Source organism: Mesoplodon mirus (genome assembly GCF_964341445.2).
Source record: "Mesoplodon mirus genome assembly, chromosome: 15".
NCBI classification, from domain to species: domain Eukaryota; kingdom Metazoa; phylum Chordata; class Mammalia; order Artiodactyla; family Ziphiidae; genus Mesoplodon; species Mesoplodon mirus.
In genome coordinates this window covers 929,179-995,962 of record NC_138991.1, presented here as the reverse complement: position 1 = coordinate 995,962, position 66,784 = coordinate 929,179, and the positions used below count along the sequence as shown (strand labels likewise).

Below are 66,784 nucleotides of genomic sequence, written 5' to 3'. Positions count from 1 at the left end.
CTCGCCAAGATCCCCTGCGTTTGCATGAGTTTCCCATGACTTAACTCACCTTTGAGAGGCCCCCCACTTCCAAGTAGAAGCAGATAATGAAGACATTCCAGGTGACCCAGGCAGCCGCCCACACTGCGTACTGTGGTGACAAGAGAGGGCGGGGGAGGGGGTGGGGGGGAGGGAGTGTGACTTTGCACCTCCCCCCTGGAGGACAAAGGAGAGGGCGGGGGAGGGGGGGGGAATGTGACTTTTTGCACTTCCCCCTTGGAGGACAAAGGAGAGGGTGGGGGAGGGGGGAGGGAGTGTGACTTTGCACCTCCCCCTTGGAGGACAAAGGAGGGGGCGGGGGAGGGGGTGGGGGGGAATGTGCCTTTGCACCTCCCCTTGGAGGACAAAGGAGAGGGAGGGGGTTGGGGGGAGGGAGTGTGACTTTGCACCTCCCCCCTGGGGGACAAAGGAGAGGGCGGGGGAGGGGAGGGGGGAGGGAGTGTGCCTTTGCACCTCCCCCCGGAGGACAAGGCCTCTGCAGGGGGGGGGGCTCTGCTCCCTGAGTCTGGAGCCCAGGATGCTCCGTTTGGCGGAGGGCGTCCCTGAGCCCACCGGGAAGAGGTCCCACACTGTGCCAAAAGGGTGACAAGGCTCCTGCCCCCGCAGGGCCGGGAAACACCTAGGAGATGGGGAACAGTGGGCTGGAGGGAGCCAGCACACAGCACACTTCCCGAGCTTGGTGTCCTGGCCCAGAGGTGCCCGTGGCCCGGGCCACGTGAACCAGTGACGAGCAACGGCAGAGCACCCCCAAAGCCCACCCCAAAGACCGCCCCCAAGAGCCGCCTGCAGCGGGGAGGGCTGCCAGCTGGCACCTGCTTTTGTCAAGTTTTACTGAGACGCAGCCCCGCCCTTTGCGCGGCACTGCTCAGGCTGTGTCTGGGCCATGACAGGGCTGAGTACCTTCCACGAGGCTGTGCGGCCTTTCCAAGAGGGTTTGCTGCAAACCCTGATCCAGACCAATTATTTTGATCTGTACTGAGCGACAATGCTACTCTGCTCAGAGCAAAACTTTCTGCACATCGTCTGAGCTTCTCCAGAGGCAGGACGGCTGGGGGCATGGGACCACGGGCAGGGCGGGGGTGCTGAGACATGCTGGGTTCCAGTTCCGCCTGGGGCCCCTGGCAGGTGCTCCGCAGCTCAGTTTCCCAGAAGCAACCCCGAAGCCACAATTTCCAGGTCAGAACTCAGATGTCCAGGCTGTGGGAAGGTCTGAGCCTGGGGGTCTGTGCGGCTGAAATCCGGGCCTTTCCAGGTTTTCTGATGGCTTCCAGGAAAATACTGTCACTGAAGCCCTCCATGCCGGTCATCCCGGCGCCCCTGCCCACAGGAGAAGGGCCAGAGCAGAGAGGACTCACCACCACGACGTAGCGAGGCCGGTACTGGATGGTGCCGAAGAGCCCCAGGATGACCACGACGATGTGGGTGAAGGTGGCCAGGATGGGTGCCCACTGGTAGCCCAGGAAGTCGAACACCTGCCGCTCCAGGGCGGTGACCTAGGAGCAGGGCAGGCGTGTGAGGGGCGGCGGACCCCTGGAAGCCCCAGGTCCCGCTCCTGCCTCGTCACCATCATCCAGCGCCCACTGTGGTCTCGGCTATTCAACAAAAATCTCCACAAACAAGTCGACGGGCCTGGAAGCATCACCACTGGGGTGTCCCTCCTGGAACAAGCCCCCGCCCTCGGCTTCCTCACCTGCAGAACGGGAACACGGGGGCTGCTCTAACTTCGGGGGCTGCAGGGCCAAACAGCAAACGTGGGGCAGGAAGGTCGAGTGGGACCCTGGGCTCCTTGGGCCCCCAGATCAGCACCTCCCCGTCGGCGGGGCTCCCTCACCGCTTTGGGGCCTCTCCTTCCAGGACGTTCCCACCGCCCCCCCGCTCTGTGGACGCCAACCCTGCAGGCTCGGCCGACAGAGGACCAACGCCAGGGGATCAGATATGCCTAAGAAACCTGCCGTTTTATGCGCAGGGGGAGATGGACCAGGTCTGAGCTCGGCGTGACTTCAGAAAGCATTCCCTCATTCATTCATTCATCCCCTCACACATTCATTCACTCATCACAAACACTCATCATGTCTGTGGGGCCGAGCTCATCACCAGAAGGTACGACCGAAGCCACTGCTCCCCAGATGCCGTCCCAGCTGTGTTCACGGCAAGGAAGCTGCGGCGAGCAAGGGCAGAGAGGACCAGCACATCCCGGAAGGACGGTGGCAGAGAAAGGACGGAAATCAGCACGGCCCGTGGCTGCACTCCACAAGGTCCCCGTGGGCCCACTGTGTGTCCAGCACTCATTGCCACTGGGAGGGCTGCAGAGGCGAGAGAGCCATCTGGACCCAGAGCAGGTGGGGTCGGGGGCCGTCCACTGAGCCCTGAGGTGGGGAGGACTCTGTAGGGCGGAGGACGGAGGGGAGCCCCTCCCAGCAGGCAGCCTCAGGCGGGCACTGGAGAAGCCAGACTTCTCACAGCCGGGCGGGCGAGGTCACCGCATGCCCCTCCTCAGGACTGGATGGGCTGAGGCCAGTAGCAGCAGGACTGGGACAGAGGGGAGTGGGCGGGCCAGGGCAGCGAGGGGCAGCCTCCCTCCCACGTGGCCCCTGGCACTGAAGGACAGAGCCCAGCCAGGTGAGCCTTTGTGGACTGGCCCTGTGGTCACCAGGCCTGCTGGCCACAGAAGCCCCTACTGTAGCCAGGGTGCTCAGCCCTCCCCCGACCACCCTCCTCTCCGCTGCTCCAGGCCTGTGTCCTGGAGCCTTCACGGGACCCCCGCCAGCCCCCAGGAAACAGCTGCTGTGGTGCGTCCCGGGCACTGTCCAGCCACTGTGGTTGGCCCGGACCAGGTAATAGCAATTTCCAAGAGGTCTCAGGGAGGCGGCATTCCAAGCATGTCCTGCGGGGGGCTGGGGTCTGCCCTAGAAGACAGCTGGAGCCGGGAGTGGGGAGGCGGGAGCAGACCCACAACGGGGCATCACATCAGGCAATTTCCAGCTGGACGGCGTCCCGCAGCAGGGTGGCCAGACAGGACCCCCAGGGAGAGGCGCCAGAATGCTCTTCCCCGACAGGAGGAAGCACACAGTAGGTACAGTCACGGCACAGAGTGGAGGCCTTGGCCGTGACCTGGGCCAGCGTCAGGGCACGAGCACGAGCGGTCATTAAGCCCCCTCCCCAGTCCGCTGGACAGTGTCCAGGGAAGCCTGTTCCCCGGCGGGGGGGCGCCAGCAGCCCCCCCCCGGCCTTTGGGGACACCCCACTTCAGGGATGCCCGTGCCCTTTAGACAAAGTCTGAGCTCCCCGCGTGGACTCGGGCCCTGCCATCCGCCCCTCCGCCCCCAAACAGACCCTCACTGACGTGTCCCCGAGACCCTGCATCTCTCGACTCCCGGAGCCACACTCCTGCCTCACCTGGGTCCTCCGCGTGCAGCTGTCTGCGGGAGCCCCACCACACGCATTTCCCGCCTCGCATTCTCACACGCCTGCGACTCAGTCCACTCCGTGTCAATGTCAGCAGCGCTGACCCGGAGCAGCAGGACGGTCTGTCTGTCCGTCTGTCTACAGATGTCGTCTGGGCTAGGCCACTGCCTAGCCCCGAACGAGCCTCCTCGCCCATCAGGGCTCAGCTGCCCCATCTCGGCATGGTCCCCGGTGCCCAGAGGAGGCCTGCACGTTGAAGCTCCTCGATTAGACTTGGGGCAAGGAGACAGGCATCTGCGGGCAGAGGGCCTGCCTCTGCTGCCTCACGAGAGCCCGGCCCCGCCTGACTGGGCAGCCGTGAGCTGGTGGACTCGACCCCACGCTGGCAGTCTCCACGGAGGACAGCCACGGGGACCCTTGGCCGCAGATGAGGGCAGGGAGGGTGGGCGGGCCAAGGTCCGAGGTGGTGCAAAAGGAAGGGGAGGGGCCCTGCATGAATGGCCTACACTGTGGTGGGAAGCTCCGTGGGGCAGGGAAGAAGAGACGTGCATCCACACGCACACAGGAGCACACACATGAACACACGTGCACACACGTGCACACTCATACGCACACACGAGCACACACGTGTATGCACACAGCCCTCGGGGCAGAGCTGGCCAACAGCAGCTGTTCTAGACACAGAATGAAATTTCAATCTTAGCCCCAGGCCTCCCCTTGGTGCCCAGAAGCCCCTGACCAATGGGCAGGGACGCCTGCCCTGCTTGAACTCACCCAGGGTGCCATGCACGGGGCGGGGAGGCGGAGTGAGGGTGCCCCAGATCCCCTTCCTACCCCACCCCGACCCATCACTGGCCGCCGGCACTGTCCTGTGAGGCCCCGACTCAGGGCCAGCCTGACTGTGCATCCCTGCTGAAGTCTCTCTAAGTCTGAGGGGCGGCCCCCAGGGTCTGCTTGCCAGAGAGACCCTGCAGCTGGCAGGGTGGCTGGCATGGGTGGGGCTGGTGGGGGTGTCTTTTTCGTTTCTAAGCCAAGGTACCGGAAGGCTCAGCTCTCTGCAGTGCCCCAGTGGCCTGCTCACTGGTCCCAAACCCCTCGCTGGGCCCTGGCTCCCATCAGAGCCAGGGCCCAGCCTGGGAAAGGGCCTCAGGGTGCTGCAGCTGGCTCAGAGCGGACAAAGGTCACGCTATTCTTCAGGGAGAAGGCTCTGAGATGTTCAGGCCTTTGTCCCATAGCTGGGACAAGAAAACTCTCACGCTTGTCAAAAAGAGAAAAGAAAGCAGAGAACTCCCCACATGGCTTCCCCCTCAGCTCCCCCGCCCCGCCCCCCATAGTGACCAGAGCAGTGGGCGGTGTCAAACCTCTTCCTACTCCGCTGCCCCCTGCACCCGGCAGAGGAGGGGCAGGTGCACGGCCGGGACAGAAGGCTTGCAGCAGCTGTCCGCTGCCCTTAGCTGTGGCCACTGGCCGCATGGGGACACAGCTCCGTCCCGGCCCTAGGGCTCGCCTGGCTGAGACTAAAGAGACTGCAGGAAGCCCCCATCCAGGGAAACCCTGCTGCCTTAAGCCTAGATAGCCCTTCCCCCACAGCTGCAGCCAGATCTCCAGAGGCCTGTGGCGGGCCCATCTGTGGACCGTCCACCAAAAGACAGTGAGTGACACCGCTGCTCCAAGGCCCGGGATAGCTCCCTATTGCCGGTGCAACAGCCCCTGGGCCCTCATGCCCTCTGCAGGCCCGGGCTCTCTCTCAGCCTTATCTGTCCAGCAAAACCCCCCAGACCGCCCACCTCCCTCCTCACTGCCCACCACCCCTGCCCTTCGCTTCCACAGCACTGAGCCTGCTCCACAGGGAAGCTCCAGCAGCTCCTTCCTTCCTCCAGCTGGGCCTGTGTACCTCTGCCCCCTGCCAGCCTGGACAGAAGCCCTGCCCCCAGGCAGAGGACAGGACCCGCATCCATGCACGGCCGTGGGTGCAGGAGGACTTCCTACTCACAGCCTCTTTGAAGCAAGCCCCTTCCTCCTCCGTGGCCCTCTAGCTCCAGAGAAAGCACTCTGCCAGCTGAGTTAGGAGCACACCCAGGGATCTTGGACAAAGCAGCATTTCCCTTTTAAGACCAGGGACCCAGGGGCTCACCAGCATCTCCTCCCCAGCCCAGGGGCCTCCACCTTTGTTTAGCCCCCAGCCCCTAGGCAGCAGGAGCTCCTGAAGCTCCAAAGGCATAACTGAAACTTGGCAGAGGGATGCCCAAGACCTCCAACAAAGCTCTGCATCCAGAGGGCCCAGCTCTGCATCCTGGTCCGAACACAAAAGACAGGGAAGCACAGCCCTGCACACAGACTCAACCCCCTTCTCCGCTCCCGGACTCGCCAGGCCAGGGCAAAGGGGAGGGGTCTCCTCCTCCAGCTTGGGGGCGTCAGGGGTGGGCACGGCAGGGTTCACACACCCTTACACAGACACACCGGCAGACATGCAGACAGACACACACTCCCAAATTCACAAGCACCCTGGCCGCCAGGGGCTGTCAGGTCTCAGAAACTGGACTTCGTCGCTCACTCATTGCCTAGTGCTGGCTTCGGAAAGGGAGCACACACACACACACACACACACACACACACACACACACACACACACCCTCGCAACGCTCCTTGCGCGCGCACCCGGGGCCACACATACCTTCCGACACGTGTGGACACCGCGCGCAGCGGCGCCCCTTCCCCGCCGCGCGCAAGGGACTTGGAGATCGCGGGGCCCGGCGCTCCCGCGGGGAGGGTTTTGTTCCGCGACAGGCACTTCCAGCGGCTCCCCAGTACCTGCCGCGTCGCTCCGGACCCCGCGGCCGCCCCGCCCCGCGCCCCCAGCCCGGACTCCGCGCGCGCACACACGGCGGGGCGCGCTGGGGCGCACGGAGGGGCCGTCGGGGTCGCACATAGGACGCTGGCTTCCCACCCCACCCGGACGGCGGGGAACTTCGGCCGCAGAAGCGTGCGGGTCCGAGCCATGCCCAGTCGGGAGCCCCCAGGGGCTGTCGCGGACCCAGCGGGCTGAGTGTGGGGATGGCGTCCGGATCCCCCAATGCGCTGGGACTGCCGGGCCCGAGGAGGGGTCGCCGCTCACCAGCTGGAAAGTGCAGAGGAAGATGAGCGTGCAGCGGCCGGAGCAGCAGCCCATGGTTCCGGCCCGGCCCGCGGGCGCCGCCTCTGCAAGTCTGGACCAGGTGCCACCAGCGGGCGGGACGCCCGGTGCCTGGGCCCGCAGCCCCCGCCCTTCACTTCCCCCCATTCCCGCCCCCCAGCCCCCGCCCCCGGCCCCGCCCCACTCTGCAGCGTCCCTCCCCCACATTGCCGGGCTCTGCCCTGCCCGGCCCCGCAATCCCAGGTCCCCGAAGTCCCTGCCCCGCCGCCCACCCCGCTGCAGCCCCGCCCCCGCCCCACAGACTCGAGATCGCGGCCGGCCAGTTCCCACCCCGCAGCCCCAGCCAGTCCTCTGTCCCGCCCTGCTCGGCAGCCCGGTGTCCCCCAGCCCAGCCCCGCCCCTCCGAATAACAGCTGCGCAGCGTCTCTCTCCCTCTCTAGCCCGACTCGCAGCCTCTGGGGGCTTGTGCCAGCTGGGGAGGGGGCGCGGGACCCTTCTTAAAGGGGCGATGGCGCAGCTTGTCAGGCGGTGCGGAGCTGGAGGGGCTGCGCGGTGGCCCCAGGACAGACCCGGAGCTGCTGCAGACCTGCCCCATAGAGTCCAGGATAACCCCCAGGATATCCTACCCCGACACCCGCACCCGCACCTCCTGCGCTTGCCCCGGGGCTCTCGTGTGACCCACGCACCCAACCTCCTTCCTAATGGGGCCCCGGGCGCACTCCATCCCTGAGGCATCCTGTACTAGGTCAGGAGCTCAGAGGTACCCCTTCGGGGGTGAGGACTCAAGAGGAGGAGGAGGGGCGGGCTAGCCTACCAGGAACTCACCTGCCCAGGCACTGGGGAGGGGCCGGGGGGGCCTGCAGGCCAGGCCAGGGTCAGGCCTGAGGGGGAGGGTCCCTGGGAGACCCTGGGGTGTAGGCGGCCTTGGGGCACGGGACCTGTGCTTGGTGGAGGGAGGACTAGTTGAAGACCTCCATGCGCAGAGGTGTGGAGGTGTGACTGAGCAAGATGTAGGGCCGATGGTGGGAGCGAGGCAGGTAAGGTGGGGGCCAGAGATGTGGGCACAGGCTGGCTTGGGCTTTACCCCACTGGTCATAGGCAGTCGCTGGGTTCTATATCAGGGTGACCCATGGTCAAGTGAGCCTCGTGCTGGGATGCAGGCTGTGGCCCTGGTCAGACCCCGGGGGGAGCAGGACCCAAACAGAGTGGCCAGCGAGGGGCAGCCCAGCACGTGGCACTTCAGCCTTGGGCCGCGGGTCTTGGCTCCAGCAGTCCAGAACCAGAGGGTCTCAGCCCCGTGGTGACGGTGGTGACAGAGCGCCTCGTGACTAAGCAACACCTCCAGGCAAGGGCACTTGCAGAGAGGTTGCCGGACATTGGGTCCTTGGAGCTCTGGCCACCCCATTGTCACCAGCCCCCTTCCCAGAGGAGGAACCTGAGACCAATTTCCCATGGCAACCTCAATTCCTGACCCCACTCATGTGAGTTCACAAACTACCTGGAGTTTTCCCCTACGTGATTTTGGTTCCCCCGCATGAATTTGCTCACCTGTGCCAGGATGCATGGGCAATGGCTGTCACCGCGCTGTCTGCAGACAGAAGTCAGACAAGCACCTGAAAAGAGAAAAGCCATTCAGAACCACGAGAGACCACTTCACACCCACCAGGATGGCTGGAATCCACAGACAGACATAGCAAGTGCTGGCCAAGACTCAGAGAAACCAGAACCTGCACACCTTGCTGGTAGGGGTGTAAAACGGTGCAGCCGCCGTGGAAAACAGTCTGGCAGGTCCTCAGAGGTTAAATATGAAGTTACCATGGGACCCAGCAATTCTACTGCTAGATATTTACCCCAAAGAAACCAAAATGTCCACACAAGTGTTTCAGCGGCATTGTTTATAAGGACCCAGAGTGGAAACAACCCAAGCATCCCTGAATGGATGGATACATTTTAAAATGTGCTCCAGCCCTACAATGGAGTGTATCCAGCTATGTAACAAGGTATCTAGTTACTGATCCAGCTATATAACAAGATATCTAGTTACTTATACCTGCTGTGCAGAGAATGAACGTTGAAAACATTTTGCTGGGTGAAATAAGTCGTCGCAGGCCAGCCACTCCTCTTCAAAGCTGACGCCAGGTGGGGGTGGAACGGGGCTAGCCTCCCCTGCTGGCACTTCCTGGAGGCCTCCTGGGCATCACCCATTCCAGAAGGACGGGTCCTGGCGGAGGGGTTGGGGGTCAACCAGAGCCACTCGGACACTGACCTGATGTGTGGGGCTCTGCACAGGGTCAATGGCGTCCATACATCTGGGGCATGCACGCTGTGTGGCCAGGAGGGACCCCCGGGCGCAGAGCCACCCGTTTTACAGATGACAAGCCTATGACTCTCCCTAGGTCCCCTCTGGACTGTGAGATTTTACAGAACACTGCACTTCATATTCCTCCTGGTAGAGGCTTACGGTTCTTGGAGGCTGAATGTTGCCAATTCTGCATTTTACATAGACCCCCAGATGGAACTCAGTGATCAGAGGCCCCCTTGCCTGAGCCAGATCGGGGCAGCAGGAGACTGCAATGCTATGTGAGTCATGAGCAGAGAACAGAGGTGGGCTATCTCCAGGCCCCCAGCAGGCCATCCGAAGAGCTGGGGGACAGACGGCAGCCTGACACCTGGGCAACGCTGCCGGGTCACCAAGGTGAGGCCGGGAACGTCCACACTGCCCACAGCTGAGCACAGACAGCGAATCTGGAAGAAAGCCTGCCCCTGGGGTCTGCAGGCTGAGGTGGCACGGTCGGGGGAGGTGCCCCTGGTTTCCAGAGGGTGAAAGCTGGGCGCTCTGAGCGTGGGACTGAGTCTTCCTAGGGGAAGAGCAATCTCGCCCAGAGAAGGCCTCCAGGCAATTTGCTGTGGCAGCTGTAAGTTTACTACAAACTGGGCCGGTCTGGGGTGGGGGGTGGGGGTGGAGCTTAAAACAGCAGAAATTTATTCTCTCCCAGTTCTGAAGGCCGGAAGTCCAAACTCAAGGTGTCAGCAGGGTCACGTTCCCTCTGGAGGCTCCAGGGCGGGACCCATCCTTGAGCCTAGCTCTCGTGGCCCAGGCGTCCCTGGGCTTGTGGCCACATCACTCACATCTCTGCCTCCATCTTCACACGGCCTTTTCCTCTGTCTGTCCCTCCTCTTCTGTCTCTTGTAAGGACACATTGCGGCCTCACCCAGGTAATCCAGGAGAATCTCATGCGAGATCCTTAACTCAATCCCTGCCGAGACCCTTTTCCCAAACAAGGTCCTGTTCACAGGTTCCAGGCAGTAGGGACGTATCCTCCGGAGGCCACCATTCAGCACTACACTTGGAGAGGCCAGATTGAGGTTTTGGGGGGCCCCCTGCACCCCTCTGCCACCCCCATCCACCCTGCAGAGCTCAGCCATCCCTGTGGCAGAAACAACAGCCGGCCTTGGGGCTTGTGTGGGGTCAGCTCACAGAGAGGCTAGAGGAATTTCAGCTCTGTCAAAACCTCTTGCCTACTAGAGAATGGACTTGAGGACACGGGGAGGGGGAAGGGTAAGCTGTGACAAAGTGAGACGGTGGCATGGACATATACACACTACCAAACGTAAAATAGATAGCTAGTGGGAAGCAGCCGCATAGCACAGGGAGACCAGCTGTGTGACCACCTAGAGGGGAGGGATAGGGAGGGTGGGAGGGAGGGAGATGCAAGAGGGAAGAGATATGGGAACATATGTATATGTATAACTGATTCACTTTGTTATAAAGCAGAAACTAACACACCATTGTGAAGCAATTATACTCCAATAAAGATGTAAAAAAAAACAAAACCTCTTGCCATCTCTGTTCAGATGAATTTGGGAGAAATTTCTAACTATCAACAAACACTCCCAGAAAGATAGTGGCTGAGCCCCAGAACTGCATGGGGTGGGGGGCCTGACCCCTTAATCCGGACCAGACAAGAGGCAGACCAGCGGGAGGCACTGTTGATCCTGTCCTTCCTTTGAAAGAGCAACAGAGCTGGGCAGCCTGCAAAGGGCGCGGAGCAGCCTCAGGCTCCCTGGGGCGCCTGACGCGGGAGCAAACTCCCTCGGCCCAGGTGGAGGCCCCGCGTGCAGACAACCCACTGGTTCTCCCAGACGGACCACAGGCCCTGCGAGTGTGCCCGTCGTCAGGCTGGGGTACAGACGAGGCTTTAAATCCAGGAGTCCTCCTGCGGGCCTTTGAGAGCTGGAAGCGCTGGGCGGGAGGAGACGGCTCGCTGCCGTGACCCAGACGCGGCCCAGGTATCGTCTCTGGCCCGTCCACCAGCGCGTCGGCCCGGGCCTCCTGAGACCCGGAGAGACCAGAGGACGTGTCCGCAGCTCTCACTGGGACCCCGGCATCACTCTCAGCGGTTCAGGGATTAAAGAGGAAAGCAGGGTAGCGGGGGAGTTGCTTAAACATTTGGCTCATTAAGCAGACTGGAAACAAAGGAGAAGGGAAGCTGGTCTGCAGGCCTGTGTGTGTCCCCTGCTGAGGTCAGCGGCTGCCCCCCCACCGCCGCCTGGCTCTGGGTTCTCACTCTCCCTCTGTCTCTGTCTCTGTCTCTCTCTCGATGGAGGGCTGGCATGGGGTACGATCCCCGAGTGGCAGAGGACCGCCCACATCAAGCCACGTTTACCGAGTCCCCAGGAAGGACTCCTGGGCTTTGGGAGCAAAGGGGACGGCAGGTGACAGACTCTTCCAGCCCTGCCGACACCCCCTCCGTCACTCCTGAAGGCTCTGCTTCTGGCTTCGCGCAGGTGGGGGTGGGGTGTGAAGTGACCAGGAGCCCAGGGCCCCTCCCGGGCCCAGAAGCCGCACCTCCTTTCATCTCCCTTGATGTCACGGGACCACCGTGGGGGAGGAGCGATGATGATCCCGCTCCACAGCTTCACAGAGGCTGAGGCTCCGCCAGGTCCAGAGACCTGGCGCCCACAGCTCAAGGCGAGATCGGGTCCAGGTCTGAGTAAGTCCAGAGACGGAGCGCAGGGGCAGGGGCTTTGGGGGGGCAGCAGAGGGAGCCGGGGGCAGGATCGCAGCTCGGTGGCTCCCCTTGCCCTGTGATTTCGCAGCTGGCAGGTGCCTGGGAGGTAAGAATGCAGGATGAGGGATGCTGTGGTTCCCCCGGGGCCACAGGCTCTCAGGCCTCCTGGCTGACTGACCGGGAGCGCTCTCAGCCCAAAACGTGACTGGCTGCGTTTGCGGTCCTTTAAGGCCTAATTTCCAACCGCCAGGTCCCCCCCCTCCCCCCTCCCCCCTCCCCCCCACCGTTGTGTTGGCCTTGGGATCAGTGTGTCAGTGGCTGTTCCCAGTTGCCGCCCACCCCCTGGCTGGCCCTTCTCAGCCTCCCCGTGGCGCCAGATCCTGTGTCCACCTGAAACCCCTCTTCCCTCCTGCCTCCAGGCCAAGTTCCTGCCTCTCTGGAGAGACCATCCGCCTGTCCACCTACACTCATTCCCTCCCTCCTTATAGCAGCAGCTCCCCCGAAGAGAAGAGGAGACAGGCAGCGCCCCACCCAGGCATCCCCAGTGTTCGTACCACGCTGGCTGGGCTCATGCTGGGCCCCAGGGACACAGAGGGGAGCCACAAAATGCCCACCTCAACCTCGGCCACAAGGAGAGCTCACCTGACCTTCAGACTTCTGTTTGGGGTCCTTGCAGTCCTGGGAACCTGCCTCCCCTCTGGGGCTCCAGGGCTGGAGCTCGGGGCTTAGATGCCACAGATCAGCACATTCCATCCCCTTGGCCTGTTATTGGTTTAGAAGTGGACACATGACCCAAGCTAATGAATCTTGGGCTTTTAGCTGGGATGTGAACAGGGAGCTTACAGCCTTAGGAGCTGCATTTTGGGAACTTCGGATGAAAATGGAACAGCAGAGCAAAGATATAGAGAGAAACCTCCTCCTCAGTGATATTGTTGAGCTGCTGGATCAAGCCTCACCTGAACGCTAACTTACCACCGGACTTTTCACCACATGAGCCAATAACATCCTTTTGCTGTTTAAGCCATGTGGGGTTGGGTTTTCTGTCTCTAACAACTAGAATCTGGATAGGCATGGGAGGGGCTAAGGCAGGGGGTGTGGGGGTCTTCCTGTCATAGCCCCTGGATCTGAGCCCTCAGGCCTGCAGTCTGAGAAGCTGGCCCTGTCTCAATACATTCCTGGCCGTGACTCGTTAGCCTGTGTGACCAAGTGTCGTTCAGCACAGCTGCAAGTTCCTGGGTGTTTTAGGAGGAACGACAGCTCTGGTTCAGGAGGAGTTGGGCTCCATAGTGACGCACAACCTCGTGGATTAGCAGGACCACGTTCTGACATTCCTTCCATTTCCTTCATGCTGGGGCCCAGTTCTTCCTGTGCATCATTTAGAGGCAGCAACAGGGGTCAGATGGGGCTGAGGCTGACCAGGCCTTTCTCTGTGTGGGGCCGAGTCAGAGGCCAAGAGTGTGACCGCCTCAGCCTGAGCCAGCCCCATGCCCTTCTATCAGCTGCAGGACGGAGCCACTTCAGGGAGGCCCTGGCCATGGAAGGTGATGACCAGAGGACAGAAACGGACAGGGCGCAGACATGGGGGGATGTCCACCGGCCAACGTGCGTGCGCTCAGCTCCACCACCGTTAAGGCAACGAAAACCATGGCAGCAGTGACAACACGTGTATTCATGGCGTGGCAAAGACGAGCTGCCAGTAACACTCAGCCACGAGGGGTCGTAAGAAATGGGCACACTCGCATCAGGGCGTTTGGTACAAAGTCTCTGGGAACGATCTGGTCGAATCCACCAGAGCTTACCCAGCGCGTCCACTTTGAGAGTCTACACCATGTGAGCATTTCTGAGTGCATCGTACAGGCCCACACCTGAGGGGGGTGCACCTTGTGGGAGGGGACCCGGGGGGCATCGCGGCACCCTCTGTGCGCCAGAGCCCGGCATCGGGACCAACGCTGACCGGCAGGGGCCCCTCCATCTCTTTGATTTCCTGCATCAGGAAAGGCACACGCTATTGGGGAATGAAAAACAGGAGGTCAGTGATAGGAACTAAGGATTTCGTGTCCCTTTATTTCTGTGGGCTTCCAAGGGCATGTCGTGAGGGCTGGCACCCAGGAGGGACTCAATTCCTCCCTCGGATCTGGCTCAAAAGTCTGCCTCAGCAGCACCTGAGCCCATGCTGGGCCCTGCAGCACTGCTCCCTTCAGAAGGTCAGCCCTACCCTTCATCACAGATGCTCCAGTGCCACCTGGGTCCGTCTGGTCCTCTTCCTACCAGCACCCAGCAAACAGTCGGCTCCATCCGCATCGCTGGAACAGAGCGAATGATCCTGACCTTGAGCCCTCCCTCTGGGAAACTGGGGCTGTTTCCATGTACCTGAGGCCCTGTCAGCCTCAAGGTGGGTCTAACTGCTCCCTGGAGCCCAGTGGGGGCTGGGTGGCATAGGCACATCCCCTTAAACACTGGAAGAAACACCCCTGCCCCCGAGCTGAGCCCAATATGGGAGAGATTTCAAGAGGAGTTAAGAGTCCAGAGAGAGACCGAGGGCTCTGGCGACATCCACGGCCAGCGACCACCTCTCCAGGCGGCCCTGGAGCACTGGCCAGTCAATGGGATTAGATAGTCATTTCAAGATGCCCCCAAGGTCCTGCCATGCCCCAGGCTCCTGGAGGCCCACAGAATGGCTGATCTTTAAATATAGGCAGCGAGACTTCCTGAGAGCCACCCTCCCAGGCAGGGAAGGAGCCTTGTCCTCACGGGGCCCCACATGGCCCCTCCTCAGCCCACACTGGTTTCAGGAACACAGACCTGTGGGCCATGCCCAGGGTGCAGGGCGGAGCAGTGCTCCTGGGGGCGAGGCGGACACAGCCCTGGCTTCATTTCTCCCCGCGCGCAGGAGCTCCGGACGCGCGCTGCTGGGGTGCCTCTGGGGTCTGAGCAGCCTGGGCCCGCATCTGTGTGCTGCTGACACTGGCCGGGGCCAGGGCGGTCTCTCCGACTCCAAGCTGCAGCCTCTGCTGCTGTGCAAAGCGGTATGGCAGTCCCTGCTTCTCTGGGAAGCCCTGTGGGCGGCACCTCTTCTGGGGCACACCCCAACGCCACACCTGTTGTCTCTGTGTGCGTGGGGGACTCACTACAATGACCTTGAGCCTAACGAGCCTTAAGGCACAGACCACACATGCAATACCATGCACACATGTATACCCACACACACCAATCACATGCACACTGCACACACGTGCAAACCCAAACATGTTCACAGATGTGTACACTTACACACATGTACACACATGGTCCTCACCAGTCCTGTGTAGCCTCAGCTGTTTCCTTAGGCTCTGCCACCCCTGATGGCAGCTGGCTGGACCCCTGGGACCCGGCTGTGAGACCCTGACAGGGTCACGGTTGACCAGTGCTCATGGCCCAACCCAATTTCTCTGTCACTTGCACATGTTTGGAATGAAACTGACCTCTGAGACTGGTGCTGGGTCAGATCAGAGGGCACAACTGCGCCCCCAGTGGACGCTCGCCCCACATGTCCTCCTTCTACTCTGAGGAAGATGTTACACAGGCTGGGTACCAACCTCGGCTCCTCCACTTACTGCCTTTTCGACCTGGGGCAAATTGCTTACTTGTTCTGCACCTCTGTTTCTTCACCTGAACAACAGGTTCACATCAGAAAGAGCTGCACGGCTGTGCAGTTTACACAAGATCTTCAAGCCCAGGGCCTGACTTCTGGCAAGCAGGCAGGAAGCGTGGGCCCCTGGCCTGGAAGGGGGACTGGGGTCCTCCTTTCACAGACGGGGAAATTGAGTCCAGGAGGCAGCAGTGATGTGTCCCGGGTCCCACGGTGACTTCACAGGTGAACTTGTGTGGCCCAGGCCAGCCCCAGCCTTGTGTAGCCATTTACCCTAAGGTTTTCATATTGCTGCCCTCGTATTCCCTTCAGTTTTATTCATATCATATCGAGAGCTTCAGCAGCCCTGGGGAGGAAACCACAAAGATGAGCACGTTACTCTAACTGGAAATTAATGTACTGCGGCAGTTCTAGAAGAAAAACAAATTATCTAAATATTTCAGATGGGGTAATAAAAAATTTCCAGTTTGCAGCTGCATGTTCTGCTCCATTCACCACTTCAATGCCCAGATTGATCCTCTGTTACTTGGTCACTGAGCCAGCCTTGAGATGGCAGAGAGAGGCAGGGGCACCACGGATGCTGTGAGGAGGCAGGCTTGCCCTGTCCTTGCAGTGGCCACCTCCCTGCTCTTGGCTCTGGGGACGAGCGTAGCCCCAGGCCTCCAGAGCCGGGGTGGAGTAGGGGTTGACCTTTTAGCTTTATGATCAGAAAACTGAAAGTTCAGCCTCTGCTCGTTGTTTGCACTAGCCAGCACCAAATGTTGGCTTCCACTGTGCCCTTTCAGGGACCGCCTTCCCTTTTCCTCTCCTCCCTTTCAACATCTTTCATAGCCCGCTTCCTCCAGGGAGCCCACGTAAGGAATCCGGCACGTGGCTCTTGCTCTCTGAACTTGTGGAACCCACACAGTCCCAGCCCCAGGGTCTCATGCCAAAATCTACACTGTCTCACATTGTCCTTGTGTAGACCCTATGGGTGCCCCGTGCACATCACCTCAGTCCTCTTGTTTCTGTGATGCCAGTGGCTTCTCACTGCAAGCCCTGCTGGCTCCTTCCTGAGGGCTTCCCCTAGCTGCATGAGGTGCTCATGCTAAGCTGGGCACAGGGTGGGCTGGAAGGGCCAGGAAGCTAAGATAATCCTCCAGGGCAGCTTTCAACCAGCAATGGAGGGAAATGCAAATGAGATAACCCAGCGTACACGCCAGACACTGGAGCTCTCACACGGCTGGTGGGGTGTGAGATGGTACAGCCATTTTGGAAGACTGCTTCACAATTTCTTATGAAGTTCAACATACACCTCCCCGATCACCCAGCAACTTAACTTCTAGGTAATTATGCAAAAGAAATGTTAAAATATACCCATGTGAATTTCGGGGCAGCTTTATTCACAATACCCAAGACTCAGAAATGACTCCACTGTCCAATATGTAAATGGACAAACAAAGAGTTATATTCATTTAACAGAATAGTATTCAGCAATTAAAAAGAATGAAGTGCTGACATGCTACAACATGGATGAACCTCGAAAACATTATGCTAAGTGAAAGAAGCCATTCAAAAGAGTATTTATTGCATGATTCTATTTATATGAAGTTCTAGAACAGGTAAACTAAGAAATGGGGATAAAAGTAAGAACAGTGGTTGCCTGTGATGGAAACGTTCTATAATTGATCATGGTGGAGGTTACATTGGAGTATGCATTTCTCAAAACTCATTGAACGTAAATTATTGAATGTAAATTATACCTCAGTAAAAATGTTCATACTTGATCACTCCAAAAGTTACATAGACGAATGAAGAATATGTGGAATACACATAAGAGCACAGAGTAAAAACAAAACCAAAAATCACTTGCAGTTATACTCCCCAGAGTTCATCACTCTGGACAGTTTTCTTTCTACAGTCATATTTCCCATATTTGGGATTCTACTATTCACATTGCTTTGCAGCCTGCTTGCAACGTCTCCAGCTGTCCTCCGTGCCCACCCCCTACCCTTCTCCACCTCAGACTGCACCGGTGGGCCCGGCCAGTGGGTGGCAAAATCGGGAGACCAGAGGGTGAGAGGCCAGAGAGGCCGGTATTTGTTCCTGTGGCTTCTTCTACTAGGTCACCTTGGGCTGGTCATGCCCTCAACAAAAGATGACAGCTCCTCTTGGGGAGCGGCCCTGAGAACACTGCCCTTCCCGAGTCCGGGAACCCCTCCTTCCCCCTTTTCCTTGGAGTCTGCTGACGTCACAGCTCTGCTGCTCCAGCCCTGGGTTCCCGCAGAATTCCTGCGGTGCCCTAAACCCGCGCACACCCTCCTAACCAGCCCCCTTGTGAGTAAACGCCCATGAATCGTTCTAATTTGAGCAGGCCATCAGTTTCCCGTCTGATCCTGACGGCGCAGCGCTGGTGAGCACGGCTGCCAGTCCCCAGGCTACAGCGGTCCCCGCTGGACTAGCAGCTCTGACACAGCAGCCCGGAGGAGGACGCGTCCCCATAGCTACGGGGTGAGGCAGCGCTTCCGGCCAAGCAGGCGGGGAGGAAGGCCCGCCCCCGCCGGCCCGTCCCCGGCTTCCCGTGAGGCGTTGCGAGGCGCGACGTAGCCGGAAGCGGGTGGCGGTGGGGTGGGTGGTCGGCGCTCGTCCTCGGTGTGGTTCGCGGCGCGGCCGACCCCGGCCAGGACCCCGGCCCGACCCGGCGCGCAGGATCGAGCCCTCTGCCCGGTAAGCGCGCGGCCGAGGCCCCGAGGCCCCGAGGCCCCGGCTCCCCTCGGGCTGGTTCACGGCCCCTCCCGGCGGCCGCCTCCGCCCAGACCCACACCCGCCCCGAGGCCGCTGTCCGCAGGACCTGGAAGCGCCCACCCCGCCCTCCCCCGGCCACCCCGGGGCTAGTCCACGGGCCCCCGGCCGTCCCCCCTCCTCTGGCCGCCCCCGCTTGGACCCCCCCCCCCCGCAGCTCGCTCCCGGCCCCCAGCCTTCTTTCCTCTGAGGCTGTCACGGGCCGCTGCCCACCAACACCCCCTCCGTGGGGCGAGCCGGCCCTGCCCCGTCCCTTCCTTCGGAACCAGGAGCTGGTTTGGACACAGGGTCCCGTCAGGCCGGGTCTGAGTTCTGAAGGGTCTTCCACTCCTAAGAGGGAAGGGTCCTCCCCCTCGGTGTTGGAGAGGCCGGTCTAATCGGAAATGGAAGCCTCGCCCTTGGTGGCCGTGGGTGATCGTCTTGGGGGAGGGAGAGGAAACTAAGAAGGGACTTTGGAGTTCTCTGTCAGTGTCCGTGCGTTTCGGTAGAAGAACTGTGCTTCTCGTCTGCCCTGTTAAACAGCTTCATCGCTGACCACCCATGTGAGAGTTAATTGTGTCATTTAGTGTAGGCCTAACGGTTCCGCCATCCTCTGTGGGGCTGTGATAATGGCCTAGGGGATAATTAGCGTTTTAAGTTGGCTTTGGCATCCCTTCCTGGGACCATACCCTGCAGAAGTTCAGTAGTAATGGTGTTTTAAGGTGAGAAACGGTTGTTCTTTGGTGTCGGTGCTTCGGGGGCCTCAGGTGGTTTCTGAGAAAGATGAGCAGGATTTCTGCCTGTCGCCTGTATAACAGCCCCAAGCGGTGTCCCTAAGTCATCCCTTTTCATCTCAGGCATTCAGGAAGTCCCAACTTAAGGAACAGCGTTCTGCCGTCTGACAAGTGTCTTCTTCCGTAAACTGAGAAGTGTTATTTGGTTCACCGTTTACTGAGGCCATGTTCACTTGCAGAGAGCTATGTTTGGTTTCAAGCATTAATGCAGGAGTTCTTGGATTATTTTTCAAGACAAACTATAGTTTTGAAAGTTAGGAAGTATTTGTTTTTTATGTATTAAAGTTAGCATTTCACAGAAGTACAGAATTCTCACGTCCAAAAAAAGTTCCTTTTCAATCCGAGCCAAGTCATTTACTTTTCACGTATTTTCCTTGCAGTACTCTTGCAGACACTCTCTCTGCCTTCTTTTACGCAGTTAGAAATTCAGGGCAGGCTCACCCCAGTTCTGACTTTTGTTTGCCTGGGTCCTGTTGGCCAGAACGGGATCCTCTGGGCAGGCACAGTTCTCTGGAAAGAGCTCCCAGGGGCCACCCATTTCTGCCTTCGCTCTGTGGGTGACTGGAGCTCAGCGCGAGGACAGAGTCCCACCTGGATGGGTCGGGCTGGGTGCTGGGTGCTGGGCAGGATTGTGGGTTCAGGTGTTTGCCTTCGAGACCATCATGCACAGCACAGAGAAATACAGAGCAGAAAGGCGCCTCCGGCGAGCCCTTGGCTTTGTTTCCCTCAGTTACAGAAAGCAGACATTTGTCTCCTAACCTCAGCTGGCTCAGAAGTGGGCGTTGTGGGCGTTAGGCATCCTGGGGCTCAGGATTCAGGAGGCCTGGGTGTGGGGAGAGGCAGGGTCCCCTTGGGGAGTAACCGAGGGTGACTGCTGCCCCTGGGATTTTCACGCTAAAGCATTGGCAGGGAAGCTGGTTGGAGCCGTCCCTCACAGACAGTGGCGTGTGCAGGGTCAGAGGCTGGAGACACCCCAGCAGCCCACGTGTGTGGCTCTGTCCCTTAAGCGGCCTGTGTGTCCTGAGAGGACGCACGCTGCCGGGGGAGCCGGAGGGACAGCCTGCAGGTCCTGGTCACGAGGGAAGGGCCAGCCTGAGACTCAGGCTGGGCATCCATGGGGTTACTTTACTGCCGACACCACGCTGAGCTCCCTCCCCATGCCCAGCCTGAAACTTACCGGGCCACCACTTGAACTTGAACTTGAACTTTGCGGAAGCTAGGAGATCTATAAAGAAGTAAATGGGTTTTCTCTTCAGCTCAGGCTGTGTGGCTGCTGTTCCCCGGCAGTGTCCCCCTGAGGCGCGGTGGGAGGTCTGCTGGTCCATAGGCCCCTGTCCTTGCCCTGCTGTGGCCATGCTGTCTGTCACCTCCATCCTTCAGATGGTCCCAGGGAGGCCAGCCTCTTCCTGCGTCAATCGGGGCCACTGCTTCCGCCCCAGGCCAGTAGCCTCCCTGCACTGGTAGTAAGGTAGAGGGGCTGCGGGGGCCGAGCATGTGGGGCTCCCTGTCTTCGGATACTGTCAGCTCAAGTCTGGTGTGTCGCCCTGAAAAGGGGAAATGAGATTTAACAGCCAGTCTGAGCACGTTTTGTGAAGACCACCCCTTGCTGTGAACTTCACCAGAAGACGGATGTTTTTATAAATCATGTGGTCTTGATAGTACGTGATGAGCGGCCTCCAGTAATTGTGCATTGCCCCTAATAATCACGTTGTGGTTGGCCCGGGAGCGTCCAGACTGATCTCGGCTTTTCTTAGCACGTGGAGAGCAGGTTCCTGCAGTCAGTAGCCCTGTTCCCCTGCAGCTTCCAAGCAGCTTCACGGAATTTCTTGAAGTCATACTTTGTAGTGTGTTTGCACCAAAGGTTGATCTTCTTGTGAAGTGACCAATTTGGAAGTTGAAAAGTTTGTTTTTTCTCTTTCACAGCGCCATGGCCAGCCCGAGAACCAGGAAAGTTCTTAAGGAAGTTCGGGTGCAAGATGAAAACAACGTGAGTGTCCGCTTTTCCTTGACCCTCGGCTTAGGTTCCGGGTCCTCTCAGAGTCCTCCCTCCCTGTCACCGTTGGCCTCCCAGCCAGCCTCCCTCTGCCCGCTCTGGGGGCCCTGCCCCGCCCCGGCTGAGTCGCCTGGGCGCTCTTCGCAGGTGTGTTTTGAGTGCGGCGCCTTCAACCCTCAGTGGGTGAGCGTGACCTACGGCATCTGGATCTGCCTGGAGTGCTCGGGGAAGCACCGCGGGCTCGGGGTGCACCTCAGGTCAGTGCCCTCTGCTCCTGGCCTGCCGCCTGGCGGGTGACGGGAAGGTGCGGGCCACCCACAGGCCGGCTCCTACCCGCTCCGGCGCTCCGGTGCTCCGGTGCTCCGGCACAGGAGGTGCACGAGTCTAATTCCAGCCTGTTTGGGGTGGGCTCTTGGATGCTGGTACTGGTGGCGAGGTCGGCCCTCTGGTGTGTAGCTTTGTCCGTTCCGTCACTATGGACAAGTGGAAGGACGCGGAGCTGGAGAAGATGAAGGCGGGCGGGAACGCTAAATTCCGGGAGTTCCTGGAGTGTCAAGAGGACTATGACCCCTGCTGGTCCCTGCAGGAGAAGTACAACAGCAAGGCCGCCGCCCTCTTCAGGGACAAGGTGAGGACAGGCCGCCTGGCCGTGTGCAGGCTGCTCCGTCCGTCGGCCGCTGTAGTGGTTCCAGGAGCTGAGATCTCCTGTGGGTTCTGACACGACACGGAGGCCACATGCAGTCCACACACAGACAGGACGCGTGGCCCCAGCTCGCCCCACCCAAGGGGAAGCAGGTGGCCTGTGACTAGGAGGGCTGAGGGATGGGCCCTCCTCGCAGCCCCTGGGGAGCGCTGCAGAGGGAGCCCGGGCGCCACGCCGACCGAGAGCTCGCTCACTCTGCCCGTCATGAGAGCCAGTCTCGATGTCGGCGCCTGCAGAGCCCCGGCCCGTGGCAGCTGAGCCCGAGGGGCTGTGTGCGGGGCAGGCGGCATCCACGCTGCCTGACACCCTGGCTCCCTCTGCAGGTGGCCGCTCTGGCCGAAGGCAGAGAATGGTCTCTGGAGTCATCGCCCGCCCAGAACTGGACCCCACCTCAGCCCAAGACGCTGCCATCCTCTGTCCACCGGTAGCTACTTGTCTGGCCTACGGGCCGGGCTCTGGGCCGGGTTTGCCCGGCTCTGACCTTAACTGTGGCTCAGGGTCCCTGTGCTGTTGCGGTAACAGCTCCAGTTGTGAGCCGTTTCTGAAAGTCAGTGAAAAAACAACTTTTTAAGTCACAGTTCAAACTTTTAGTAGAAATTCAGCCAGTAAAGGTACATCTGAAGTAGAAGCACCGTTCCCCGTTCCTCAGATCTGTGCCCACAGCACGTGGCATCTCTGTAGGACCCAGTCTTGCTGCTGTTTACGTCTCCTGTCCTGCCTGAGGGCTGCCCACGTCCCCAGGGTGACCCATCCCCCTGGCGGGCATCCTGTGTCCTCTCGTGGGTTGGAGGCTGGTGTTCCGGGGTGACCGGTCTCAGAGAGAGCTCCCTGTTGACGCCAGGGGTGCCCAGCAGCCCTCCCCTCCTCCTCCCCCTTGTGTGGCGAGATGCCTGTCGGAAGGGCTCCAGATCCCTGCCGAGCGCTTGCTTCGGCCTCGACCCCTGCGGCCTCCCTGCAGGCACGGGCAGGCGTAGAGCTGCTGTGCCCCCACCCAGGCTGCAGCGCCTCCCCCTGCTTCTTGCCGGCTTCAGCCGCTGTGTCTAAGCCTGAGCCACCCTCTGCTCCAAGCTTTGGAGGAGCCAGGTGTGAGCAGGTGGGCGTGACGGCACCTCCCAGAGACCCCCGTGGTCCTGTGGGCGTGTGCCCACCCCCTGTCGGCCTCTCTGACCTCTGACCCTCCATTGCAGAGCCTCTGGCCAGCTGCGGAACTCCACCACCTCCGCGGACAAGGCTTTCGAAGACTGGCTGAATGATGACCTTGGCTCCTATCAAGGGTAAGGCCTCCGGAGGGCTCGGGGAAGCTGGGGGAGGCCCAGGCAGACCTGGCCCCCGGGAGTTTGGCCCCTGCGAGGGTTGGGGGAGGCTGCTGCCCGCATGTGCAGGGGGTGCAGAATCGGCAGGCCTCCTGGGGTGCCGCCTGGCAGCCCAGGTTCAGGTTGGGGGCTTGAGTGGAGAGAAAACTGCTAAGAATGCTTGCGAGCAGAAAGGATGTGTTTCCTTCCTGGAACCTGCCTGACCTGTGGTCGAGCCTGTCCCACTCCCTGCAGTGACCGGCTGTCGCTTTGGGTCTCGCCAGGTCCTCTGGCAGGTGCAGCAGGAGGGCCTCGTCCCACGAACAGAGGAGAGCCTGACCCCACACTGGGGTGTGGGAGCCGCACGTCCTCCGGGGTGCCCGTCCCGGGTCTGGGCACCTCTGCACCCCCAGCTGTCGGGAGCAGCAGGGCTGTTGCTTGTGTCCCCGCCAGGGCCCAGGAGAACCGCTACGTGGGGTTTGGGAACACGGTACCGCCTCCGAAGAGGGAAGACGACTTCCTCAACAGCGCCATGTCGTCCCTGTACTCGGTGAGGACGCCCGTCCTGGCCGTTCCCCGCTCCCCAGGGGCCTCCCGGAGCCTGGCTGTCCTGGGATCATGCGCTGCCCCGTCTCACAGAGGCCCCCCTCCCTTTCCTTCACTGACGTCCTCTTCTTAAAGCGCTGCTTACGGTGTTTAATCCCACGTGTGTTTTGTCGTTTGTTTACTTTGGCTACAAAACACATCCCTCAGATTTAGCAAGCCTCGTTTCCTCTGAGCGGAGCCCTCCTGGCCGCCCGCTCCTGGCAGAGCCTCCCAAGCGTGTGGGTTCTGGACCAGGGCTGCCCCAGGGAAGAAGGGGGCTGTCGGCCTGGCCCCCTGTGCGGGAGCCTGTTTTCCAGAAGCGCCTCCCAGGCTGTAGCATGTGTCTCCGTGTGGCCCCGCCCCGCCCTGGGGAAGAGGCCCACGCACTTGTCTTCTCAGTTCCTCACGAGGGTCCCTCCGCGGTTCCTTCAGGTGGAGCAGGCCGAGTTGGGGTTTAAATGAAGAATTTCTATTTCCAAATTGCTTTCATCTATCTTGGAGGCTTAGGGGAAACAACCTTGGACTCAGAGGAAGGAGGACAGCTTTCAGTGCCCCCAGCGCCCCGTGGTCTGTCTGGAGGGGCGGCGGGGCGCTGCGGGGGAAGGCGTGTCTCCAGGGATCCGGGCCAGGAGCTGCTTCTGGGGCCCTGGCTGCGTCCTTCCCACAGAACGTGGGTGCGAGGCGGCCGGCGCGTGTCTGAGGAGCGCCCCCTTGGTGGCCACATGTGGAGCCACCGTGTGGCTTCTGTGTCACTTCCTTTCAGGGCTGGAGCAGTTTCGCCACTGGAGCAAGCAGGTTTGCCTCAGCAGCTAAGGAGGGTGTAAGTAGCCTGTCCCGTCATGCGGCCGCGCAGGCCAGGTGGCTCTGGGAGACCAGGGGGTCCTGACGGGGCTCAGGCCACGCGTGCATGTGCCCTGAGGGGGTTCCGGCGAGCGGCCTCTCGCCCTGGCGAGTCCTCCAGGCCCCACGGACGTTCTTTGCTGTGACAGCTGGTGGTATACCGGGCAGAGCGGAGCTGCCTGCAGGGGCTGGGCTGGCTCCAGAAGGCGGGTGCCGGCAGGGGGTCAGGGTGACCCAGGTTTCCCTGCCTCCTCTCCCCCGGCGCAAGCGAAGCCTGGAGTTGCTGCTGCTGGGTCTCCAGGGTATAGACAGCCCGAGTTTCCTCTTGCCCTCGCCTGCTCCTGGGCTCGAGGCGAGGCAGGACTTGAGGGTTTTGTCAGAACAGGCAGCTGGGTCGTGGGCACGTGCGCGGCTCCTGGCAGTGACTGGGTGGAGGCCAGGCAGGAGGGGACAGGACAGAGGCGTGCGCGAGGATACGGGCCTGGCGAGGAGACCCTGTCGTGGTGGGGACAGGAACGCCCGGAGCAGGGACGGGAGGCTGCCTGGCAGGCTGACGCAGAGCACACAGGCCCTGGAGAGGCCAGGACAGGAGTTTCTGAGGGCCAGAGCCCGCGGAGGAGTCTGGCGTTGGGGCACCAGCGCTTTGCCACGTGGCCTCTGCTGATTCTTTCTGGGGCTTTGCGGGGCTGCGGTGGGGATCCAGGCCTTTCCCTCTTTACTTATTATGAGAGCGGCCGGGGTGCTGGGCAGGGGTGAGAGGTGTGACCAGACCGCACTCGGCAGCGACGGGGAGAGCTCGCTAGAGAGGGACCTGCCCCACCTGTGGGCCTGTGGGCGGCCTGTGCGCCCTGCATTCCAGAGCAGGGAGGCCGGCATCAGCCCTGCTCCCTCACCCTGGGTGCCCCTCCCCTGACGGCCTCCCTCCAGGGGAAGCGGGTGTGGTGGGCAGCTTTGCAGGGCCCCTTAGAGCTGCCGTGGGGTGAGCACCAGTGCCTCGCGGCCGTCAGGAGACCCGCACGGGTGTCTGGGCCCCAAGGATGTGCAGCCCCCGTGGCTGGTGTCAGGCGGCTGACCAGAAAGCCCTTTCTCTGTGTTTCCTTTCAGGCGACAAAGTTTGGATCCCAGGCAAGTCAAAAGGTAACAAAGGAAGCCTCTGCATTCGTGCTCTCAGGGTTTCTAGGCTGGTCGCCTGCTTCGTGCCCTGCGCTCAGGGGAAGGGCACTTCTGCGGGCAACTCGGGCGCTGACAGGCCCGTGCATGCATTTGCCTCCCAGGCTCACGTGTCCATGTGTCACTTTGGGCGCCTGTGGGTTAGCAGGTGGAGGAGGCTTAGATCCTCCCCCGTCCCTGGTAGGGGGGCAGCCATAGGCCCCTGTGCCATTGGCCTCGTGGGGAAGGAGGCTCTGTGCCATGTCAACCGCACACGGGAGGCCCAGCGCCCCCCAGGGGACCGGGCTCTGCATCCTGTGGCAACAGCGTGCCTCTGTCCCTGGTTAGCGCCCTCCTTTCTCGTGGGCGGCGTCTCGGGCCCTGGTGTTCGTCTTTTCCTCACACCTTGGCTGGCAGCCCCGGCGGTCCCGGCGTGGTGCCAGGCCGTCCAAGAAGCCTCGGGGGCCACGCGGGCCCCCTCACGCCCCGAGGGCTGATCTCTCTGAGCCCCTATCTCAACTCCCTAATCGCTCGCTCCTACCGTGCTGGAAAGGTCCCAGGTGGGAGGCGCCGGGTCTGGTGAGCGTGCGGTGCCCACGGGACCCTGTCCTGGTTGTTGCTGAACAGCGCTCCCACCGCCTCGCTCTCTCTCCCACCCCCACCCCCCGTCTCCCCATGCTGTCTGGGTAAAGTTCTGGGGTTCCAAGCAGCAGCCAGAGCTGGTAAGGCCGCACCCATGCTCGTGCATGCCACCCCCACCCCCCGTTGTATGGTGCGTGCCCTGCTCCGAGGGGCCCACGCTGTGGCCTGCATGTCGGTGCTCCCTGTCCTCACGCTCAGAGCGGCTCCCCAGCCCGATGGGCTCCCGCGTGGCCTGTCCACGGTGCTCGGGCGTCCACGTCTCAGGCAGGAGGCGCGGGATCCGGAACCTGAGGCGGCTGCTGCAGCGGTGCTGGAGAGCCCTGTGCCAGTGGCGAAGGCCCCACTCCGTGGTTGCCTCCCCTCCGTCCTGCCTGCACCCCACCCAAGCTGCTGGCCTGGGCTCGCTCCCCGGCTGCATCCCCTGCTGTCCCAACGCCCGCAGGGTGCCTGGAGGGCAGGTGGGGCTTGGGATCCACCCGTCTGTGTCGGGGGGATGCCAGGGGCTGTTCTCCTGGGATGGATCCTGTGGGCTCCGACGGGGAGAGCCTGATGGTGGCCACCAGATGGGGTGGACTTCCAAGAGCTGGCTGCTGTCCCGAGCCCCTTCCCAGGGCGCGTAGGCAGGGGCAGCGGTCTCCAGCCTCTGCGACAGCCTGGAGCATCGGGTGCTGGTGGGCTGCTCGCCGTCTTCAGCCTTCCCTCCGCGGGCGGGACTCGCAGTCCTGAGGTGAACGTGCTGCCACGTACGCGGCTTTTTCTCATCGCATCTGTCCTTCCAACAGGCATCAGAGCTGGGCCACAGTCTGAACGAGAGTGTCCTCAAACCTGCCCAGGAGAAGGTAACGCGGGGACTCCGGTACTCGGCTGCGTGCGTCTCCCGTGGGCCTCGTTCGGGGGGCACCTGGTGCTGGGAGGCACTGTTCGGGCTTCAGACCCCCGTGCTCACTCCCTGTGTCCCCAAGCGTGTGTCGTGCCTGTGGCTCTCGTCCCCCAGCCCTGCAAGGCCTGGCCTTGTACTCTGCTCCCGCGTGGCTGTGTGTGTGCCCAGCCCCTCACCCCAGAGGAGGCCAAGGCGGCGAGAGAAGCTCCCGGGGGTGGGGGGCATGCGGTTTGCGGCCAGTGCCAGCCTGTGCTCGGGAGACCACCGGAGGAGGGTCCGAGCGAGACCGGCCCGGGCTGCGGTGTGGTCGGCTTGCTCCTTGCCTTCACTTCTGGGGAGGGGGCGACGCGGCGCGGAGACAGGTCCCCTGACAGGTGTCGGTGGGCATTGTCCTTTGTCAGTAATGGGCAGCGGGGCATCTGCCTCGGCTATGACGATGCTGTTTCGATCCACCAGGTGAAGGAGGGAAAGATTTTTGATGATGTGTCCAGTGGGTTCTCTGAGTTGGCGGCCAAGGTAGGGAAGCCCCGCCTGACAGGCGGGCTCGGCTGAAAGCGTCTCCATATTCCAAGGAGCCCGGAACCGCGAGCAGGAAGGGCCGGGCGCTTCATGCCCCGTATGGCTTCTTGGCCCAAGGGGCCTGTAGGACGTGAGGAGGGTCAGGTAGACGCTCCGGTGCCGACAGCCTGAGGAATATGGAAACAGCTTGACGGGCACCCGTCACAGCCACTAACCTGTTGCTTCTTTTCTTTCTGCCCTTGTCTTGCTGCTGCCGACCTCCCCTGGTGAGTGCGCTGGGGGTGGCCGCCTTCTCTGCCTTAGCGCTGCTGGGGGTGGGGCGGGGGTCGGGTTGGCATTTGTCCTGCTTCCCACCCAGGAGTTTCTCCGCTGAGCTCCTGGGGCCACAGCCTCTGCGTCCACACAGCGGGCATCCTGCCGTCCCTGGCAGAGCCTGCCCGGGACGAACCGCCCGAGCCCCGTGGTGTCGCCGTGTTCCTAAACTTCACCCAAGTCTCTCAACTCTGCACTTGGCATCAGAGCCCAGGCTGAGCGCCTACGTCTCCTTCCAGGTCCAGGGAGTTGGTAGCAGGGGATGGAGGGACGTCACCACCTTTTTATCTGGGAGAGCGGAGGACCCGTTGGACAGGTATACTGGCCACCCTTCCCGAAGTGGGCCCCCTTCCGTGGCATTCTCCCCTGGGGTCTCTGGGAGGCAGGTGTGTCTCCCCCAGGGGCTCAGGGGTCACAGTGCAGAAACCCCTGGAGCCCTGGGGGTGCAGAGAGGCACGTCGGCCCCCTGACCTCTTGCTCTGAAGCCCTGCCTTCGACCTCGTGGGAGCTGCCCCCATCCAGGGCTGGGGAGGGAGAGAGTCTCAGCCTTGCCTCTGGGACAGGCTGAGGGAGAGGGGGTGCGGCTGGGCTCTGACCCACCTCCCAGGACTCTGGAGCACTCAGGGCTCCCGCCCGGGCCTTTCTGCTGCGAGCCCAGACTGGTCAGCCTTCTCCTTCTCTGACCCCAGGTGGGACCCTGGGGATCTGGTGCGGGCATGGATGGTCTCGGGCCAGGCCCGGAGCAGCGGCCACTCCGGCCGTGGCGCGTGCTGTCCGTCTGCCCGAGGCCTGGGCGTGTTTCCCATGCTCGTGGACGGAATGCCTCAGTGCTTCCCCCTTTGCGTGCTGTCCGCTGTGCTCAGTGGTGTGACTGTGGTTTGAGGGACTGAGGGACTCCATGGTGCAGAGAAGGGTCTGGGGTTTTTTTCCCCTTAATCGTTGCAGGAAACCAGCACTTTATGTTTTCCTTCAAAACGTCCTGCGTTTGGGTGGGGCTGGTGGAGAGGCGGCTCCGGTGGCAGGAGGCCCGAGTCCCTCCCACAGGCTCCACGGCCTCAGCTCCATGGCGGAGCCGCCCTGAGGCTGGGTTTCCTCTGCCCTAGAGCGAGAACAGCGGCTCTGGGACCCTGAGTGGCACTGGCTGAGTGCCCTGGTTGGGGGTGGGGCTCTGGCTGGGGGCTTGGACTCGGCCTTGATCCCCGTTCTCTGGGGAGGAGCCTGGGGAAGACCAGGCGGCTCAGGGCCACGCCGGCGACCTTCTGGACCTTCTGGTTCTGGGAGCCGCTCAGAGACCGCTCTCTGTCCCAGAGCCCCGGAGGGCCGGAGCTGTCCGAACAGCGGCGGGGACAGCTCCCACAGCACCACCGACCGGGACTTCTGGGAGGCCTTCGGGAGCACCGACCCTGCTAGGGCCCACAGGTCCCCGAGCAGCAACAGCTGGACGTGTGCAGACCCCTCAGGCGACAAGAGGAGCTCAGACGGCTGGGACGCGTGGGGCTTGGGCCCCGCGTCTGCGTCCAGCAACGGGGACGGCGACAACATGGGTGGTGGGGAGGCCTGGGGGGGCGGGGCGGAGGGCAGGGCCAGGGCCAGGGCCGTCAAGGAGGCGGCACCGCCGGCCCCCGTGGACGACGGCTGGGACAACCAGGACTGGTAGGGTGCAGCGGCCACGCCGCCTCCTCGCTCCTTTTCACCCAAGAAGCAACGGCTGCGCGGGAAGACAGCCTCCGCGGGGACCCCAGGGGCGTGTGCCTCCCTGTCCCCGCTCTCCTGGGGCCCTGGGCCGGGTGCTGTCGCAGGAAGGGCTCCCTGCTGCTGCGGGATCGGCCACACCCAGCCCCCACCCCCAGCGCGCTCGGTAATAAAACACCCCAGCAGCGCCCGCAGCTACCCGGTGACCGTGACTGAGGCCTGTGTCTCCTTGAAGCAACTTTTCACTTCCCGGTCGCTCTCATTCTTTCTTCCTTTGGAAGAAACTTCCTGGTGTTTGAGAGCCGCCACCTGCCCCCTACCCTCCGCTCCCCAGTGCGTCTCTGCACCAGTGCCGGCCTGTGTCCGCCCGACCCAAGCACCGCCTGCCTGGCCTTGCCGTCACCCTAAAGCCCGTCATCAGCTCGGGGGGGTCATGCAGCGGTGCCCTGGCACCCTGGCCTTCCTCGCAGCCCCTCTTCCAGCCTCCTTGCACTGTGGTTTGGATCTCACTGTTGCCCAAGCCCACTCGACTTTGACGGCTGTGTGCCGGCCACCCCGTTTTTACAGTCCGGCGCTGACGACCACGTGACACGACGCCGTGCTCGGTCCTCCGTCCCCGCACTTGTTTCTGCCGGTCCTCAGGCCTCCTCTGTGATTGGTGTGCGACGTCCCTGCGCCCTGCCCCGTGGGACGGGCCCTCCCCGTGTGGACAGCGAGATTGCACGTGAAGACTCATGTGGCAGGTCTGCGGCACGGCCCTGAGTGGGGAGTGGCAGCCCTGCCACCCACAGTTCTCCCCAAGGAAGACACCCATGGGGAATGGGACGCCCAGTGGCCAGCACCTGTGCTTTTGGCTGACCCTGAGGGTCTCAGTCACTGAACCAGTAGTCTGCCACGCTCGGATCAGGCTTCGGGTGATGAGAAGACCCAGGTCAACCCAAGAGCCAGGGTCAAACATGGTCTGCCAGCCTGGGACCAAGTGTCCCAGAGCAGAGGCACTCAGGAGGGCCAGGTGTGAGGTGTGGGTCCTCACCGGGGCTGGTGGGCTGCATTGCAGGCGGCCCTCAGGTCAGCGCCGGGCTGGACAAGAGGGTGCAGTCTGTCCTGACACCCTTGTTTCCATGCTGGAACCCCAGCCTGTTGGGATCGGGACTCCGGGATCCTGCCCCGGCCCTGAAGGCTTCGGGGGCACTTGGTTCCTGTCGATTCTTGTCCACGAGGCCCGACCCGGAGGCCGAGTTCAGCTGGAGTAAGTTGCCCTCTGCCCGGGAGCCCCCCGCGCTGATGCGCGTGGCCCTGAGGCTGACTGGTCTGAGATGTGCTCTGCTCGCGGGCATCACGTCAGAACACTAGGTGGGTGGCCCGAGACCCCTCGCGGGCAAAGGACAGGCACCCCTGCTGTTCTGCAGGTCTGTTCGCTGGGCCCAGGACAGTGCCAGGCCCTCTCCTCCTGGCTGGGTTGGCAGTGACGGCCTGAGCATCCAGCTCCCTTGCCACACATGGGGGCATCTGCGCGGCACCCTCGTCCAGGGAAGAAAAGTTCCCAGTTGGGTGTGTGCCTGGAGGGCAGTTCTGTAAGGACAGTCCGGCACTCCCCTGGCCCTGGGTAGACTTGGGGCTGCCAGCTGGCGGTCAGCCAGCCTGCGTCATCCTGAAACTGCCTGCCCGAGGGCACCTGTGGCTGCCACGCAGGGCCGACTGCAGGCTCCAGGCTGGAGCTGTGTCTTCTGGGTGGTTCTGTGCTGTCCTGTCCCAGGGCAGCACTTTGGGCAGGGGGGCCCCGGGGTGAAGGCAGCCGGGTCTGGGTGGGGAGACAGGTCAGGCAGCCAGGGTGCCATGTAGGGCGGTCCTGGATCCTGTTCTCAGCTGAGCCCTGGTCGTGCTGAGCACACGGGGCCTCTGCCTCTCTGGACAACATACCCGTCGGCCGTGAAACTGCCCTCGGCCCCCTGGCTGCGTGCTGTCCTCCCCAGATTCCGGCTCCAGGAGGCCAGGCCAATCCACCAGCTGAGGCCTGGCCAGCCTCTGTCACCTGTTTGCCCCAGATCTCCTGGCCAAGACACTGCAACTGACCAGCAGACACCTAAGGGCAGCCCTTGCCCAGCTTAGCTTCCTTTTCCAGAGCTTTCGCAGGTGACCTGCGCTACCCAGTCCAACCATCACTCCCAGGCAGATGGCCCTGCCCAGCAGGCCCAGGCCTGCGGCACGCCATATACTGACAGCTCTCCTGGGACTCCACGCCCTGAGCCGGTCCTGGCTTCTTGGGCACCGTCTGGGGGGCTTTCCAGGCAGTGGGGGTCCTGTCCTCTGCACCTCCTCCCCAAGGGGCTGGGGAGACTCTGCTCAGCACTGAGGGCCGGCTTCCCAAGCGGTCAGGGCTGGGACTCCTGGGGCCACCTCCCCACTGCTGGGGCTGGGGCAAGTGGGGCCTTTGCTCGGGGTCCCCACCTGCACGCTAGAGTGAGGGCTGTGACGGCTGTGCTGCTTCCAGAAGGCCGACAGGACTTGCCCAGCAGGGGCCAGCCTGACTCTGTCCTGCCCTTTCTGAACTGTGACCATGGGCAGCTTGTGCCCTGGCTGAGCCCTGACGCTGCTAGGTGGGCTGCAAGGCCACAGGCCTCGGGCGTGGAGCACCTGCCAGGTGCAGGGACTCCTGGGTGGGCACATGGGTGGGGGCCTGCACGGAGTCCAGCCAAGAGCGCTCAGGACCTACTGGTTTGCGAGTGTGGAAAGCGGCGCCTTGGTGGGCTGCGTGAGCGTGCACATGCATGTTCCGAGCGCCTGTGAGCCGTGGACGTGGACAGACACGTATGTGCCAGTGTTTGTGTGTCTGTGGCCACCAGGCCAGGCGCCCTCTGCCGGCCTCCACTGGGGACTGCAGGGCCTGCCTGCACCACCGCCACCCCCACCCCCCGCTCCCAGCGCCAGCATCCAGTGCAGGGCATCCACAGCACTGCAGCGTCCGGCGTCCAGCCATGGGTCCGCAGGCATGGGCGGCTGGCTCCCAGGCCACGGCAGATCTCAGAACTGCCTTCGCCTCGGGTCCTCAGGCCCCTCCCAGATGCAGGAGCACCAACCGCAGGGCAGGGCTGGAGGCTAGGAGGGGCTCTGAGCGACCTGGGTCAAGGCCGGGAGCTGGCTGGATCCTGCAGCGCCTGCCCAGTGGCTGGGGGTCACCTGCCCAGTGGCTGGGGGTTGGAGAGGGGGACAGGAGCCTCCAGGGGCGTTGGGAAGGGCCCCACCCCTCCAGCAGCATCCAGCCCCCGACCTTTGGCCTCTCCCAGTCTCCAGCGAATGTCGACTGGCCTCTGCCAGCCAGCAGCCCGAGGGGCCTGTGCTGCGCCCACCTCTCCCAAAGCACCTCTGCTTCCAGAAGCTGAGCCCAGAGCGGGGGGTCAGAGCTGCCCTGGCAGCCTCAGAGCAGCTGGGGGGAGGGGGCCAGTCCGGTCCAGGTTGGGGTAGGGTGGTTCTAGGGGATGAGTCCTGGGGTCCAGTAGGGGTTGGGTGCTTGGGGCCCAGGCTGGGTGCCCCACCCCGCAAGCCCTGGTTAGTGGGCCCAGCCTGCGGGGAACCTAGTCGGTCGGGGTGGGGCCTTCAGGGTGGGTGGGGAGGGCTGGGGGAGGGGCTGTGCTACGCTGGCCCTCACGGGCTGTGGAGGGTTGTAGAGAAGGGACAGGTGTGGAGGAGGCTTGGGGGGCGGGGCCCTGGAGAGGGACCCATGAGTGGCTTGGGTTTGGGGTCACGGGTCTTAGGGTGCGATGCCAGACAAGTGGGGAGGTTGTGAGGCTGGCGTGACCCTGGGGTCCGGGTGCTGCTCCAGGCTGCCAGAGATCCCCGTGCCCATCACCCACAGCTTGGCGCCCAGGACCACACGTGGTGACCTTGGTCCCTGAGGTGCCTGCCTCGTGGGCCTCTTTGTAACAGACCACGTGGAGTGAGGGATAAAGGTGTTTGGCCCCTTGGTGCGTTGGATCCCACTCCGTGGTGCGATGGGGTCCTTTACACTGGGACCTGTGTCCCCTACGCTTGGAGAGACGTCCTGGGCAGCAGATGGGAAGAGTGGAGAGCTGAGGAGGGGGGCCAGGGGAGGGGGGCAAGCCGCGGGGTGGGCGGGGGGTGGACCGGGGCAGTGACGTCGGAGGAAAGGGGCCTCATAAGCCACAGCCTCCCTGTGGATGCAGCAGGACCAGGGTAGACAGGAGCGCGGGACGGAGGGACGCTGCTCTGGGACGGGAGCAGGTTGGTGACTCGCCTCAGGGCCAGGTGGACAGGGAGGGGCCACCAGGGGATGCACCCAGGTCTGTGATCTGAGGATGACCTTGTCCTTCCAGACAGAGTGCGGGTGGGGAGCTGAGCTCCTTGCGGGGGCGGGCGCAGCAGGACCGGATGCCCAGTGTTGGTCTGGGGACGGGGTCTGGCCCCCCAGGGTCACGGGTGGAGGAGGGAAGGTGCTGCGGAGTCCTGTTCACAGCCTTGAATTCTGTGGGGAGGGGAGGGGAGGGGCCTGGCTTGGGACCTGGGGTGCCCGGATAACGTGTGCATCGTCCTCTAGCCCATCTGCAGCCCCGAGGACCCCCTTGAGCTCCACTGCCCTGGGTGTGTCTGGGCCGGGGCTGGCCGGAGGCCTGAGATCCTGCACTGCGTTCCCCTCTGCTCTGTCAGCAGAGGTCCAGAGACAGCCCGCCAGGACCCAACCCCACCTTTGGGGCTCCCCCCGCCTCACTGAGAGGCCAGGTCTGGAGCCAGGGAGCTGATTGTCCTGGGTGGCCAGTCCTCAGCCAGGACACGCCCCTCCTGGGGCCAGCAGGGGGAGCGGCACAGCTGGGGCCCTGCTCCAGCAGGGGTCCCGTTCCCAGCTCTGATGCCGCTCCGGGCTGTGGGCAGGGCCGCCCCCCAACTGGCCGTGGTTTCCTCCCCAGACCCCTTGGCCCTGACAGTGGCCACCCCAGGCTGGTCTAATGACAAGTGAGTGACCAGAGCAGTGGCCAGGCCCCTAGCTGGCCTGTGGCGAAGGTCCCGAGGGCGGGATGCAGAGGGTGTGGGTGGGCAGACAGAGGGGAGCTGACCTCCCGATCCAGGAAGCTCCCCCAGGCCTGTGGGACGCTGGCCCCTGGGGACGGTAGGGCAAGTGGCTGGAGGCCTCCAGGTATGGGCTCGGCCCCAGGCCCACACAGGCGCAGACAAAGAAGCTCTGGTTTCGAGGTCAGGAGGGGAAAGGGACAGACGGACAGATGGCTGAGTAGCCTCTCCTCCTCCCGCAGGCCACGCACCATGAGCATCCGTGTGTGCCCCCGCCTCGGGGTCGGCCTCTGGCTGTGGCTGGGTGTCACCCTGGGACTCGGCCAGGGACAAGGTGAGGACACGGATGTGGGCTTCCTGTGGCCCCTGCCTGCCCCCCACCCCAGGCCGTACCTGCCCAGGGCACAGGTCCTCTGATGGACCAGCCTCTTTCTGGCCCTGAGCCCCCAGCAGCTGCTATTCTGGGGGGACAGATGCTCAGGGCAGAGACGGGAAGAGGGGACGGCTCTGCCCACAGTGTCCTCAGCTGTGGCTTGACCATGTGGCCTTGCGGACTTTCTATTTATTTGGGCTTTTTTTGTTTTCCGGGTTTTTTTTTTTTTTTTTTTTTAACGGTTATTAACACACTGGGTGTGCATTTAATTCCCTCTTACATTAATGGTTTTTTCCATCATTCCCCAGATGCCTTTTCAATGTGAACTTTTCAAACAGCAGAATCTAGAGTAAACAGTGATACCCCCACCCCCAGGGGGGCCCAAGATGCTGCCTCCAGCAGGTCCCTGCTCATTTAAGCTCCTTTAAGGCACACATCACATCAGCCCCCTGCCCGCTGCGGGTAGCACCTTGGGCGGCTACACCCCATCCAGCGAGGGGACGCTTCCGCTCCCTACTGGACGTTCACAGTGTGTCCCTTTCGGGGTAACGCTGGTCGCAGTATCCTTTGTAACACCCCAAACGCGTGGGGGAGGGCTGCGTAGACTGACACTGGGAGGTGGTGTCCGCGTCCCAGGGGCCGTCCGAGGCTCTGGTCACCCAGTGAGCCCCCTCCACCCCCGCCGGCCACATCCCTGGCGTGCACCCGGCTCCCACGGGTGATGAAGGAGCAGGAGACCGCCGAGGCCTGGCCTCATGGGGGGCGGCAGGGGCGCATCGTGCAGCCACCCAGCCCAGAGCCCCGGCTCTGGTAACCGCCTCCTTACTGGTGGTGCATCTTCGTGGTTCTACTTCTGCACGCAGGTGGTCGGGGCCCTCTGTCCCTGGGGCTCTGACAGGATCACCCCGAGGGGGCCAAGTCACTAAGGGACCCCCACAGACACTTGAGTCCAGACAGGTCCCTGCAGGCTCTGGGTAGACGGGGGAGGGCTGGGGTGGGGTGGGGCCCCACGTCCACACTGCGCTTCCCCGAGGGTGGCCCGTGGGGGGTGCCCCTGGGTGGGTGCTGTCTCCCAGGCGCCCTACCAGGGCCCTGACCTGCAGACTCAGAAGGCAGCTGGGGATGGCCCCCAACATGCCAGGGGCGCAGGGAGACAGAGGCTCTTCATGAGCTGGGCTTCCTGCTCACAAGTGGCCTTTCAAAGCCCCCGCTCCTGAGGCGTTCCTGACTTTCAGCTTAGGCTCCAGGGGTCAGCGGGGCCCATCCGGCGACCCGGCTCAGCTGCTCTCTGCTCTTAGGCGATCATTGTGTCTGCCGTGGGCTCCCCCCAGCCCTGCCCTTCCCCTGTGCCCCAGCTCTGAGGGGGGCCGCCAGAAGAAGCCCATCTCTGTCCCCACTTTCCAAAAATAGTCGCCTCCGCCAAGGAGCTCCCGGAAGCTGGGAGGTCAGGCTGTGCCTGAGGGCTGAGGCCTCCGCTACCCCGTCCTCCTCCCAGGATGGCCAGGCCCACCCCGGGGCACCCCACCCTCGGGCTGTGTGAACCTAGTGGTGACCTTGGGGTCTGCAGCTGCGCAGCTGCGTCTCCCGCTGCGGGGACTTGGCGGGAACATCCGGGCGGGCTGGCAGCTGCCGTGCTGGCTCAGTGCCTGCGTCTCCGATGGGGCAGTTACGGCCACTCTGGGAGGCTGGCCTCACTCCACGGGGGCTGGGGCCTCCTTGGACAGAAGTCTGCCCTCCCAGGAGCTGCTAGGCGGGCCCGGTCCTCCTTCAGCCCCAGGTGGGGCCTCTTCTCGAGTTCCCCCAGGTGGGACTGACCCCCTCTGACCCCTGATGGGGCCCCAGCTGCCTTGGGGCCCCCACAGCTGGTTGGGGCGGTTGCCAGGGGGCAGCCCTGACCCCCGTCCTGCCTTCGCAGCAAGCGGCCGCCTGAGGCTGGCGGTGCTGCCTGAGGACCGGCTGCAGATGAAGTGGAGGGAGTCAGAGGGGAGCAGCCTCGGCCTCGGCTACCTGGTGCGGGTGAAGCCCCGGGCAGGTAGGGCCCCGCCTCCCCTCTGCGCGCACTGACGGTGACCGCGGTCAGCATGGCGGTCGCTGTGCCCGGCTCCTCGCGACTCTGCCTGCCTCCTCCCCCCACTGCCCCGCTAACACGGGGAAGCTGTGGCAGGAGAGCGGGGCCCCTGAAGTCCCCACCGCCGTATCCCCGCGCCTGGCGCACGCAGAAGGCGCTCACTCACTTGGAAGAAGCAAGGCTCCTCCTCAAGCTTAGACCTCTCGGGGCTCTGCCAGTGCCCGGCGCCAGGGCAGACTCATGGTATCCGAGCGCCTCTCACAGGAGGGCAGGCGGCAGAGGCGCCTGGCAACCCGGCACAAACCTCCAGACGGGATGAGGGCTGCGAGGGTTACAGCCTTTCAAAAGTTGAGGTTTGACACGCAGACGAGCCCACGGTCGTGGGTGTGTGATTGCCGGATTGGTACACGCACGATGCAAAGGCAAACCGGAGCTCACTCCCAGGGTGAGGAGAGGCCCCTCCCGGTCTCCACCCCTTCTGCTCCCGAGCAGAACCCCCTTGTTGACCTGGCTGTGGTTTTCTACTATCTCAACTAAGCCAAATTTATTCACCTTATTTTTCACATCTTTTTTATCTTTGCTGATTTTGTGTGCGTCTACTTATCCCATTAGTTACTGAGAGAAGTGTTTTAAATCCCCCATCATGACTATAGATACATCTTTCTGTGGTTTCTCACTAATCTTTGTTTTATACATTGAGGCTCTGATATCAGGTGCATACAAATTCAGAATTGTCATATCTTCCTAGTAGACTGAACCTTTTTCATTATGAACTATTCTCATTATCTCTGTGGTTGCAGTCTTTTCTTATAGTCTCCTTTTTGTGAGATCAGTATTGGTCCGCCAGGAAGCATTTGCACTGAAAACCTTTTCCTATTCATTTACTCAATTCTTCTTTAGCCTTTCATTTTAGATGCATCTTCTTAAGAAGCATAGAATTTGTATTGTTTTTATGTTACAATCTTTGTCTTCTAATTGAAACATTTTTCCACCTACATTTAATGAAGTTACTGATATATTTGGGTTTAAATCTACTATCTTCCTACTTGTTTTCATTTTGTTACACTATAATTTTTTCCTCTCCTTTCTTGTCTTTTTGTGGCACTGAATTTTTATGGAAAATTTTAAACACATGCAGAAGAAGAGAGCGTGATGTAATGAAGCCTCATGTTCCCAGAATTTAGCTTCAGCAATTATCAACATACGGCCACTATTGTTCCATGTCTCTCTCTCCAACCCCTTCCTTATAGTGTATTATCTTAAAGCAAATCTCAGGCACTATATAATTCTGTCTGTAAATATTTCAGTATGTTTCTCTAAAAGGAAGGACCAAAAAAAATAACTCTGGTACCATTGGCATGCCTAAAAAAAAATATTTCAGAACCATCAGTAAATAATTTGTTGTGTTAAAAATCTTCCAGCTTGCCTGATAAGCATCTTTTGCAGTTGACTTCTTTGCACTGAGGTCCCAACAGAGTCCTCACACTGTGCTGTTCCCGTGTCTCCGGTAATGTTCCAGCTAGAACAGCTTCCTCTCTCCCCCTTTTCCTTGACACTTATTTGTTGAAGAAAGAAGATCGTTCGTCCGCCAGAACTTCCAACATGCTTTGTTCTGCTGATGGCATCCCCGTGGTGCCACGTTTATCGCTCCCCTACCCCCGTCTGTCCTGAAGATAGACAGGTCCCAGAGGTTTGGTCAGATTCAGGCTTGATTATCTTTGGTTGACAACAATCCTTTATAAGTGGTTCTGTGTCACTCCTGCTGCACCACAGCTGGAGGCCCACAGCGTCTAGTGTCTCTTTTTTGTGTGTGAAGTTAGGATTGATGGGTAGGTGGGGGACGACTGAGCACTGTTTATCATCCCATGCCCCCCTCTGCTCAGTAGTTACGTATCCCTTTACTCCTGCAGTGATCGCCCAGAGACCACCGTGCCATCCTTAACTTATCAACGTGTAGCATCCACGATGGCTACGTTACCTTTTCCCACACAGGAGCAGCACAACTACATTTATCCCCTTTTCGTGCATGTTAATTCTATATCCATGTTAAATCGCATAAAACATATTCATTTGCGTGGTGTATAAATTCAACATGAATTTGGACCAGCTCACATGTTTACCCTTTCCTTGTTCTCTTTTCCTTCCAGCATGTCTGGGGTTATTTTTGTCCTGCCTGAAAATGTTTCCTTTAGTAAGGGTCTGCTGGTTACACATTCTTGTGTTTGGGGGGGGGTTTGTTTATTTGTCTGAAAATGTCTTTATTCCGCCTTCATTCTTGAGGCATATTATTGCTGGGTATAGAATTTCAAGTTGGAACTTTCCTTCAGCACTTTGAAGACTCCTTTGAACGTCTCTCGGTTTCTGTTGTTTTTCTTGAGAATTCAGTTATCAACCCAGTTGCTGCCGTAATGTCTTTTTCTTTTTCCTGGCTGCTTTTAAGACTTTTTCCTGTTTGGATTCTCAGCACACTTAATCTGATGTTTGTGGGTGTGGGTCTCTTTTCTCCTGCTTCAGATTCATAGGACTTCTCAAATCGGTGTCTACTGTTTTACAGTTTGGGGAAGTTCTTTAGCTGTATCTTCTCAAACATTGCTTGTGCCCCATTCTCTCTCTGTACTTATGCCTTTTACTCTTTCTTCTATATTTTCAATCCCTTTATCTCTCCATGCTTAACTTTGTGTTTTTTATTCTGACTGATCTTTCACCATTTATCTCTTCATTTGTGTGTAACAAGCTGTTAGGTCATTCTTTGAATTTCTAACATCATGTTTTGTGCTTTTTTTCTTTTTTAAATAAAATTTATTTATTTACTTATTCTTGGCTGCGTTAGGTCTTCGTTGTTGCGTGCAGGCTTTCTCTAGTTGCGGCCAGCGGGGGCTACTCTTCGTTGTGGTGCGTGGGCTTATCATTGCGGTGGCTTCTCTTGTTGCAGAGCACGGGCTCTAGGTGCACGGGCTTCAGTAGTTGTGGCACATGGGCTCAGTAGTTGTGGCTCATGGGCTCTAGAGTGCAGACTCAGTAGTTGTGGCACACAGGCTTAGTTGCTCCGCGGCATGTGGCATCTTCCCAGATCAGGGCTCGAACCTGTGTCCTCTGTGTTGGCAGATGGATTCTTAACCACTGTGCCACCAGGGAAGTCCCTGTGTTTTTACATTCTAGAATTTCCATTTGGAAATTTCTGTTTGGTTTTTGCATTCAAGAATTCCTTTTTTTACTTTTTTATGGTTTGATATGTGAATTCATAGGCTCGTCTTTTAAATTTTCAAACTAGTTAGCATAGTTATTTTAAAGTCTCATGACTCCATTATCTGGGAAATCTGTGGCTCTCTTTCTGTTGTCTCATGTTTCTCTTAACATTCAATCACATTGCCTTGCTCCTTCGCATATCCGGTTATTTTTTACTGCACACCAGACATTGTGACAACTTATAGAAATAATTTATGGCCTTTGATAACGTTGCTTTCCTTCAGAAACAATTTATGTTTGTTTCTGAGAGACAGTGATGTGAACTAGCAGTTTGGGGTCATCTTCACTCCATTTTAGAAGTTAAGATTATTTGAAGTTGGGCTTCAGCTCTTTCAAGAGCCAGTCTGTCCTCATTAACCCTTTTGCTCCTGGGTGGAGCTCTTCAGGGTCTCAACCCAAAGATTGGTGGGGGGGCACATGGTCACATGCCAAGGACTCACTTCCTCAAAGGGCCTGCCTGTACCTCCCTCCCCTGTGCAGGCGGGCCCAGGAACCCAACAGACCTGGCTTTAAATCCTGGTTCTACCATGGAGTAACTGTGTGACTCGGTTTTCCCATCTACAAAACGGGGGGATGGTTTTGTGAAAATTACGCAGCTTGAGTCATATGAAGCACCAACACCCTCGCCCTCCCGGCCTGTCCCACCTCCCCACGTGGGGCTGGACCCAGGCTGAGGGCCGTCCGCCCTGCAAGACGATGGACGATGGGGCGGGCGTGCAGGTCCTTCCTCCTTTATCCCCTTTCTAGCACCTGAGACCCAAGAACCGCCAGGTGTTTCCTGACCTCTGACTGCAGTCTCTCCAGTCGGTTCCACGACTGCCTGCCCTGAGAGCTTGGCAGTGTCCCCTTTGGAATAGTTTCTTTTTTTAGTCAGACTCACAGAGTCACAGTGGGACATGTTTGCAGGTTCGCTGTTGTGTGCCGTCCAGCCTCCTGTGCACGGGCAGGTGGGGCCTCTCTCTGTGTGCAGCCCCCATCTTCACACCTTCATGCTGTCCACAGGGCTGTTGTGCTGGGCATCTGGAGGGTTTATGGGTCCTCCCTCTGGGGAGGATAAGTCCTTCTGGGGAAGCTTTGTAAAGGCATATTATTTTGCTGCCACAGAGATACATTCTTTCTCCATTTGTTACTCAGGAGTGCAGGCCCCTCCCATCAGGTCCTGGAGAGAGCAACAAAGACCTCTCCCCTTTTTCCCTCCCCCTCCCCAAGGGGAGGAGCTGGGGGAGGGGGAAGAGGAGGCGCCTGGAGGATTTTACCACTCCATGACATACCTGCAGGCACACGCAGGACACAGTGGGCGCAGCACACCTGCACGCACAGGTGCACACACACGTGCACACATCATCCACCTCGGTGGGCTCGACAGCTCTCCCCACCCCCACCCCAGGGGACCTGGAGCAGGAGGTGATGCTGACTACCAAGACCCCCAAGGCCACGGTGGGGGGCCTGAGCCCCTCCAAAGGGTACACCTTGCAGATCTTCGAGCTCACGGGCTCAGGGAACATCCTGCTGGCTCGGAGGGAGTTTGTGAGTAAGTCCCTCCGGGGTGCATGTGTGCAGAGGGGGCTGGAGCTGAGCCCTTGCAGCCCCTCGACTGGGAGCCCCAGGCCTGGCTTTCAGTCCTGGCAGCCGCCCGGGAGCCTTGCTTGTACCTGATGCCCTTGCCTGCCTCCCAGGAGGCTGGGGCTCATGGAGCCTGGACATACCCTCACGGGGAGGGTTTGTGTGCAGCCCCAGGCCTCTCTTCCCTCCCTAGTGGTCCTGACAGCCCCTCGCATCTCTCTGCAGTCAAAGATTTGAAGAGTAGCTCTGCGAGCAGAAGCAGCCGGAGGCCACTGGGGGCAACCCTGGAGCCTACCCCCTCCCACGTGGGGAGCCCAGACCTTGAGCCCCCAGTGGCCTTGGCCCCAAGCCAAGACCTGCCCACGCTTGGTGGGTCCGAGCCGGGGGACGGTAAGTGCCTGGGACAAGGAGCGGTCTTGAGCTTCCGCGGCTCCTCCGTCTGACCTCACACTGTCCAGCTTCACTCAGGCTTGGCTGCCATGCTCCTGGGTTCACTAAACCCACTGGGGCAGGTCATCTGCTGGGGGTGTCCTTGGGGCCCCAGTGCCTGGTCCCACCACCCTGACCCCTCTCAGGAGTCCCCCAGCCTGAGTGTGGCTGGTGAGAGGTGACACAGCTGTGACCCCCCCCAGGAGTACCTGGTGAGGAGCAGCCCCCACCCAGGGGCCCCGATGGGGAGGCCCCTGCTCAGCACACCCCGGACCTGGAAGGGCAGAACCACGCCAGGGCCTCGGCTGGAGGGAGAGAGAAGCCAGGTAAGACGGCCAGGGTGCCAGCCTCTGCAGGCTAGCGGGATGGCACCACAGCACCGCATTTTCCCTCGAGGCCCTGCAGGCAGGGCTGTGCCTCCCCCATCAGACCTGAGGTGTCTCTGATTTTGTTGCTGCCGTCGACTTGGAATGGAAGAAAGTGCCTCCTTCCTTAGCCTCATGTGGGGTCCTGGGGTGCGGGCCCCCTGCTGTCTCCCAGTGGACTTGGGGTCTCACAAGATGGTCTCCCCAGCAATGCAGGGCCTTGAGGCCAGGGCCTGCCTCCCCCACTGGGGGGGTGTCTCGCCACACCAACCCTGCCTGGGAGCCTCAGGTGGGGTCTGGCCCTGGCTCGGGGGCTTGTCCTGGAGGCACTGTCTGCGCAGAACTCAGGGAGCCCCAGATCAAGGGGTGTGGCTTTGTCTCCAAAGAGCTCTTGGGTCCTTTGGACCAAACAGTGAGGCCTCCGCCCAGAGCTGGCAGGAGGGGTGGCTGCTGGGAGCTGTCCGTGGTGCTGACCCCCGACCCCGCTTGGCACCCCGTGGGGCAGCCTCTACCCGCTGGGCCCGGGTGTCGTGTTGGCCAGACGAGGAAGGTGGAACCCCCCTTCCCCCGCCATAGACAATCGCACCGTGACCAGCACCGCCAAGGCTGATGGAGGGCAGAGGTGCCAGAGCGGCTGGATGTCCTGTGAACCCTCTCTGGGGGAGCTCAGAGGACCTGGGATGATGGGCTGAGGTTCAGGTGGGGTTTTCTAAGTCTGGTGAGACCCTAGTGCCTGTCCCCCAACACCCAGCTGCCCACCTCACTTGAGGCTGGAGTCCTGTGGCTCCTCACCCTCTACCTGCCCCAGGGAAGGAGATGCTGGGGCTGCAGCCTGCCTCCGGGGCAGTTCAGGGTCCAGCAGCAGCAGCGGGTCTCGCCCAGCACCTCGCCTCCCTCCCCTCCTTCCCCAGCCGGACCCCAGTTCCGCTGCACGTCCCCCACACCCGTGGACATGATCTTCCTGGTGGATGGGTCCTGGAGTATTGGTCACAGTCACTTCCAGCAGGTCAAAGACTTCCTGGCCAGCATCATTGAGCCCTTTGAAATCGGGCCAGACAAAGTCCAAGTAGGTGGGTCCCAGCCCTGCGCCCCACCCGGGGTGGTCCTCACAATTCCTGCCAGCCCCCAGCAGAGGCGATGCTTGGAAAAGGGAGGGAGAATTGGGGAAGGAGACACGCAGCCTCTGGGAACTAAGGCTAAGTTCCCACCTGGCCAGGCAGGGGTGGGGTCCCCACCTGCACTGGAGGACAGCTGGCTCCTGGGGGGATGTTGTGTGGAAAGCGAGGCTTTGCAAATGTGCCTCCCTGGTGACCCGGGCGAGGCCGTGTGTGTCCTGCCCGCCTGCTGTGTGCCCACCCCTCCCAGCCTGACTCAGTACAGCGGGGACCCCTCCCCTTCCAGGCCTGACTCAGTACAGCGGGGACCCCCAGACCGAGTGGGACCTGAATGCCTTTGGCACCAAGGAGGAGGTGCTGGCCGCCGTGCGTGGCCTCCACTACAGAGGCGGAAACACGTTCACAGGTCTGCCTGGCCCCGGCGCCCTCCTCGGGGTCATTCAGGTCTTGTCCCGAGGTCCGCCGCCCTCGCACCCTCCCAGACTTGGAAACGTGTGCTCTGAGCCCCGCCTGAGAGCTGTGTATTGACGCCTTTGCAAAGGAGTCCAGCTCGTTCATCCATGGTGAACATGGTGTGCTGGGCAGTCCTGCTGAAACCAGGAGACTCCTCTGGTCGGTAGAGGCCCCTGGGAGGGCCCACCAGTTGCCTGGGGGGGGCCCTGCCAGCAGCAGCCCCCGTCAGGGGGTCTCCCCCCGGCAGACCCCTCCCCCCACCGCAAGTCCCCTCCCTGTTTCCTGTCCTGGGGCCTCGCTGCTCTTGAGCAGGCAGTAGGGTGTGGGGTGCCGGTCCCTGAGTCTCTGGGTGCCTTTGAGGGAAGGAGAGGGGGCATCCCTGCCCTCCTGGCCCCTGCAGCCTGAAGGGGCCAGGACTGGCCTGGTGGGCAAAGCAGGGGGCCAAGGGCTGGCGGAGCCATCGCGAGCGGGCTGGGAGGGTGCTTGGAGCTGCCGGCACTTTATTCTCACTGCACCCAAGGCCTGGCCCTGACGCACGTGCTGGAGCAGAACCTGAAGCCCGTGGCGGGTCTCCGTCCGGAGGCGGCCAAGCTGGTGATTCTGGTGACGGACGGCAAGTCCCAGGACGACGCCCGCACTGCTGGCCACGCGCTCAAGGGTCTGGGCGTCGACATCTTTGCCGTGGGTGAGCAGCCCCCGGGCTCTCACGGGGAGTTTTCACAGCGGGTGGCTCCCACACTCCCCCCACCGCCCCCCGGGCTGCAGGTCTTGTGGCCTCTGAGCCCCAGCCCGCTGTCTGCGAATGGGGAGGACAAGTCCCTGCTCCGAGGCAGCTGCGTGCATCGGCGTGGGCGGCAAGGCCGCTCTCTGATGAAGTGTCCGTAGACGGCTCCGTGCCCCCTCCTGTCTGCACGGGCCTGTGCGTGGCCTGGACGCCTTGTTCTGCTCCCTTAACTGGCCAGTCATTAACTCTGTCCCTTGGGAAGGAAACTCCAGACTTGGGGGCGGGGATTCCTGGGAGCAGAGACCGTCCCCGGGGCCTGACCCTAGCGAGGGAAGCACACTGGCCTCCCTCCTGGCCCCAAACCCCACAGAGACCCAGGCAGGCATGGCACAGCCTGAGAGGGACCTTCGGGTGTCTAGCCCCACCTTCACACCAGCCCATCTCTCCCGGGGGCCCGGCCGGGTGACCCCATTCTGGGGCCTGTGGAGTCTTGGGTCTGTGGCTTGGGAAGGAGCCTCTGCCGGCTGGATGCCTGGCAGGGGCCCAGTGGTCCTGGCTGCACAACGGACAGCTCACCCCCACCCCGCGGCAGGTGTGAAGAACGCCGATGATGCTGAGCTGAGGCTCCTGGCATCCCAGCCTCTGGACATCACCGTCCACAGCGTGCAGGACTTCCCCCAGCTCGGCACGCTGGCCGGCTTGCTCAGCCGCCTCGTCTGCCAGAAGGTGCAGGGTGGGCGCCTGCATGGGGGCCCAGGTGAGCGAGCGGGGGCGGCGCGAGGGCAGGGTCACCCGTGCTTGGCCGCATCCCCACCAGGGCCCGCCCACGCGGATCTCAGGGCTCTGAGGAAACCTGGGGGAGCGCTGTCCTTCCCGGAAGTGGCCCCCAGGGGCGCAGGCAGAGCCACTGTCGCCAGCCGCCCCCTCCCGTCCCACAGCTACACCGGCCGCAGCCGCTCCGGCCCTGGACCCCCTTTCCACTCCCACCGGCCTGGTCCTGAGCCGGGTGACCTCCTCCAGCATCCACCTGTCCTGGACCCCAGCCCCGCGGCCACCCCTCAAGTACCTGATCGTGTTGCGGCCTTCTAAGGGCGGCGCCCCCAGGGAGGTGAGAGGGCCCCCCCCCTCACGCAGGCAGGGCTAGAGTCGGGCCCACACGACACAAAGCCAACATGGAGGAAGAAGAGTGGCAGGGGCGGGGGGCTACCAAACCGCAGCCCCTTCCCCCGCAGATGGCCCAGACCTGGCCAGGGACGCGGCCGCGCAGGGAGCGAGGGCGAACCCAGCCCTCCCCGGCCCGCGCCCCTGCCCCCCACCCCACCCACTCTGTCGCGGCTCCTGTTCCAGGTGGTGGTGGAGGCGCCCACCTCGTCAGCAGAGCTGCACAACCTGACCTCCAGCACGGAGTACCTCGTCTCCGTGCTCCCCGTCTACAAGGCCGGCGTCGGTGAGGGCCTGCAGGGCCTGGTGACCACAGGTGGGCAAGGGGGGACCTGGGCTCAGGGTTGTAAGGGCTGCCCCCACCCGCAGCCTCACCTCGGAGCCTGGCACCGGAGCAGTCTTAACCCGGGTGGGGCACACCCCCAGCTTGTGACCGAGACAAGTCACTGGGCCTCTCTGACCCTCAGTGTCCTCTTCTGAGCACAGTGATGACGGGGTAGTCATGGCTGGGACCCAGTACTGCTGCTGCTCGCACTCTTGGTGGGGCTCCCGCCCCGTCCAGCCTGCAGGCCCCCAGGGCCTGCGTGAGCCGCCCCCCCAGCAGCTTTATTGAGATACACACTACGACTCACCCATTTACAGTGTACAAGTCAGTGGTTTCCGTTTGTCCCAGCATCGCGCACCCACACCTTAGCAGTCACCCCCAATCCTCCCCTTCCCCACGGCCCCTGCGGACCCCTAATCTGCTTTCTGTCTCTGGGGTTTGCCATTCCTGGACCCTCCATATAAATGGGACCACACAGCATGTGGCCTTAAGCGAAACCCGCAGGGTGGCCCAGGGCTAAGTCGGGACAGGGACTTCAGTTGTCTGTGCCCCCCCCACCCCACGCTGGTCTTCCCCGCTCTGTGTCTCCATCAAGACACACCTGGCCTGTGCTGCCTGAGACCCTTTGTCCCGCTAGTTTATGGGTCTGAATTCTGCCTGAGCTGCGTTCCTAAAGCCCCCCCACGCCTGCCCCCGTCTCCCCCAGCGCCCCTGCCCCCACCCCAGGCGCTGACCCTGGCCGCAGTGATGCCCAGAGCCATCCACCTCACCTGGCAGCCCTCGGCAGGGGCCACCCAGTACCTGGTGCAGTGCTCACCCACCTCCCCCAAGAGCAAGGAGGAGGGGAGAGAGGTGCGGGGCAGGTGGGGAGGGGAGAGAGGTGCGGGGCAGAGGGGGAGGGGAGAGAGGTGCGGGGCAGAGGGGGAGGGGAGGCGGAGGAGCCAGCCTGGGCTGGCAGACGGGCGGGGGCAGTGCAGGCAGGGCCAGCGTGAGCCTCCCGCAGGTGCGGGTGGGGCAGCCAGAGGCGCTGCTGGATGGGCTGGCCCCAGGCAGGGACTACGAGGTGTGGGTGCGGAGCCTGCGAGGGGCAGAGACCAGCGAGGCCCAGGGCATCCGCGCCAGGACCCGTGAGTGCCCCGCCCGCAGGCTGCTGCCCACCCTGGCTCCCCGCAACCTTCCACGGGTGGGGGACCCCGACCCCATCTGGTAGCCCCACCAGCCCTGGCCGTCGCCCACCATTCCCCCGTACGTGTGGGGCGGTCCCTGAGGCCTTGGTGTGCCCTGCAGCCGCCCTGGCACCCCCCAGACACCTGAGCTTCTCGGACGTGAGCCATGACTCGGCCCGAGTGTCCTGGGAGGGCACCGCGAGGCCTGTGCGCCTGTTCAGGGTCAGCTACGTCTCGAGCAAGGGCGGCCACTCGGGACAGGTGAGGCCAGGCCCTGCCCGGGGCCCAATGTCCTGGGCTGCCCAGGGGCATGAGTTGTCCACGGGGACCCAGTGCCCTCCGCCTCCCCCACTGGGCGCCCTGCATTCAGGGTCGGTGGGTGTGGCCGGGTCTCCCAAGGCACAGCCTCAGCCGGTACAGGGGGAGTGGAGGGCACCTGATACCACCCCGGTCCTTGTGGACCCCTGGGGGCGGCAGACGTGAAGCAAAGAATCATACACAAGAACCCTCGTGCGTGACAGCTGTGACGGGCTGTGCTGGGGGCGCGTGGCGTCACGAGAGGCGAAAACGCCGGCTTGTTGGGCAGGCTGGTGGGCAAGACCCCGCCCCGGTGCCGTGGATCCTGCAGCCCGTCCCCATCTCCCCGGTCTGGGGGTGGTCACGGGGCAGGCCCGGGTCTCCCTCTGGCGGGGGCTGCCCCCTCCGCAGCTGCCCGTGTCCCCACCCCCACCCGCCTGCAGACGGAGGCTCCTGGGAGCGCCACCTCGGTCACTCTGGGCCCCCTCTCGTCCTCCACCGCCTACACGGTCCGCGTCACCTGCCTCTACCCTGGGGGCAGCTCCTCCACACTGACTGGCCGCCTGACCACACGTGAGTGTCCCCAGGCTGCTTCCCTCTGCGTCCCTGGACAGTTAAGATCAACACAGGTGCTCGGTGTCTGCTCTGTGCAGCACCAAGCCAGGTGAGGGCGGGTACCTGGGCAGGTGTGACAGTGGGCCCTGCGGGCACTGTGCGTGAAGACTGGGGGCCCCTCTGCCACCCCAGCCTCAGTCTCCCTCTTCCAGGGAAAGTCCCCAGCCCGAGCCAGCTGTCGGTGACAGAGCTGCCTGGGGACGAAGTCCAGCTGGAGTGGACGGCCGCAGTGGCGTCCGGCGTGCTTGTCTACCAGATCACGTGGACGCCCCTGGGAGAGGGGAAGGCCCATAAGGTGTCGGGGGAGAAGACCTTTCCCAGCCCAGCTCCCGGGGTTCAGACCCCCGTGCTGCACCCTGGGAACATCGGCCTGCATGTGGCCCGGGCCGGGCCCCAACGTGTGGACACAACTCCACGGGCTGGACACCCGGTCCCTCCTCTCCGCAGATCTCCGTCCCGGGGAACCTGGGCACGGCCATCCTGCCCGGCCTGGGGAGGCACTCAGAGTATGAGATCACCATCCTGGCCTACTACAGGGACGGGGCCCGCAGTGACCCCGTGTCCCTCCGCTACACCCCCCGTAGGTGACCCCTGCTCTGCCCCAGACCCCTCGATCTGTGGGCCCCCGACAGGCAGTCCCCCGAGTCCCTGACCCTGCAGCTGGACCACTTGGGTCCTGAGCCATCCAGGCAGGCATCCCTGGGATGGCCGAGGGTCCAAGTCACCTGGTGTGACACAGTGCCCAAGACGGTCCTGGAGCTGGCCTGGTGGCCCTGTCTTGGCCGAGGCCACTGGGCAGCGTGGCGGGGCCATGGAGTGGGAGGGTGGTGGATGTGGTGCAGAGTGGGGGACGTGCTGCCATCTGAGGCCCCCCCGCACCTTGCTCCCCCGCAGGCAGCCGGAGCCCACCCTCCAACCTGGCCCTGGCCTCGGAGTCGCCTGACAGCCTGCGGGTCAGCTGGACGCCCCCGAGTGGCCATGTTCTCCACTACCAGCTCTCCTACGCACTGGCCTCAGGCTCGGGACCCGTGAAGTCGGTGGGTCTCCCTGGAGCCGGGAAGCCATCGCCCCTCGTGGGCCCCTGGGTCCTGGGCCTTGGGGGAGACACGTCCCACCCTGCCTGTTAAGGGGGCCACTCTTCCATGGCAGGACCCACAGGGAGCTGAGACACCCAAATGAGCAAAGACGCTCAGGTGACCATCTCCCCTCCCCGCCAGATCTCCGTTCCAGGACCCAGAAGCCATGTGACTCTCCCTGACCTGCTGGCAGCCACCAAGTACCAGGTCCTGGTCTCAGCCGTCTATGGAGCAGGGAAGAGTGTGGCAGTGTCTGCCACGGGCCAGACGGGTGAGTGGGCACTAAGACCCCCAGGCCCCAGCAGACCCCAGCCGCACCCAGAACCCTGGCAGGTCCCTGGGAGCCAGGACGTGTGGGCCCTGTCACTCCTGGAGGCACCCTGCACTGCAGACCTTAGCGGAAGGAGATCCGGTCTTCACGCAAGACCTTCCTCGGTGTAGGATGCTAACCGCTACCCCAAGGGTTAAGGCTACTGCAGTCCAGCTGAACGCATCAGGCTGACGCGGAGGGGATCGCGGCTGTGGCCTAGACTGCAGGTGCCCAAGGCTGGGGAGCAGCCGGTGTTCTCCTGGATCTGCATCTGGGAGGCTCAGGGCAGACGTCTGGCCTGTAGGAGCAGGAAGCTGGACGCAGACCACAGACGGGGTGGCTGCAGTGGAGCCCAGGGCCCATGCCGGGCTGGCCCCACCATCGGGGTATCGGTTGTCCCTGGGGCCCCACCACCTGTAGGCCAGGACCCGGCTGAGAGAAGTCTTTTGTTTTGTTTTGCTGCTTTTCTTGGACAATCAGACGCTCGGAGTAGAAGGCCCTCAGAGGCCAGTTAGCTGACCGCCCCAGCTTCCCTCTGCGTCCCCTCCATGGGGTTGCCTGGTTTGGGCTTGAATACCTCTGGGGACGAGGGCCTCACTACCTGAGGCTCAGCACCCTTCCTGTTTTTTGAGGGGGGAGCCGCTCCCCGCCCTGAGGGTCCCAGTTTCTGCACGCACTCGCCCGTGAGCGATCCTGAGCGCCCACACAGAGCCTGGCAGTGGGGCAGGCCTGCACAGCTGGGTCCCAGGATGGCAGTGCCCCGGGCACGTCCCCACACTCAGGCATCTCCCTGGCCCCGCCGCCTGGGGCACGCCGCCTTGGGTGCAGCCCCCGGTGGCAGCACGCGGCCGGATGCCGTCTTCCTGGGGGCGGAGCCCGAGGCAGCAGGACACTGTCCCTGTCCCATCCCCGTCCCTGAGGTGTGGGGACCGCAGGCCATGGTGTCCGGCCACGAGGGCCCTCCCCACTGACCCTGACCTCCGTCACCTCTCAGCAGCCTGCCCGGCCCTCCACCCGGATGGCTCCCTCCCAGGTAGGTCCCCCCACCCTGGGTGGCGGCTGCTCCCCACCAGCCCCTAGCCGCCCCTCCTCCTCTGGGTCCTTGTCTTGGGGGTGGCCTGGGACTGGGGTCAGACAGTGCCGGAGGCCTGGGTCCTGCGTGGCCTCCATGAGCCTCTGCTGACCAGGAACTGGGCAGGCGAGGGGCTGAGCCAGGGTCCCTGGCGTCGCATCTTTACTGCTGTGGGTCTGAGACAGCCAGAGGGAAGGCTGACACGTGGGCCCCCATGGTCAGGGAGATCGGCCAGGTCGGGGCAGTGGGGTCGGGCTGCAGGCGGGGGCCCAGCTTGGGGCTGGGTCTCCCGCGGGATGTCCAGCAAGCTGCTCAGCCCCAGCTGCACGGCCGGCGAGTGGGGATGGGGGTGGGATGGGCGGGGGTCCGGGCACTGAGGGTCACAGGGAGGCGAGGGCTGCGGGCAACAGAAGGGGCAGGACGGTGCTGCTTGCGTGTCCTTCCCCAGGTCAGGATGGAGGGCAGGGGGAGGCCTGCGTCTCCCTCGCTGCCTCCGCCACCTCCTCTCACCTGACACCTGGCTTTCTTCTTTGCCTCCTGCCCCCACCTCCCCTCCTGTCTCTGATTGTCCCTCGCGCCCCCCTCCCCAGGCTTTGACCTGATGGCAGCCTTCGGGCTGGTGGAGAAGGAGTCCGCCTCCATCCGTGGCGTGGCCGTGGAGCCCTCGGCCTTTGGTCCCTTCAGGACCTTCACGCTGTTCAAGGATGCTCAGCTGACCCGCCGGGCCAGGTCGGGGCGGCGTGGGCCTGGGAGCAGGAGGGCACCCTGCGGGGGTCATGGGAGGGGGAGTCCCCCAGGCCCAGCGGCTCCACCCCAGAGCCAGCCAGGGAGACTCCCGGGGGAACGTGGGCTCCGGGAATCCGAGTTCCACAGATTAATAAATCTCTTGTGGGCGCAATGAGGCCACGGTGGGAGGGGGTCCTTCTCCCCCTGTGGCCCAGGGATTGACCAAACTTGCAGACTTCTGGGCGGCGGCCACCAGATTTGTCTCCCTGAGAACTCCTGCCTCCTTTGTGCTTTAATTTGATTCTGCAAGTATCCGGGGTCTGTAAGAAACCACTGCTTTGTGACTCACCACAATCAAGGCTTGTGATGACCTCCGAGGTCTAATAGTCACTCCACTTCGTATATGGAGGTGTCTTTAATCGCTCATTGGAAATTCCACATGCACAGCATAATTTTTCTTAAGTTAAAATGTTTTACATTGTAAAGGTAGATCACGTACTTTATAATAGAAATTCGAGAAATACAAAATACAACCCTGGGGCTGCTAAGAATGGAAGGGGCTCCTCCCTGGGTCAGGAAGGCTCCCCAGGAGGTGGCAGAGAGTAGGAGAGAATGGGAGAGGGGAGGGCGCTCAGGAAAAGGAGCAGCACATGCCAAGGCCCTGGGGTTGGTTTGCTTAAAGAATTGCAGCAATGAGGCTGGGCTGTGTCCTCCAGGCCCTTGGTTATCCCGAGAGCAAAGGAAGAGCAGATAGGGAGGCTACAGGCCATTGGCAATTTTACTGGGTGACTCAAGGCCCTGTTCCCTGCCCCTCCCCACCACTGAGCACCAGGGTGGGCATGGCACCAGCACAGGCCCCAGCTGCCCACCCAGTCTGAGCAGCTCCCAAGGGCAGAGCTGCCTCTGGGCTTGTGGGCTCCTGGCCCAGGAGACAGGCTCAGAGACTTTGCTGGGAGCCCTCGACCTGCACCCTCCCCACCCATGCAGAGACCCTGAAGAACGATCATCATGGACACTGGCCGTGGTCCCTGCTGGGCCTTGGGGGAGATGTTCCCGTTGAAACCTGACAGGCCCGGGATGGGAGTCCTGCCCGTCACTCCCCGCGTTACTCACGGGAAGCCGAGGCAGAGAGGCCCAGCCTGGCCCCAAGGACACCACTCCGCGGTCCCGGGGGTCCGGACTCCTCTCAGGCCTGCGGTCGCCCCTGCTGTGTCCCCACAGCGACATCCACCTGGCCACCCTCCCCACGGAACACACAGTCGTCTTCGTCCTGCGCCTGCTCCCCGAGACGCCTCGCGAGGTCTTCGCGCTGTGGCAGGTGGCGGCTGAAGACTTCCAGCCCGTCGTGGGGGTCCTGCTGGACGGTCAGTTGGAGGGGAGCGGTGGGCCCAGGTCACTCCTCAGAGGCAGGGGCCACTGATGCAGCACGGCCTCTGAGGCTTTGCACACCCATCACGGCCCCCACCCTGCTGTTCCACTCTGGGTGGGTCCTCCCGCCTTTCGCCTGGGGGTCTCACGTGCTCCCTGCCCTGCCCCTCAGCCAGCAGAAAGTCGTTGACCTACTTCAACCGTGACCCCAGGGCCACCTTGCAGGAGGTCACCTTCGACCTGCCCGAAGTGAGGAGGATATTCTTTGGGAGCTTCCACAAGGTCCTGGAAGGTCCTGGAAGGACCAGAGCATGTGCCTCCCTCCCTAAGGCCCTCCTGGCTCCCAAGTTCTGGGACAGGCCCCCCACGGGGCTCTGCAGGACACAGGCTGCCCGCCCCCCGTCACCGTGGCTCCCCCTCTGCTCCTGTGGTCCCCTCTACCCTGGACGTCCTTACCTCAATTTGGGTCAAAGAGCATCCAGCCCTTTTTCCTGCGTCCCACAAGTCCCTGGGAGGGGCTGTGCGGGATGTCATTTGGTCCATTTTACAGAAGGGAAATTGAGGCCCCGTGAGGGGGGTCTCACGAGACTTGGGGTGGAGTCAGGATCCTGACCCCAGGCCCCAGGGGATGGTCACCTGCCCCTCCCCGCTCTGGCCCTGGCCTGTGGGCGTGGAAGGGAGCCCTGCTTGGCCCGGGGCTGCGGGAGACCTCCTGGTGTCTCCCAGGTGCACATAGCCGTGGGCCGCTCCAAGGTCAGGCTCTACGTAGACTGCCGGAAGGTGGCTGAGAAGCCCACTGGGGAGGCCGGCAGCCTGCCCACCACCGGCTTCATCTCGCTGGGGAGACTGGCCAAGGCCCGGGGCCCCCGGAGCAGCTCAGCCTCGGTGAGCCAGAGAACCCAGGGCTGGCGGACCCCCTCCCGCACCCGCACCCGACCCAGCTGCCCCTGGCCGACCCTGCCCCTCCCCCACACCTGCAGTTCCAGCTCCAGATGCTACAGATTGTGTGCAGTGACTCCTGGGCAGAGGAGGACAGGTGCTGTGAGCTCCCGGCTTCGGTAGGCGGGCAAGTGCCCACTGAGGGCAAAAGAGTCTGGGGGTAGACTGGCCATCCAGGTCATTGCCGCTCTGGGAGAAATCCAGACAGCCTTCCTGGAGGAGGTGGCCCCCGGGGCTAGAGCCAGAGCTCAGGGCGGCTGGATGTGTGTCCTGGAGGCCCTGAGGCAAGGCAGGCTGGAGCAGGCCTGGAAGCCCCCAGCCCCAGGGGTGGCTGCTTCCACGCACTCAGGGCCACTGCCCTTTTCTGTGGGCACAGTTGTGGGCAGGGGTCCTTACCAACTCCCCTGGGTGCCCACACTGGGCTTGGCCATGCTGGTGGCCTGCAAGGGAGTGAGAGAGGAAGTCCTGTTGGGGGCTTGTGCCAGGCAGCTGTGGGGGTGGGCACCCAGGACCAGGTCCTCCCCCCTCCCCCCCAGCCTCCCAGGGGTGGGTTTGGAGATTCCCTGGACCCTGGTCCGTGGATACCCTGAGGTCTAGGGTCGAACAAGAACTGAGGAAAGGGTCCATTTAACGGTAGGGGTCTCCTTTCTCCCAGAAGGATGGAGAGACCTGCCCTGCCTTCCCTTCTGCCTGTGCATGTTCCTCGCAGACCCCTGGGCCCCCGGGCCCCCAAGGACCTCCTGTGAGTCCAGCAGCTCCTCCCTGAGGTGACCAGGGACTCTTGGCAACATATTGCTGCCAGCGGTGATGAGGGTGGCCCCCCCACATGCCCCAGCAGCCGTCCCTAGGCCCACCACCCAGATGAGATAGACGTCATGAGTGTCCTGCCTGCCTCTTCCACCCCCCGGCCCACGAGTCGCCTCCTGCAAGCCCCTTCCTCCCGATGGCCGCCCTCTCCCGAGCAGGCCCCTCTCTGGTGTCGGAGCCACACTTCCCCGCTGGGGTGGGGGTCCGGGCCCAGCAGTCTGCAGCACTGCGCTGGTCCCTGGCCACAAGTCGCAGCCACGCAGGCAGCCTCTGTCCTGGGCGCTCTGGGCTGTAGGGTAGCCCTGGGGGGCCTTTCCCCAGGCCTCCAAGGAGGCGGCTCCAGGCCTGGGCCCCGTTGTGGGGCAGGTCCAGACCCTCTGGCCACCCTGAGGCTCCAGGACCCGTTCTAGCTGGTGGTCCACAGACCTCACCAGGGAGGGGCCAGGGCTGGAACCCAGACCCGCCTGAGCCCGTGAACGCGGTAACCAGGTGGCTGTTGGGGGGCAGGGTGGGCCAGGACGCCCTCGCCCCCGGAGCCCCTCCTTCTTCTCCCCCTAAAGGTGGGGACTGGAGCCCAGGGCACTGCTGGGGAGGCCAGCGTGCAGCCCGGCCTCAGCCTTGCTTGTGCCTCTGCAGGGCCACCCCGGGAGGGACGGAAGTCCAGGAGAGCAGGGCTTCCCAGGGCCCAGGGTGAGTTGTGAGGCGTCCTGGGGGGGTGGTGCAGGACTGAGCCCCCCGCAGCCCAATCCCAGGCGGGAGCGGGGCCCCCCAGCCGGGCTATGGTGCCCTCCCCGCGGGGCCCCAGCCTAGGGACAGCGTGACGGGCAGTCTTGGGCGTCTGGCCAGGACGTGTGTCTTCTGCCCTGAAGTGTGTTTCTCTCCCCAGTGGCTCCAGCGGCTTTGAAAGTTGCTGGTATTTTCTTGCTGGACGCGTGGCCTCCAGCCCCTGCTCCGATGAGTTATCTCTTCTTCGCTCGTGGGGCTCTAGGTTTAACGGAAACACCTGTGACCTGAGTTGTGCCTAGTTTACCCTGTTGTTGTCTTTTGACCTGGTCTACCATACGTGTCTCCAGGCAGATTTTAGAATCGCCTTTGTCTAGTGGACTGCGTGGGTCTGTCTCTACGGCTCCTGACTTTCGCACCGTGTTTAAAGGCTTTCCTCAGTCTGAGAGGGCCCACCTGCTCACGGTCCCTTCTAGTGCTTCTAGCACCTTCCGACACACAACATGCTTCCTCCTCCCTCCCCAGACCACTGCCCCGTCGGTCCTCCCAGGGTTGGGTAGCCAGCCCCCCCCAACTTCAAATGCAGCCTAATCACATCACGAGTTTCCACGGACTCCAGAGTCCAAACGGCTGCCTCCGACGCGGATCCTGGTGTCCAGCTCCACACTCAGGCCCCCCAATCCTCTGTCATCTCTGTGTATGACTTTTGTGCCCCATTTGTTATTCAATTATCTTATTTGCAATAGTTTTTTAATTTTCAGATGGTTTGCTTGGAATTTCCTGGTTTAAATTTACATCACCTGTGAAAAATCACTTCACTGACTCCGATTTTTATTACACTCGTTTATTTTTATTTTTATTTTTCTCGTTTATTTGTCTGGTATGGTGACACTCCAGAGTTTGTCAGAGAACCGCAGTGATAGAAGATGTCCTCATCTTGACTTCACAGAAATGCTTCTGGTGTTTGCCGGTTGAGTGTGGGGCTGGCCTGGGAGCTGAGACAGATACATTTTGCCACGTGATAGTCAAATCCTACCCTTATTAGGAGATTTTAAAAATCAAGAATGGGCGTTTAATAAGATTTAGTGCCTCATCAGCTGCTGTGGACGCAAACCATTTTTCTTCTTGAAGCTATTAGTTTGGTGAATGATTTAATCTCTCCCAAATTCTGAACTACGCCTGCTCCCGTTAAAAGCCGGCGTGGTCACCGAGCACTCGCTGCCCATTTAATGGGCTGCAGGCTTCTGTGCGCTCAGGTTTTATTTAGGATTGTCGCATTGATATTCACAAATGGGAATGCCTGTGGTTTTCTTTATAGAGTTTGGTGCATTGATATGCATGACTCACATGATTATTTGAAAGCGGTCTTTGTTTTTAAACTGCAAATCAAGCAGTTTAAATGGCGTTAGTGTCATCTGTCCCTTAGAGGTTTCGTAGAATGTTCTGGTGTCTGGGGTTCAGGGCTCTGTGCTGGCCCGTCCAGAGTCGGCCCAGCTCCTGGCTATACGGTGGGTCATAGCAGGACCCCTCCCTCCCAGAGTGGTCTGTGAGGATGAAGATGCCTGTGACGGGCCTGGGTCTGGAGACCATGGGCCAGCAGGAGGGTGGGATCGAAGGAGGGGCCGCAGGACGGGCCACATGTCTTCTCAGCTCCACCACACACCCCCGTGTCTCCAGGGAGAGCCCGGGCCACCCGGACAGATGGGACCCGAGGGTCCTGGAGGTCAGCAGGGGTCACCAGGCACCCAGGGCCGAACCATCCAGGGACCCGTGGTAGGTGTTGCCTACCCCCCAGCACCCACCCACGCCCCGCCCCTCTCCCCTCGCCCTCCCTCCCCTCGCCCCGCCCCTCTCCCCTCGCCCTCCAGCCCATCCATCTTCCCCCTCCAGGGTCCACCAGGGGTCAAAGGAGAGAAGGGGGACCATGGACGCCCCGGCTCGCAGGTCTGGGTCAGGCCACACTCGGAGCACAAGTGCTGCGGGCTCGGGACAGGGGTCTGGGGACAGGGCCTGCCCCTCCGGGTCGGACCTCGGCCCAGCCTGGCTGGCTGCCTCTGTTCTATTCCAGGGCCACCCCGGCCTCCAGGGCACCCCTGGGAAGGTTGGCGTCCAGGGACCAAAGGTGGGAGAGGAGCCTGGCCGGGAGGGTCTGGAGATGGAGGCTGTGGTGGGGCTTCTTTCTCTACCCCACACCCACCTCCCCCCGATCCTGCCCCCGCCGGGGCCTGGCCGGTGGGAGGGGAGCGTCAGCCCACACAGACTGGGGCATGAGTGGCCACTGCCCGGGGCGGGGGCAGGCCCTGGGATGGCCCAGCCTCAGCCCGGCACAAGCATGTACCCCCCACAGCGGTGGGTTTTGGGGGTCACTGTGGGAGGGGCACCTGCCTCTGCCCCGCCCACCCCTTCCTTTGCCCTCAGGGAATGAGAGGCCTGGAGGGGACTGCTGGCCTGCCCGGACCCCCTGGCCCTAGGGTGCGTATTGCCCCCTCCGTGAGCCCCCAACACCACTCACCCCACCGGCCCTCCCCAGGTTTCCTGGGGCTGAGCTGAGCAGTGACCGGGGAGGCCTCTGGGCCCCAGGCTGGGGGCCTTGTCGGCGGTGGCGCAGCAGCCGCGCCCCCCCGCCCCCTCCCCGCTCCCTGCATCGGGCAGGTTGGTAGGAAACGCCGCCATTCCACACGGCAGGAAGGTGCCTGGGCTCCCGGGCAGGCCTGGCCGCGGGACGAGGTCGGGCCCCCTTCTCCCCCTCCGCCTCCAGAAACCCTCACCCGGTGGCCCTGCTGGAGGGCTGGGGGCACCGCGGCTCACTCGGAAGCGCCTGCCTTCCCGGCCTGGTGCTCCCGGAGCTCAGAGCGGAGCTCGGGCTGGGGAGCTGCTGTGAGTGGGGAGTCCGGTGCTGGCAGCCCAGACCCGGCCAGGGTCTCCCGGGGGTCGGCCTCGCTGCGTTCCTGGAAGGCCGAGCTGCCCCTCCTGCAAGAGGCCCCCCCGGGGGGCCCGTCCTGCGGTCACACCCGTTAGTGCAGCATTAGCGACAACGGGCAGGGCGTGCGGGAGGCTGCCTGGGCGCAGGGTGGGCAGGAGGCACAGCCTGCAGGGGGCTGGGGACAAGCTAAAGGGTTCCCTTAGCTTGTCTTAGCTTGCTCTTGGTCCAGGGCAGGCGGGACCGGAGGGAGGGGCCACCGCACGGGAGCTGCAGCCAAACCGGAACCCCCGCCTTTGCAGGGCTTCCAGGGCACGGCGGGGGCCAGAGGCAGCAGCGGGGAGCGAGGACCCCCGGGGGCTGTGGGGCCCACGGTAAGCCCCTCCCTACCCAGCCCACCCGCCCGACAGCAAGGGGGGTCACGTGTGCAGACTTGTCCTCGCTGACTGCTCGGGGTGTCCTGCGACGGGCACGTTTGTAGAGCAAGGCCGGCACAAAGCTTGCAGGGGAGAGAGCCCAGGCTGCCCCCTGCCCGGCCCAACACAGACAAGGTGGGGGGCAGGTGAGGGGACGTGGGCTCTGGGGGCCGGGGAGGGGCAGACCTGGGCCTGCAGGCTGGGGGGTGGGCCCGGGGGGCAGGGAAGGTCCCTCTCGCAGCGGGAGAGGTGGGCCCTCTGTCCTCTGGGGACTCTGGGATGAGTCCCACACGAAGCCTTCGGTTGGGGAACACGGTGGGCGGGCGGCCACGGGGTCCAGATGCTTCTCCTTTTCATCCCACTCAGGGTCTGCCGGGGCCCAAGGGGGAGCGAGGAGAGAAGGTGAGTGTGGGGAGTCTGGGGTCTGGGCCGTCCCTGGGGAAGCACAGGGAGGCACTGACTCGGGCTGCTCAATCCGCTGGCCACGTGGCCCGTCCTCCATTGCAGGGTGAGCCACAGTCCTTGGCCACCATCTACCAGCTCGTGGGCCAGGCCTGCGAGTCCGCCATCCAGGGTGAGTGGCCCAGCCTTCTGTGAGGACCCCAGAGCCTCCGTCTTCACCCGGGAGGGAAGGGACGCCCGGCGCCCAGTCATTAGCGAACCCAGCCTTGCGGCCGTTCTCCTGGGCCACGTGCCTCGGGGCAAGGCAGGGAGCAAGGGAAGGTCTCCCTGCCCTGCCCCCTCTGACCGTCCTCCCCCGCAGCGCACGTGCTGAAGCTCCACGCCTGCACCCACGAGAGCACACGGCCCCCCATGCCCTTCTTGGAGGCCCCCAGGGCCTTCGGCACGCGCAGAGAGGCCCGGCTCCCTGGAGAAGGGGGGCACGGTGGCCCCCGCCCAGAGGACAGAGGTATTGGCCCCCGTGGGGAAGGGTCTCCCCCAGTCCTGGGGCTGGTGGCTCTGTGTGGCCCTCCTCCCCCAGGTGACGGGTGGGGAGACAGGATCCCTGAACGCACACAGAACTGGGGCTGCCTGGCTGCCTGGGGCCCTCGAAACAGCCTCTTCCCCAACCTCCCAGCAAGCCTGAGCTTAGGGCCCCCTCCCCACCCTCTGGTCCCCTCCCTCCCGTCCCTGATCCGTCCCCCTCTCCTTGGCTGCTGCAGCGGGAGGCTTGGTCCAGTGACCTTATTGTAATGAGTCCGTCCATCTGACTGGGGCTGTGGCGCTGTTCACGGCTCAGATGCTAGATGCTGAGATGGATGGAGAAGATGATGAGGGGAGATGGAGCTCGTGGCCTCGATGGGGAGGAGGAGATGGGTGGGGGTGGGATGTGGCGGCTGGGAGGACAGTTCTGCGCCGCCGAGGGCGGTGGGGGGGGGGACGGGGATGGGCGGGGAAGGGATCCCCCCGACTGCACCCACCACAGTCCCCCAGACATTGTCTTTGCCGTAAGTGCCCCCCGTTTGTACCTGCCGTCCAAAGCTGGCAGGCGCTGTCATGATGCCCACCCCAGCCCCCTCCCCCGTCCCCACCGCACACTAAACCCCGGCCTCTGAGACAATGATCAGTGCCTGTTTGAGGTCAGGGACCCCCGACCCTAAGCTTTCAGCCTCAACCTGAAGGCTGGACCCGCTGCCCCCAGGACCCACCTTCCCCAGGTCAGCATAGGACCCTCAAGAAAGGAAAGCACAGCCACCTGCACCCCTTGGTCTGGCACATCCCTCCTTCCCCTTGGCTGAGCCTGGAGCCCTCAGTCGGACAGGCAGCCCTGGGCTGCAGGGAGGAGCGGTGGGGGGGGGCGGGGAGCAGCGGGGAAAGTCGTGCAGGTGCTAGAGAAGCAACTGGAGTGGGCGCAGTGGGGCATGTGGGGGCCTCGGGGGAGCCGGCAGGACTGAAGTGGGTGCGGGAGACCGAGGCTGGCCCAGTGGGGAGGCCCTGATGGGGGTCAGCACCACAGTGGACACCTGGCCAGGCTGGCTGACTGGGGCAGGGGCCCAGGGGGCAGCGTCCTGAGGAGCAGGTTTGTGCAGGCGGCTCACGGTCCAGCCGGGACCCGGGGGCCTGGTCCACGCAGCCGCGCAGGCCGGGCGTTGCTTCCTGACGGCTGTCAGCTGTCCACCACCTCCCCCAGACCCACCCACCCTGTCCTCCTGCCAGGACGGTGCCCCTGCTGCCCCGAGTGAGCCCGAACGTCCCCCCACCGGATCCCAGACACCGAGCGCAGCTGGAGAAGAGGGTCTGGAGGTGGAAGGAGAGGAGGCAGAGGCCGGGCCTGGGAACCTTTCCTCTGTGCGCTTCCTGTTCACATAAACCACGTGTGCTTGTCAAGGGAGGTGCTGCTCATTGGCGGGGCCCCACGTCCGCCCCGTCGGGTGGAGTCCCAGATTCCCCACCCCCGTCTCTCGGAGAGGAGCCCCCACCATGGTCTCCTTGTTACCCTGGCGCTTGCCCCCACTTCCTGTGAGGCCACTGCAGCCCCCAGGCCCCGGTGCCCGGGTGCCCTGGTGCCCCCGGCCGGCCCCTCCAGAGCTCAGGCCCCGCTTAGGGGGTCTCAGCCTCGGCTGCACTCTGAGTCCGCAGGGTGGGGGTGGGCTTGGAGAACGCTGACGTGGCTGCCCCGGGCCCAGCCAGGGGCTCCCTGCCTCCCTAGTAGCGGCCCCTCCTCTGGAGTCGTAAAGTCTGGCTCAGCCCCCATGTGCTCAGGCCTCATGGGACCCCAACCCGCTGGCCCCTCGCCTCGTCACTGCCCCGCACGCCTCCCCCTCCCTCTGACCAGCCTGGATGCCACCGTCTGTGCAGTGACCGCTCCCCCCGGCTCCCCATCCACCTGGGCCAGCCAGCCGTGGGCCCTGGGGCCAAGCAGTTCCCTGAGCACCGGGAAGAACTGGGGGCGGGGCCAGTGAAGGCTCCGAGGTGACACTGGGGCAGAGACAGGACAGAGTGGGAGGAGGAGACCATGGAATGTTCCGGGCAGGAGCGCTGCCCGTGAGCAGCCTGGGGCCGGGCCTGGCTGCACCTGACCCAGAAATGGCAGGAGGACAGAGCAAGCTGGGAGGGCCAGGGAGGGCTCAGCCCGGGGACCGGGGAGCGGGGCAGGGGCTGCGGGGAGGGGTTTGGGTTTTGACCTCAGAGCGACCAGAAGCCCCGGGGTTCTGAGCAGGGGCTGCCGTGACCTGGCGTCTGTGTGAACGACCTGTAGATGAGAGTGCAGGTGGCCAGGTTGGGGGGATGCCCACTGGCACGGAGGTGGCTGGACTGGGGAGGTGATGGCTTGGAAGGGGTGGGCGGGGGCTGAGCCCTGGACGAGGTGGGGTCCAGGGTCCCAAGAGCAGCCAGGTGGTGGGGGGGAGGTGCTGGGTGGGTTGGCGAGAGCGGGGTTCACAGGGGCAGAGTGTGGGTGCCGCCATCTTGGTGGCAGTGAAACAGACTGGGCTCGTCCCAGGACTGAGTCCCTCGCGTCTCCAAGGCCGGGCGGGGAGGGCCGGGGGCGGCAGCAGGAGGGGGGTGGACACTGCCAGAGACCACCTGTCAGGATGTGGCTGGCAAGGGGCAGAGGAGAAGGCTCCAGAGCCGGGGAACACCTGCTCAGGAGGCAGGCGACGCCCCCGCAGGAAGGGCGAGATGGGCAGGAGTGGGCACTGGCCCCTGCCAACCACCCTGTCCAGTAGCATCGCCTCTGGCCCTTTATGGTTTGAGCTGCTTCGAGGGCTGACATGAAGCCCTCGCAGGACAGTAAACGTCCCTCCCAAATCTCCCCCCCACCCCCGTGCGCGCGCACGCCACACACACATGCACATGCATGCGTGCATCTCCCCCCTGTGGGCACATGTGCTCCCGCACATTCACACGCGCAGCGCTGCGCCCGGGTTTGGAAGATGAGTTAACGGGAAACGCGACATATGAGCCGCACGACCGCCGGGCAGGTCTCAGGAGTTGAAGGAGAATGCGGGTCCCCTTTCGTCCATTAATTTAAAATTACAGTATCTTCAAAGAGGGAAGGACAGGTAGTAATGCCATGGAGCTGAAATGAACAGGTGCGAGGAAACGTGGCGTGGGAGACAAAAGGAGAAATAAAGTCGGTGGGGCAGTAATTACGGGCCCAACTTCAAACAGGCCGTGGGCTCGGAGGGGAGAAGCCACCCAGGGGCTCAGGGGAGGATAAAAGTGGAAGAAGCGTTGCATCCTCATGAGGGGCTCCAAGAAGAAACAGGAAGTCAGTGGAGGGGGCAGAATGTTGAAGTAAGTACTTTTTAAAGATCTGAGAATTAGAGGAGGATTTAAAACCCCAGATGGAAAGTCTCAGAGGGCGAAGTGGGACCGGCTCTTAGAACATACCCTTAGAGTCACTGATGCAAAAAAACAAAGACGGAGGGGAAGTTCTTTAAACACTTCTCTACAAAAAGACAAGAGTCGCTCTACGTCAAAAGGTGGGGGAAATGACCGCAGAGTGTTGAAGGGAAAAGGCTCGAATTTTATGCCCAGCAGAATTACTACTGAAACGAATGGGGTGAAAATACATTCTGAGGCCCACAAAGTCTGAGAAGGTCACACGTCACAGGGGATCCTCTTCAAAATCCGGTTGGCGGAGTTTTCTGCAGAAAGGGAAAGTAACCAGCACTTAGGCCCGATACATGGAAAATCCCAGGTAAGTAAAAGCCCTAGTGACGTTCGCCGTTCACGGAATCGTCAAGCCCTCCCCAGACCATCACATCGGTGGCAACCTAGTCTAGGTTCCAGGCTGTTCCAGAATCCCCGAGGGCAGCCGAGGTGCTTGCTTTCTTTGGAGGTGGGAGGCTGACGGAGACAGTTTTCATATCAACTTGTTAAGCTCTTGGAAAATACCAGCACTCTTGAAGTTAGGAGCAGCCACCAGGAGGGAAAACACTGAACATATAACCTTCAAGATTAGCCAACTAGATCAAGCTTGCTTCTATGTAGGGGGGTAGAACACATGCAAGCAGAAAAATAAGGGAGACGGCCTGACCATATCCCAGTGTAGCAGAAATTACAACAAATAGCGGGGAGTTTAACGCTTCAAAAGATTGTGTTAAAAGACAAGATACAGCTTTCTACTTCTAGCCATGACGGAGTAACCCATACTGGACCAAAAACCATTAAAAAGCACAGAAAATATATGAGGAAACTGTTTTTAGGCATTTTAATGTAGAAGGGTCAGTGTTTCAACAAATGGTGCTGAAACAACCCTCTCACCGGTGTGTGAGGCCCCCAAGGTGTCAAAACATCACAAGACACAGAAAATGAAACACAGTCAACCCTAAGAGAAAGAAGGAGGACACCCAGCGGGACCTGCACACAGCGGCTTGAGTCAGAATGACCGGACAGAGGCCAGCACTGGTGACGGAGACACAGACTTGCTTTATTCGGACAGAAGAACACGACTCAGCAACTAACGACAAAAGTCTTTATGGATGGAGACACAGCCATGGTGGGTGTTGACCGCACCACACCTGGTGGAAGAACAGGACAGAAAGGCTGAGAACGGGGGGTTCCACTCATACCAAGGTCAGGGCCAGGCAGAGCCCACCTCTGGGGAGGAAATTAGAGCCATCACAGCCACCGGGGCACAGGCTGGAAGGGGCTGGAGGGGGCTCTGGGGGATGGGGGCCTTGGGGTCGAATCTAGTGAAACTCACTGATCTGAGGACCTAAGACCAGGCATTTTGTCATAGGTAAATTTCATGTCAATCAAAACAAAACAAAAACCCTGGAGGCAAATACCCCAAAACAGTGGTCATGGTTAATTTGGTGGGAATGTGGGTGATCTATGCTGTGTGCGGATTTTCTGACTTGTGTTTGGGTCTCAAAAGACAGAAAAAGCGGAAACCAGAAAGGGGAAGCATCCCCATCCCTGGGGCTCCTGCTCTCTCCCAGCCCAGAAAAGAGCATCTGCAGCTGGGCACCCCCAGGGCTCCCCACAGCTGCCCCATATCTGGCGCTGGATCCGCTTACGTAAGGAGGATTGAGGCGCTGACGTCTGAGATTTGCGTCCCATCCCGGCTGCATCCTCGGGGGCCTGGCCCTCCCCCACCTCCGCCGCCCAGTCCTGCGTCCTGGTGAACGCCCACCCGGGCTCTCCCCCAGCATCCTGGGATTGGTGCCCCAATGGCCCCAGGAGGCAGGTGCCGATCCGAGATGGGCAGATGGAGGCCTGGATGTCCAGGGGGCTGTCCAGAGCTTCACAGGCGGCGGGGTGGGGGCTGCAGACTCCAGCCTCCTCTGACCTGGCGCTGCCCTCCAGCAGCATCCCCATCACCTTGTGCAGGACCAGGCACAGCCTGGGGAGAGGGGAGACCCGGGCTCCAAGAGGGCCCGGCTCCAACCTGCCAGCCACACCCCCGATGCATAGGGTCTGGGGAGCTTGACCATAAAGGGGGAGCGATTCTTTCGGCCTGGGGGGCCCCCCACCCAGGTGCCACTCCTGGGGGAGGGGCCACATTGTCCAGGACCCGCCTTGGCACCTGGAGCCTGAAGGTTTGGAAGAATCAGAAGATGGGGGGCAAACTCACCCACCCCGGCACCCCCCCCCAGGGCCGGTGTTTTCCCAGGGTCTCCAGGGACACTGTTGGTGCCGCCCAGTGTTTAGCCTTGGGGTGGGGGGACACTGGACCCCCAGGGCCATTGCCCGTGCACCTCCCCCCACCATCTCGGGCAGGGCGGCCCCCGCATGGTGTGAGGTAGGGCTCCTGGGCTGGGGGGAGGCCTGTGGAGGGTCCCCTCCACCCCCTCGATGTTTCTCAGGGGCTCCACCCCCAGGGACCACACTCCAGAGAGTCTCCAAGTCGGCCAGATGAGCTGTCCTCGGGTCCCCCCAGGTCACCATGGCTACTGTGTCAGGGAAGTCCTACCTGTGTCTATGCCCCAGAGGGGTCCCCGGGCTGTGAGCAGAGGGGAACCCACAGGAGGTGTCGGGGAGCCAGGACCTGGGTCCTGAATGTGGCTCCGGGTCCCTCACAAAGTACCAGGGCCCACGGGGGTCTGGGGGCATCACAGGCCCCTGCAAAGTGCTGGCCCGAGACCCCCGGCACCCCTGGAAGGCAGACTTCTGGACTCCCTGGGGCTGAGGATCCCTCACCCGAGGGGACCTGCCACTGGATTCTCCTCCGAGCAGGACTACGTCTCATCACTCCATCCCCAAGGCCCCTCAGGCACAAAATCGGGGTTTTTGTTAATTTACCCAGAACAGACCAAAATAAAATCCTTGCTTGGACCCTCCCCTGGCAAATGAGGTTTGAATGTTTGCTGACTCGCCTCTGGGGTCAGAGAGAGCAGGTCTGAGGACCCACGGGTGCCCCAGGCCCGGGTGGGAGAGGCAGCCAGGCTCGGCTCAGTGCCTGGGCCTCGGGGATCCCGCAGGGACAAGGGGCTTTGGGGGCTGAGAGGGGCTGAGCGTGGCCAAGGGGCGTGGCCCTGGGACAGTCAGGGCTGCTGGGACATTTGCCGAGAGCGGTCAGACGTGCGTCCTGGCGGAAGGCCATCATGTCACCCTGCTCCGGACACACCGCCCTGCAGATAGACAGGCGTTTACCAGCCTCCCGGGCAGGTCCCCAGGAGGCAGCTTCCAAGGCCGTCTCACAGCAGACAGATGACTGGGGGCAATCTGGTGAGTGGCGTGGCCGCATCGAGTGCGGGGAGTCCCCTAGATCATGCCGGCCAGCCAGGGTGGCAGGAAGAGGCCCACCGTTCCCAGCAGGCAGACGAGAATGAACACCCAGAGGAAGATGCGGTCGATGACCATGGCCACGTACTTCCAGTCCTCCTTCACCTGCGGACAGACACACACAGTCACTCCCGGCCGTGCCCTCAGGCCTCACCGCAGCGCGAACCTTCTAGAAGCTCTGTTCCTATCCTTGCCACCAAGGTCACAGGCACACCTGTACTGGGGTGAGGGGTGGAAAGGGGCCACGGAGAAACGGCTTGTCCAGCTGAAGTCTGGGCTCAGAAGCAGTGAGCTGCAGGGTCAATGCCCTCTGCGGGGGCTGGACAGCAGAGCCACTGCAGGGGACAGGGTCCAGCATGGTGGCCCCACCTGACTTCACCTGCCTGAGCTCCGAGAAGGTAGTGATGCCTCTGGAGGAATGCCAGGGTCCGCACTGTGTCACAGTGTAACGTG

General features: G+C 62.3%; 4 protein-coding genes across 4 annotated transcripts in view; 2 read left to right on the top strand and 2 right to left on the bottom strand.

Moving 5' to 3' along the window:
- NKAIN4 (sodium/potassium transporting ATPase interacting 4) overlaps positions 1-6,613 on the bottom strand; it is a gene marked incomplete at both ends in the record, with an annotated part of 14,557 nt that extends 7,944 nt beyond the window's left edge. The window contains 3 exons of the mRNA XM_082645788.1: positions 50-130; positions 1,395-1,532; positions 6,560-6,613. Coding sequence (XP_082501914.1) covers positions 50-130; positions 1,395-1,532; positions 6,560-6,613 — 273 coding nt within the window. The remainder of the gene's footprint in view (positions 1-49; positions 131-1,394; positions 1,533-6,559) is intronic.
- Positions 6,614-17,796: 11,183 nt separating this feature from the next.
- Positions 17,797-29,594, top strand: ARFGAP1 (ARF GTPase activating protein 1). The gene is made up of 13 exons (XM_082600573.1): positions 17,797-17,923; positions 20,695-20,758; positions 20,912-21,021; positions 21,221-21,392; positions 21,791-21,891; positions 22,655-22,741; positions 23,213-23,309; positions 24,108-24,164; positions 25,289-25,321; positions 26,758-26,814; positions 27,312-27,371; positions 27,926-28,002; positions 28,995-29,594. The coding sequence occupies exons 2-13, from the start codon at positions 20,699-20,701 to the stop codon at positions 29,341-29,343; spliced, it is 1,260 nt and encodes a 419-aa protein (XP_082456699.1). The 5' UTR covers positions 17,797-17,923; positions 20,695-20,698; the 3' UTR covers positions 29,344-29,594.
- Positions 29,595-30,310: 716 nt separating this feature from the next.
- COL20A1 (collagen type XX alpha 1 chain) lies at positions 30,311-60,915 on the top strand. Its single transcript, XM_082644555.1, has 35 exons — positions 30,311-30,627; positions 34,640-34,731; positions 36,686-36,802; positions 41,472-41,615; positions 41,873-42,016; positions 43,353-43,511; positions 43,843-43,962; positions 44,530-44,694; positions 45,326-45,490; positions 45,672-45,841; positions 46,081-46,210; positions 46,926-47,071; positions 47,223-47,346; positions 47,507-47,646; positions 48,126-48,255; positions 48,450-48,592; positions 48,745-48,877; positions 49,192-49,334; positions 49,515-49,644; positions 50,681-50,716; positions 51,346-51,484; positions 52,703-52,845; positions 53,022-53,131; positions 53,576-53,734; positions 53,830-53,907; positions 54,444-54,530; positions 55,232-55,285; positions 57,209-57,262; positions 57,387-57,440; positions 57,737-57,790; positions 58,541-58,612; positions 59,021-59,056; positions 59,162-59,228; positions 59,418-59,564; positions 60,812-60,915. The coding sequence occupies exons 1-35, from the start codon at positions 30,335-30,337 to the stop codon at positions 60,835-60,837; spliced, it is 4,104 nt and encodes a 1,367-aa protein (XP_082500681.1). The 5' UTR covers positions 30,311-30,334; the 3' UTR covers positions 60,838-60,915.
- A 5,395-nt stretch (positions 60,916-66,310) lies between these two features.
- The window catches only part of CHRNA4 (cholinergic receptor nicotinic alpha 4 subunit), a gene marked incomplete at both ends in the record, with an annotated part of 12,838 nt that continues 12,364 nt past the window's right edge, over positions 66,311-66,784 (bottom strand). The window contains one exon of the mRNA XM_082644108.1: positions 66,311-66,436. Within this exon, the coding sequence (XP_082500234.1) occupies positions 66,311-66,436 (126 nt within the window). The remainder of the gene's footprint in view (positions 66,437-66,784) is intronic.

What these genes read in the sequence shown, in the direction of transcription:
- ARFGAP1 (XM_082600573.1), top strand. Translation starts at nt 20,699, where the DNA reads ATGGCCAGCCCGAGAACCAGGAAAGTTCTTAAGGAAGTTCGGGTGCAA. An exon ending in CTGCCATCCTCTGTCCACCG is followed by an intron (nt 21,892 to 22,654) that starts GTAGCTACTTGT and finishes CCTCCATTGCAG; the next exon opens with AGCCTCTGGCCAGCTGCGGA. An exon ending in TCAAACCTGCCCAGGAGAAG is followed by an intron (nt 26,815 to 27,311) that starts GTAACGCGGGGA and finishes TCGATCCACCAG; the next exon opens with GTGAAGGAGGGAAAGATTTT.
- COL20A1 (XM_082644555.1), top strand. Translation starts at nt 30,335, where the DNA reads ATGGTCTGCCAGCCTGGGACCAAGTGTCCCAGAGCAGAGGCACTCAGG. An exon ending in GCGGGTGAAGCCCCGGGCAG is followed by an intron (nt 36,803 to 41,471) that starts GTAGGGCCCCGC and finishes CCCCCACCCCAG; the next exon opens with GGGACCTGGAGCAGGAGGTG. An exon ending in GGGCATCCGCGCCAGGACCC is followed by an intron (nt 47,347 to 47,506) that starts GTGAGTGCCCCG and finishes TGTGCCCTGCAG; the next exon opens with CCGCCCTGGCACCCCCCAGA.